General features: G+C 49.1%; 1 protein-coding gene and 1 non-coding gene across 2 annotated transcripts; one reads left to right on the top strand and one right to left on the bottom strand.

Annotated features, from left to right (window-relative positions):
* Positions 1-21,029: 21,029 nt before the first annotated feature.
* On the bottom strand, positions 21,030-21,111 carry TRNAS-CGA. The gene has a single exon. It is a non-coding gene; the product is annotated as a tRNA-Ser (tRNA).
* A 15,482-nt stretch (positions 21,112-36,593) lies between these two features.
* Positions 36,594-53,637, top strand: LOC123366695 (butyrophilin subfamily 2 member A2-like). Its single transcript, XM_045010343.1, has 9 exons — positions 36,594-36,704; positions 36,901-36,952; positions 46,927-46,947; positions 47,195-47,215; positions 47,691-47,711; positions 48,446-48,466; positions 48,587-48,613; positions 52,355-52,533; positions 53,608-53,637. Exons 2-9 carry the CDS (start codon positions 36,943-36,945, stop codon positions 53,635-53,637), a joined length of 330 nt encoding a protein of 109 aa, XP_044866278.1. The 5' UTR covers positions 36,594-36,704; positions 36,901-36,942.
* Positions 53,638-71,095: the final 17,458 nt, after the last annotated feature.

The raw sequence follows: 71,095 nt of genomic DNA, 5'->3' as shown, positions 1-71,095 counted from the left end.
AGAGGAGCGTATAGCAGAGTGGCTGTCGGAGACGAGCGGATAGCAGGGTGGAATGCGGAGAGGAGCGGACAGCAGGGTGGAATGCGGAGGGGAGCGGAGTGCAGGGTGGAATGCGGAGAGGAGCGGATGACAGGGTGGCTGGCGGAGAGGAGCAGATAGCAGAGTGGCTGGCGGAGAGGAGCGGATATCAGAGTGGCTGGCGGAGAGGAGCGGATATCAGAGTGGCTGGCGGAGAGGAGTGGATAGGAGACTGGCTTGTGGAGAGGAGCGGATAGCAGATTGGCTGGTGGAGAGAAGCGGATTGCAGGGTGGCTGATGGAGAGAGCGGATACCAGACTGGCTTTCGGAGAGAGCGGATGGCAGGGTGGCTGGCGGAGAGGAGCGGATAGCATGGTGGCAGGTGGAGAGGAGCGGATAGGAGAGTGGCTGGCGGAGAGGAGCTGATAGGAGAGTGGCTGGCGGAGAGGAGCGGATAGTAGATTGGCTGACGGAGAGAGCGGCTGGAAGGGTGGCTGGCAGAGAGGAGCGGATAGCAGGGTGGCTAACAGAGAGGAGCGGATAGCAGGGGGGCAGACGGATAGGAGCGGATAGGAGAGTGGCTGGCGGAGAGGAGCGGATTGCAGGGTGTCTGAGGGAGAGGAGCGGATTGCAGGGTGGCTGGCGGAGAGGAGCGTAGAGCAGATTGGCTGACGGAGAGGAGCGTAGAGCAGATTGGCTGACGGAGAGAGCGGATGGCAGGGTGGCTGGCGGAAGGAGCGGATAGCAGAGTGGTAGGCGGAGAGGAGCATATAGCAGAGTGGCTGGCGGAGAGGTGCGGATAGCAGGGTTCCTGACTGAGATTAGCGTGTGTCAGGGTGGCTGGCGGAGAGGAGCGGATAGCAGAGTGGCTGGCGGAGAGGAGCGGATAGCAGGGTGGCTGGCGGAGAGGAGCGGATAGCATGGTGGCTGGCGGAGAGGAGCGGATAGCATGGTGGCTGGCGGAGAGGAGCGGATAGCAGGGTGGCTGGCGGAGAGGAGCGGATATCAGAGTGGCTGACGGAGTGGAGCGGATAGCAGGGTGCCTGGCGGAGAGGATCGGATAGCAGGGTGGAATGCGGAGAGGAGCGGATAGCAGGGTTGCTGGCAGAGAGGAGCGTATAGCAGAGTGGCTCCCGGAGAGGAGCGTATAGCAGAGTGGCTGTCGGAGACGAGCGGATAGCAGGGTGGAATGCGGAGAGGAGCGGACAGCAGGGTGGAATGCGGAGGGGAGCGGAGTGCAGGGTGGCTGGCGGAGAGGAGCGGATGACAGGGTGGCTGGCGGAGAGGAGCGGATAGCAGAGTGGTAGGCGGAGAGGAGCGGATATCAGAGTGGCTGGCGGAGAGGAGCGTATAGCAGAGTGGCTGGCGGAGAGGAGCGGATAGCAGAGTGGCTGGCGGAGAGGAGCGGATAGGAGACTGGCTTTTGGAGAGGAGCGGATAGCAGAGTGGCTGGTGGAGAGAAGCGGATTGCAGGGTGGCTGATGGAGAGAGCGGATACCAGACTGGCTTTCGGAGAGAGCGGATGGCAGGGTGGCTGGCGGAGAGGAGCGGATAGCAGGGTGGCAGGCGGAGAGGAGCGGATAGGAGAGTGGCTGGCGGAGAGGAGCGGATAGTAGATTGACTGACGGAGAGAGCAGCTGGCAGGGTGGCTGGCAGAGAGGAGCGGATGACAGGGTGGCTGGCGGAGAGGAGCGGATAGCAGAGTGGTAGGCGGAGAGGAGCGGATATCAGAGTGGCTGGCGGAGAGGAGCGGATATCAGAGTGGCTGGCGGAGAGGAGCGTATAGCAGGGTGGCTGGCGGAGAGGAGCGTATAGCAGAGTGGCTGGCGGAGAGGAGCGGATAGCAGAGTGGCTGGCGGAGAGGAGCGGATAGGAGACTGGCTTGTGGAGAGGAGCGGATAGCAGAGTGGCTGGTGGAGAGAAGCGGATTGCAGGGTGGCTGATGGAGAGAGCGGATACCAGACTGGCTTTCGGAGAGAGCGGATGGCAGGGTGGCTGGCGGAGAGGAGCGGATAGCAGGGTGGCAGGCGGAGAGGAGCGGAAAGGAGAGTGGCTGGCGGAGAGGAGCTGATAGGAGAGTGGCGGGCGGAGAGGAGCGGATAGTAGATTGGCTGACGGAGAGAGCGGCTGGCAGGGTGGCTGGCAGAGAGGAGCGGATAGCAGGGTGGCAGACGGATAGGAGCGGATAGGAGAGTGGCTGACGGAGAGAGCGGATGGCAGGGTGGCTGGCGAGAGGATCGGATAGCAGAGTGGTAGGCGGAGAGGAGCATACAGCAGAGTGGCTGGCGGAGAGGAGCGTATAGCAGAGTGGCTGGCGGAGAGGAGCGAATAGCAGAGTGGCTGGCGGAGAGGAGCGGATAGCAGAGTGGCTGGCGGAGAGGAGCGGATAGCAGAGTTGCTGGCGGAGAGGAGCGGATAGCAGGGTGGCTGGCGGAGAGAGCGGATAGCAGGGTGGCAGGCGGAGAGGAGCGGATAGCAGGGTGGCAGGCGGAGAGGTGCGGATAGCAGAGTGGCTGGCGGAGAGGAGCGGATAGCAGAGTGGCTGGCGGAGAGGAGCGGATTGCAGGGTGGCTGACGGAGAGGAGCGGATTGCAGGGTGGCTGACGGAGAGAGCGGATGGCGGGGTGGCTGGCGGAGAGAGCGAATGGCGGGGTGGCTGGCGGAGAGAGCGGATGGCGGGGTGGCTGGCGGAGAGGAGCGGATGGCGGGGTGGCTGACGGAGAGGAGCGGATTGCAGGGTGGCTGACGGAGAGAGCGGATACCAGACTGGCTTTCGGAGAGAGCGGATGGCAGGGTGGCTGGCGGAGAGGAGCGGATAGCAGAATGGCTGGTGGAGAGAGCCGATAGCAGATTGGCTGACGGAGAGAGCGGCTGGCAGGGTGACTGTTGTAGAGGAGCGGATAGCAGGGTGGCTGGCGGATAGGAGCGGATAGGAGAGTGGCTGGCAGAGAGGAGCGGATTGCAGGGTGGCTGACGGAGAGGAGCGGATTGCAGGGTGGCTGACGGAGAGGAGCGGATTGCAGGGTGGCTGATGGAGAGAGCGGATAGCAGGGTGGCAGGCGGAGAGGAGCGGATAGCAGGGTGGCAGGCGGAAAGGAGCGGATTGCAGGGTGGCTGGCGGAGAGGAGCGGATTGCAGGGTGGCTGGCGGAGAGGAGCGGATAGCAGGGTGGCTGACGGAGAGGAGCGGATTGCAGGGTGGCTGACGGAGAGGAGCGGATTGCAGGGTGGCTGGCGGAGAGGAGCGGATTGCAGGGTGGCTGGCGGAGAGGAGCGGATGGCGGGGTGGCTGGCGGAGAGGAGCGGATGGCGGGGTGGCTGGCGGAGAGGAGTGGATGGCGGGGTGGCTGGCGGAGAGGAGCGGAGAGCCGATTGGCTGACGGAGAGGAGCGGAGAGCCGATTGGCTGACGGAGAGAGCTGATGGCAGGGTGGATAGCATAGTGGCTGCCGTAGAGGAGCGGATAGCAGAGTGGCTGGCGGAGAGGAGCGTATAGCAGAGTGGCTTGCGGAGGGGAGCTGATAGTGTAGTGGATAACAGGTTTGATGGCATGGATAACAGGTTGGATGGCAGGGTGGCTGACGGAGAGGAGCGGATGGCAGGGTGACTGGCGGAGGTTAGCGGGTGGCAGGGTGGCTGACGGAGGGCAGCGGCTGGGAGGGTGGAATGCGGAGAGGAGTGAATGGCAGGGTGGAATGCGGAGAGGAGCGTATAGCAGGGTGGCTGGCTGAGAGGAGCGGATAGCAGAGTGGCTGGCGGCGAGCAGCGGATTGCAGGGTGGCTGACGGAGAGGAGTGGAGAGCAGATTGGCTGACGGAGATTAGTGGGTGGCATGGTGGCTGACGGAGATTAGTGGGTGGCATGGTGGCTGGCGGAGAGGAGCGGATAGCATGGTGGCTGGCGGAGAGGAGCGGATAGCAGAGTGGCTGGCGGAGATGAGCGGATAGCAGAGTGGCTGACTGAGATTAGAGGGTGGCAGGGTGGCTGGCGGAGAGGAGCGGATGGCAGAGTGGCTGGTGGAGAGGAGCGGGTGGCAGGGTGGCTGGTGGAGAGGAGCGGGTGGCAGGGTGGCTGGCGGAGAGGAGCGGGTGGCAGGGTGGCTGACTGAGAGTAGCGGATAGCAGGGTGGTAGGCTGAGAGGAGCCTATAGCAGGGCGGCTGGCGGAGAGGAGCCTATAGCAGGGCGGCTGGCGGAGAGGAGCCGATAGCAGGGCGGCTTGCGGAGAGGAGCCCATAGCAGGGCGGCTGGCGGAGAGGAGCCCATAGCAGGGCGGCTGGCCGAGAGGAGCCCATAGCAGGGCGGCTGGCCGAGAGGAGCCCATAGCAGGGCGGCTGGCCGAGAGGAGCCCATAGCAGAGAGGCTGGCGGAGAGGCGCAGCTGGTGGTGAAGATTGCAGCTGAACCCCCTGGATAGTTGTGACAATCAGCTGTCAACCTGAGCAGTGGAGCATGTAAGATGCACAACCTCACCCCCCCCCCCCATACCTTCCCCTGCTTCCACCCAGGCTGGGAGGTAAACTCTGCTGAGGAACTTCTGACCTCTGGAGGCTGCACTGACCAAGGAGAGAAACTGCGCGTGGGGGGAGACTGTTGGGTTGCTGGAGTTTTAGACCCTGAGTGGGAGAGGACACTGCCAAACTTTCTTGGGGGTCTGTCTTTTGCTCATGATTTGTGTTATGAATCCTGTTTGTGGTGTTTTCCCAACATGATGCCACATTGTTTCCCTCGTTTATTAAAAGGATTTTGCTACACTCAGACTCTGTGCTTGTGAGAGGGAATGTCTTGCCCCTTAGGGGGGTGATATGTAATTGTCCCAGGTCACTGGGTGGGGGTCGAGCCGGTTTTACATTGTGTTATTGAAATAGAACCCCTACAGACTGAACCCAGCCCTTGTTGCTGCCAACTCAGACGGGCCTAAGAGTTTCATTAGGAAGAACAACATACAATCTGGAGCCACCCCCAGGACCTGTGCCTCACACACAGAGCTGTGCGCTGTGTTCAGCCAGCTGCCTTCCAGGCACTGTGAATCCTTCGCACCCTAGAGACTGAACCTTGGCTGTGTGTTCTAGACTCGCTGGGCTGGCCCATGGAGTACACGGCCGGCCTGGGTTCCACTCCCACCACTGGGGAAGTGGCATGAGAGGGACAGAGACCTGGAAGCCTGCCTGGGCAACGGCAGGAGTCAAAGGATCAGGGCACAGGATACCTCTCGAATGGGAGATTTTGAAGGACTCTGCCCCAGAAGGGGAAAACAATATAGAGACCTGTCCAAAGGGCCAGGTCCACGAAGAGGTAGCAGCAGCTTCTGGAGTGAGAGAGGGGCTGCAGACTGAGAGTGACAGGCAGAGATGCAGCGTGTGACCACAAGCAGGGGCATTGGCCACACACAGCTAATCCTCAGGATAGTCAGGAGGCAGCACCAGCCCATGGTGAACAGAGCATCCCATCATAAGGTGCCATTGGTGGAGCACAGGAAAAAAAGGTGAATTTAGCCTGAAACTCAAACACCCTTTTTCTGGATGAGAGCCTCTAACCACTTCGACAAACATTATGAGAGGCTGCTGCATCCTTCTCCCCCACCACACCTTTCGAAGGCTAAATTTCATTAGTGCTGCGACATGCATCCATAATGCTTTCCAGAAATACGCTCCTGAGTGTAAATGTGACATAACTGGAATATGTTTTATGCAGAGTTAAGAAGCTAGGTTTTGTCTTTATTTTTATATTTCCCACAGCTCTGTGTGGAGGTTCAATGGACTCCTAACACATTGACCCAGCCCTGTTTGCTCCCACAGGCACCTGGCTTCACAATGGCCTGAGTGACCCCCTGAGATAATTAACCCTCCAGGATAATAGAGGCCAGGAGCTAAGGGGGTAGAAGAGGTTCTGCTAGAGTGACAGATGGGAGTCTTCCCAGGCCACAGTGAGGTGAACACCAGAGACTACAGAAGACCAGCTGATTGTCCCCATGCAGGGGCGGCTTCAGGGATCAGAGCAGCAAGCGCATGCCTGGGGCGGCAAGCCGGGGTGGGGGGTGGCCTGGCGGTCACTGTGAGGGCGGCAGTCAGGCTGCCTTCGGCGGCGTTTCTGCGGGAGGTCCGCCAGTCCCGCGGTTTCGGCGGCAATTCGGCGGTGGATGCCGAAGGTGCAGGACCGGCAGATCACCCAGCACACAGGCCCTAGAGTCAAATCTCTCGGGCTTGTTGGACCGATTCTGCCAGGTGTGTCCCCATCTCACACTTTTCCGATTTTCGAACAGGCCGAGTTGGGGAGGAGCCGTGTCTGGATCCAGAGTCACAATCAGGGGTCGCTCAGGGTAAGCCGCTGGCGGGCCGAGACGGTTTGTTTACCTGGAGCATCGGCAGGCATGGAGCCCCACAGTGCCCAGTGGCTGCCGTTCACTGTTCCAGGCCAATGGGTGCTGCGGGAAGCAGCATAGGCCAAGGGATGTGCTGGCTGCTGCTTCCTGCAGCTCCCACTGACACTTTTTCTCCAGTTCAGCTAGCAGCAAGTCCTGCACGAGGGGAGAGGGAGAGCTGAGATTTCAGGCTGTCGTGTTATGGCGGGATTGCTGCTATGAATTGACAGAACCTGCTAATTCTGAGGAACAAAAAGGGGAACGGGGCAGAGCTACAGAGTCAGGGAGTCAGGGGTGAAAGTCACTTAAAGGACTTACCGGTAGGCGGGAGTCCTGAGCGGGGGGCGGGGCCTCGACCAGAAAGGGCGGGCCCTCAGGTGGAAGAGGCGGGGCTTTTAGAGCCCCAGGCCCTTTGAATCGAGATTTAAAGGGCCCAGGGCTCTGACTGCAGTAGAGGCGGCTGGGAGCCCTGGGCCCTTTAAATCACCGCCAGAGCTACCAGCTGCGGAGGCTGCTGTGAGCCCCAGAGCTCAGGGCCATTCAAAGGGCCCAGGACTCCGGCTGCTGCTACCACAGCAGAGCCCTGCACCCTTTAAATCGCCGTCCGAGCCCTGTTGCTGGAGCCCCCGGGGCAGCGGCTGCGACTGGGGTCTCCAGTGGTGATTTAAAGGGCTACGGGCACGGCCGAGCTTACTCTCACTTCTGCAGGGAGCGAACTGGAGAAAATACAGGAAGAATTTCTAGCAAGGGCGACGTGTAACTAACCAGAATGAAGAATATTCTCTGCCCCCTCGGCTAACTCTGGGCCTGACTCTCTCCCGTGCTGAGGCCCCTTGCCCTGTCTCTGGCCGTGTCTGGGGGCTTCATGCCCCGGTAGAGCCCCGAAGGTAAAGGTGTGATGTAGCCTCAGCCCCAACAAGACTCAGGCCCATGTCACTTTCATCCTGGGTTTCAGATGAGTGACCCCTAGAAGTTGGGGGGCCACCGGTGCCTAGACCATGGCCCGGCCACAGAGGCCCCGCCCCTGCTCATCCTCTTCCCCTGAGGCCCCGCCCACTTGCTGTTCACTGCCCTCCGCCTCCTCCCCCAGACCCCCTACCTGCCCCTCACTTCCCCCAAGAGGATAACTCAGTGGTTTGAGCATTGGCCTGCTAAACCCACGGTTGTGAATTCAATCCTTGAGGAGGCCTGTGACGGAGCGATTCTGGCGGGACCCAACTGAGAGTGCCAAATCAGGACCAATTGCTTAAACAGGGCAGTCACAGCCCTAGGCTGGGGTTTTTCCACCTCTAAGGCAAACCAAACCAGCCAGACAAAAAGGACTTTGGTCTCACCCCACTGGCTAACCACAAGTCACACAAGCAATTTCCTTAGACACTCCAGTCTCCCAGTATCACCACCAGTGCACTCGTCCTGGGGATAAATGGTTATGAAAACCAACACCCCAATAAAAGAAAAAGGTTCTCTCAATCCCAAAGGACCAAGCCTCAGACCCAGGTCAATATACACATCAGATCTTACCCACAAATCACGCTGTTGCCAATCCTTTAGAATCTAAAATCTAAAGGTTTATTTACAAAGGGAAAAAGGTAGAGAAGAGAGGTAGAATTGGTTAAATGGAATCAATTACATACAGTGATGGCAAAGATCTTAGTTCAGGCTTGCAGCAATGCTGGAGTAAACTGCAGGTTTAGATTAAGTCTCTGGAACATCCCCTGCTGGGATGGGTCAACAGTCCTTCGTGCAGAGCTTCAGTTTGTAGCAAAGTCCTTCCAGAGGTTAGAAGCAGGATTGAAGACAAGATGGAGATGAAGCATCAGCCTTATATAGGCTTTTCCAGGTGTAAGAATCTCTTTGTCTTCACTGTGGAAATTTACAGCAAGATGGAGCCTGGAGTCACATGGGCCAGTCCCTGCATACTTTGCTGAGTCACAAGGCGTGTCTGCCTTCTCTCCATGGGTCCATTGTGTCCTTAATGGTCCTTAATGGGCCATCAAACAGGCTAGGCAGAGCTAACACCAGCTTGTCTGGGAGGCTTCCCCCAGAAGCACAGCACAAACTTGAAATACAGACAGCATAGAGCCAACATTCATAACTTCAACTAAAAATGATACAGACATATAGACAGCATAATTATAATCAGCAACCCAGAACCTGGTCTTAGACACCTTATATGACCCCCTTTACTTAGGATTTGGTGCCACTACAGGACCTTGGTTGCAACCCATGTTCTATATGGTCCCCATTTATATCAATAACGTCACACCCCCAACGCAAAATTGATGCAGGAAGGGATGACAAAACATCGCAGACTGCATCCCAAGAGCCCCCTTTCCTTGGGTCTGTCTCACTACAGCTAGTGTTGGGCTAGAGGCCGTATCAGTGTATAACCGAAATGGTTTATCAAAGTCCTGTTCAATAACATGAATGGATCTCTTTACAAACTTAAGGTATAACTTGGTTAGCTTTTGCAGCATGGTTCCTGTATGTTTCAGGTGATCTTGCCAAGAGCTAAAGAAAACAGCTACTTTATCCATACCAGCTTTGGCCAATGTTTTGAACCCAATTAACATTAAACCAATGTAGATATTGATGTTGTTCATAGTACAGGACTCTTGGCATTTAGCCATGAAAGCAATATGGTAGTGTGCCTCAGTTTCCCCTTTCATACAGCACATCAGGTCTGGAATGTATTTTCCCCTGTGAAAAGTTCCAACACTGTTTACAGGCATTAACTGTGAAACATCAGTATAGCAAGGCCCTTTAACATAAAGTGTGTTTTCATGTATTCCTTTCAACATGTTCAAGGGATTTTCCAAAAGATTAGGCACATTATACATTGTTACAGTTAGCATTAGCAATAACAACAAATTGATTGCAAGTGTCCATCTACAAACATGTTTGTCATGCCACACCCTTGGCTCAATACCATTGGAGTTTGGGCCTTTTAGGGTTAACCTGTGGCTTCCCTTTGCAAAATTCAGTCTTCTCTTTCCTTCTTGTCCTGCAGGATTAAACCCTGACTTCTCTTGCTTAACAGAATTCACTGGCTGATGGGGTGGGCCCTCTGTGCTAACAGCTATTAGCAAGTCTTTCTTCTCCCTGCCAGCCAAGTAATTCGCATCAACACAGACACTAGCTTTTAACTTCTTAGCTGCTATGGATTCCACGGCTGGACTTTGTCTAACAGAGATACCACACAAATCCAAAGAGTCTGAGGGTGAGAGCTGGCTTGCTCTCCCCTGCCTCCTCAAGCATTCAGCCATAAAACTGTTCTGCTTTGAAAAACCAGTAACTGAATCTGTCCTCAGATCCTGAAGCACAGACTGCTCACTTACAGATTCAGCGTGGAGACATTCCTGTCCCAACAGCATTGTCTCCCCAACAAGCTGGCTACACACAGCCAGGCGGTTATAGGGCTGCTCAACTTCCTTAACAGCTTCTACTCCACCTGAGACCTTTTCAAAGCTGCCCACACTGGATCTCTCAAAAGGAAAGTCAGTGGATCCATTCACAACAGAAAATTTCTGGCTGTTAGGAACTGAAACTTCCCTGATTAAATCACTTTTACACCCTTCAGTTGCAGTAAACTGCTTGCACAGGCTACCATGAGGATTCCTTTCCCTAGGAGCTTCTCTAAGCAGCAATTCACCCCTCACAGAAATTCTGCCCTTCCCCTCTCCACCTTGGGCTTGCTTTACAGGAACACTTCCCTGAGCAACCACAGCCGCTTTCTGGGTCTTACCTACACTTAGACTCACTTCAGGCCCCACAGGCGGATTTCTACACAATCCCCTTTTAGGCACACCTACAGACTTTCTAGATAACAGGTCAGAAGCAGTCTCCTTCCCTTGGCCATGAACAAGTTCAGGAATCTTTTCCTTCTTGCTACAAGTTGTCAAACTGTCAGTAAGTAACACACTTAAATTACTTTCATGCTCTCCTTGTGCCTTGGCTAGGGTATCTCCCTGATCAGACAGAGTTGCTGCACCCTTTTCCAACCACACATTAGCAACTGGCAAACTACAAGCACCAGAATTGTCTGTTCTCTGGGATTTTGCTATGACACTAACTGGATGCAACCTAGTCACAGTGCCATTCTCCCCAGCAGACACAAACTCAGGACTATTCCCTTCCTGGGCTTTAGCTGTATTTACAACCAACTCCGAGACAAATGAATCACCCTCAACCATCACAGGCTGAAAGGCCCCTTCTGTTTGCTCCACAGACACAGAAGAGCCGGAGACACATTCTCCTTCACCAGACACACAGCTTGGGATTTCACTTCCCTTGTCCCAGCACACAGGGCTGTTCACAGTCAACTGCTTGGAGACTGGGGTAGCTTCCTTCATAGGCAAGTCAATACTCCTGACAGAGACAGGCACATTCCCTCCACTGTCACATTTCTCCACACAGGAAACAGGTAAGGGATATGGACACTCATTTTCCACTATCCCTCCCTTCCCAAACTGCTGATTAGACAAAGCCATCAGCTCACAAGGCTGCCTAGGCTCCTTCAAACTTTCCCTTCCAGGCACATTGCCTCTCCCAACAGATAAGCTGCTGCTCTTTTCACTACACTGAGCTACTTTTAGCAAATCACAGTTACCCATTTCAGGTTTACTTCTACAAGCTGCACTAGCCACCAATCCATTACCCATTACAAATTTACCCTTTCCTTCCTCAGTTAGGGATTTAACCTGAGATACATTTTCCTCCCCAATGAGATCTTTCTGCTCTTGATCTAACTCCAGATTTACTTCTGAAACATTAGACAGACATTCAGAAACTTCATTTACAGACACACTGCTTTCTTGCACAGACAAACAGATATTTCTCCCCAGGTTAGAACTCCCATCTCCCCAGCCATAGCAAAACTGGTTAAACATAGAAAACTGCCCAGAGTAACCCCATATATCAACACAGTTATAAACTGGATTTTCAAGAGGATACAGTTTCTGCCGTTCTTCCCTTGCTTTTTTGACTTGGAGCTGGAGTCTAGCAGTTTCTTGTTGTATTTTGTGAGTCTCCTCCTCAGCAGCCAGCACCTCCAGACGTCCCTTACGAGCTTTTTCTTCTCTCTTAGCAGCCTCTTTCGCTCTCTCAGCTGCCTCTTTCGCTCTCTCAGCCGCCTCTCTCTTTCTCTCAGCCGCCTCTCTCTCCAGCTGGGCCAAGACTTGCTTCTCTTCCATTCGAATTTTTGCCAGTTCTTGCTCATAATCAAACCGCAGGCTGTCTCTCAAGGCTTGCAGTTTCCTTGCTTTTCCTGATGCTTTCTGTCTCATGGTCACTGACCTTTAACCAACCAAACTCTCAATCCCAAAGTTAAAATTTGGATAGCGTGGGGTTCTGACCCAAAGCTTAATTGACCTGGTTCTGTGGATCCTGCCGACTACGCCACTGTGACGGAGCGATTCTGGCGGGACCCAACTGAGAGTGCCAAATCAGGACCAATTGCTTAAACAGGGCAGTCACAGCCCTAGGCTGGGGTTTTTCCACCTCTAAGGCAAACCAAACCAGCCAGACAAAAAGGACTTTGGTCTCACCCCACTGGCTAACCACAAGTCACACAAGCAATTTCCTTAGACACTCCAGTCTCCCAGTATCACCACCAGTGCACTCGTCCTGGGGATAAATGGTTATGAAAACCAACACCCCAATAAAAGAAAAAGGTTCTCTCAATCCCAAAGGACCAAGCCTCAGACCCAGGTCAATATACACATCAGATCTTACCCACAAATCACGCTGTTGCCAATCCTTTAGAATCTAAAATCTAAAGGTTTATTTACAAAGGGAAAAAGGTAGAGAAGAGAGGTAGAATTGGTTAAATGGAATCAATTACATACAGTGATGGCAAAGATCTTAGTTCAGGCTTGCAGCAATGCTGGAGTAAACTGCAGGTTTAGATTAAGTCTCTGGAACATCCCCTGCTGGGATGGGTCAACAGTCCTTCGTGCAGAGCTTCAGTTTGTAGCAAAGTCCTTCCAGAGGTTAGAAGCAGGATTGAAGACAAGATGGAGATGAAGCATCAGCCTTATATAGGCTTTTCCAGGTGTAAGAATCTCTTTGTCTTCACTGTGGAAATTTACAGCAAGATGGAGCCTGGAGTCACATGGGCCAGTCCCTGCATACTTTGCTGAGTCACAAGGCGTGTCTGCCTTCTCTCCATGGGTCCATTGTGTCCTTAATGGTCCTTAATGGGCCATCAAACAGGCTAGGCAGAGCTAACACCAGCTTGTCTGGGAGGCTTCCCCCAGAAGCACAGCACAAACTTGAAATACAGACAGCATAGAGCCAACATTCATAACTTCAACTAAAAATGATACAGACATATAGACAGCATAATTATAATCAGCAACCCAGAACCTGGTCTTAGACACCTTATATGACCCCCTTTACTTAGGATTTGGTGCCACTACAGGACCTTGGTTGCAACCCATGTTCTATATGGTCCCCATTTATATCAATAACGTCACAAGGCCATTTAGGGAACTGGGGTAAAAATCTGTCTGGGGATTGGTCCTGCTCTGAGCAGGGGGTTGGATTAGCTGAGCTCCTGAGGTCCCTTCCAATTCTATGATCTAAGACGCCACTCACCTGCTGCCCCGCCCCTGCTCATCCTCGTCCCCCAAGGCCCTGCCCACTTGCTGTTCACTTGCCTCTGCCCCCTACCCCCAGACCCCCTACCTGCCCCTCACTCTTCCCCCAAGACGCCACTCACCTTCTGCTTGCGCCTCCCCTAAGGGGGGCTGCCAGGGGGCCATGGGGCCAGGCACCCATCACTTTTTCCTACCTTAGATGAGCAGGGGGGTGGGGGGTCCCTGGGGAAGGAGGCGGAGCAGGGGCAGGAAGAGGCAGAGAGAGGGAGGGGTTTCGGGGGAAAGGCTGAGCGGGGGTGTGACGTTATTGAGCTTAAGCTTTGGGTCAGAACCCCAGGCTATCCAAATTTTAAATTTGGGATTGAGAGTTTGGTTGGTTAAAGATCAGTGACCATGAGAGAGAAAGCGTCAGGAAAAGCAAGGAAACTGCAAGCCTTGAGAGACAGCCTGCAGTTTGAATATGAGCAAGAACTGGCAGAAATCTGAATGGAGAAAGAGGCGGCTGAGAGAAAGAAAGAAGCTGCTAAGAGAGAAGAAAAAGCTCGTGTGAGGCGTCTGGAGCTGCTGGCTGCTGAGGAGAAAACTCGACAGATGCAACAGGAGACGGCTAGACTCCAACTCCAAGTCAAAAAAGCAATGGAAGAACAGCAGAGACTGTATCCTCTTGAAAGTCCAGTTTGTAACAATGTTGGTATGTTGGGGGTATGTTGTAACAATGTTGGTATGTTGGGGGTATGTTGTAACAATGTTGGTATGTTGGGGGTAACCAAATGTACCCCAACAATGCCACCTTTTATGTCAATGCTGTTACTGTGTGTTCAGTAGAGGGTGGCCCCATAAATTGTGCCAGTGCTATGTATGGGAGTGGTAATGGAAAATTCATAGTGTGTGTAAAAGTCAATGGTAAAAGCTGCTTAGGGCAAACTATGGCTTCTAACATCACTCTTGTTAAAGCAGATCTGATCAAAGAGGAAGATTATTTACCAAATCAGAGTGTGAGTGTTGTGATCCTCTGTGAGTTTACTATCCGTGTGCCTTTAGCCAGAATCCACCTTGAGTGGAATGGGGCTCAGCATGAAGTGATAGTTGGCATCAGGAAGTTATTGCCTAAATATCTTTTAATTGGGGAAAATGTTAAAGCTTTGTTCAGTCCAGGTAGCCAGTCACAGGAGAGGAGTGATCTTAAACCTGTGTCTATTGTGAGCAATGATTTGCCTGAGGTGGGTTGCTCCAAAGGTTTGTCTGTGCCAAAAAGCAGTGTGTCTGTGAGTGGAGTTTCTGAGGGCTTGGCTACACTTACAAATTTGCAGCGCTGCAGCAGGGTGTGAAAACACACCCTCTCCAGCGCTGCAAATTGCGGCGCTGCAAAGCGCCAGTGTAGTCAAAGCCCCAGCGCTGGGAGCGCGGCTCCCAGCGCTGTCCGTTATTCCCCACAGGGAGGTGGAGTACGGACAGCGCTGGGAGAGCTTTCTCCCAGCGCTGGCGCTTTGACTACACTTAGCGCTTCAAAGCGCTGCCGCGGCAGCGCTTTGAAGTGTAAGTGTAGCCAAAGCCTGAATGTCTGTCTGATGTCTCAGAAGGAAATCTGGAGTTAGATCAAGAGCAGAAAGATCTCATTGGTGAGGAAAATGTTTCTCAGGAGCAGATTAAAGTAAATGGTCAGGTTAAAGCCCTAACTGAGGAAGGAAAGGGTAAATTTGTGATAGGTAATGGATTGGTGGCTAGTGCAGCTTGTAAAAGTGAACCTGAAATGGGTAACTGTGATTTGCTGGAAGTATCTCAGTGTAGTGAAAAAAGCAGCAGCTTATCTGTTGGGAGTGGCAATGTGCCTGGTAGGGAAAGTTTGGAGGAGCCTAGGCAGCCTTGTGAGCTGATGGCTTTGTCTAATCAGCAGTTTGGGAAGGAGTAGTGGAAAATGAGTGTCCCTGTCCCTTACCTGTTTCCTGTGTGGAGAAGTGTGACAGTGAAGGGAATGTGCCTGTCTCTGTCAGGGGTATTGACTTGCCTATGAAGGAAGCTATCTCGGTCTCCAAGCAGTTGTCTGTGAACAGCCATGTGTGCTGGGACAAGGGAAATGAGATCCCAAGCTGTGTGTCCGGTGAAGGAGAATGTGTCTCCGTCTCTTCTGTGTCTGTGGAGCAGACAGAAGGTGCCTTTCAGCCTGTGATGGTTGAGGGTGATTCAGTTGTCTCGGAGTTGGTTGTAAATACAGCTAAAGCCCAGGAAGGGAATGGTCCTAAGTTTGTGTTTGATGGGGAGAATGGCACTGTAACTAGGTTGCATCCAGTTAGTGTCTTAGCAAAATCCCAGAGAACAGACAATTCTGGTGCTTGTAGTTTGCCAGTTGCTAATGTGTGGTTGAAAAAGGGTGTAGCAACTCTGTCTGATCAGGGTGATACCCTAGCCAGGGCACAAGGAGAGCATAAAGGTGATTTAATTGTGTTACCTACTGACAGTTTGACAACTTGTAGCAAGAAGGAAAAGATTCCTGAACTTGTTCCAGGCCAGGGAAAGGAGATTGTTTCTAACCTGTTATCGAGGAAGTCTATAAGTTTGCCTGAAAGGGGATTGTGTAGAGATCTGCCTGATGGGCCAGAGGTGATTCTGAATGTAAGTAAGACCCAGAAAGAATCTCTGGTTGCTCAGGAAAGTGTTCCTTTAGAGCAAGCCCTAGGTGAAGCAGGGAAGGGCAGAATTTCTGTGAGGGGTGAATTGCTGCTTAGAAAAGCTCATAAGGAAAGGAATCCTCATGGTAATTTGTGCAAGCAGTTTACTTCAACTGAAGGGTGTGAAAGTGATTTATCAAGAAAGTTTTAGTTCCTAACAGCCAGAAATTTTCTGTTGTGAATGGATCCACTGACTTTCCTTTTGAGAGATCCGGTGTGGGCAGCTTTGAAAAGGTCTCAGGTGGAGTAGAAGCTGTTAAGGAAGTTAAGCAGCCCTATAACCACCTGGCTGTGTGTGGCCAGCTTATTGGGAAGACAATGGTGTTGGGACAGGAATGTCTCCATGCTGAATCTGTGAGTGAGCAGTCTGTGCTTCAGGATCTGAGGACAGATTCAGTTACTGGTGTTGCAGAGCAGAACAGTTTTATGGCTGAATGCGTAAGGATGCAGGGGAGAGCAAGCCAGCTCTCACCCTCAGACTCTTTGGATTTGTGTGGTATCTCTGTAAGACAAAGTCCAGCCTTGGAATCCATAGCAGCTAAGAAGTTAAAAGCTAGTGTCTGTGTTGATGCGAATTACTTGGCTGGCAGGGAGAAGAAAGACTTGCTAATAGCTGTTAGCAAAGAGCGCCCACCCCATCAGCCAGTGAATTCAGTTAGGCAAGAGAAATCAGGGTTTAATCCTGCAGGACAAGAAGGAGAGAGAAGACTGAATTTTGCAAAGGGAAGCCACAGATTAACCCTAAAATGCCCAAATTCCAATGGTATTGAGCCAAGGGTGTGGCATGACAAACATGTTTGTAGTTGGACACTTGCAATCAATTTGTTGTTATTGCTAATGCTAATTTTTGTAACTAATGTGTTGCTATTGCCAAGAACTGTAAAAATGTACAATGTGCCTAATCTTTTGGAAAATCCCTTGAACATGTTGAAAGGAATACATGAAAACACACTTTATGTTAAAGGGCCTTGCTATACTGATGTTTCACAGTTAATGCCTGTAAACAGTGTTGGAACTTTTCACAGGGGAAAATACATTCCAGACCTGATGTGCTGTATGAAAGGGGAAACTGAGGCACACTGCCATATTGCTTTCATGGCTAAATGCCAAGATTCCTGTACTATGAACAACATCAATATCTACATTGGTTTAATGTTAATTGGGTTCCAAACATTGGCCAGAGCTGGTATGGATAAAGTAGCTGTTTTCTTTAGCTCTTGGCAAAATCACATGAAACATACAGGAACCATGCTGCAAAAGCTAACCAAGTTATACCTTGAGTTTGTAAAGAGATTCATTCATGTTATTGAACATGACTTTGATAAGCCATTTCTGTTATACACTGGTATGGCCTCTAGCCCAACACTAGCTGTAGTGAGACAGATCCAAGGAAAGGGGGCTCTTGGGATGCAGTCAGCGATGTTTTGTCATCCCTTCCTGCATCAATTTTGCATTGGGGGTGTGACGTTATTGATATAAACTGGGACCATATAGAACATGGGTTGCAACCAAGGTCCTGTAGTGGCACCAAATCTTAGGTAAAGGGGGTCATCTAAGGTGTCTAAGACCAGATTATGGGTTGCTGGTTATAATTATGCTGTCTGTATGTCTGTATCATTTTTAGTTGAAGTTATAAATGTTGGCTCTGTGCTGTCTGTATTTCAAGTTGGTGCTGTGCTTCTGGGGGAAGCATCCCAGACAAGCTGGTGTTAGCTCTGCTTAGCCTGCTTGATGGCCCATTAAGGACCATCAGCTACACAATTGACCCAGGGAGAGAAGGCAGACACGCCTTGTGACTCAGCAAGGTATGCAGAGACTTGTCCATGTGACTGCAGACTCCATTTTGCGGTGTTTTTCCACAGTGAGAACAAAGAGGTTCTTGGCTGATGCATCATCTCCATCTTGTCTTCAATCCTGCTTCTTACCTCTGGAGGGACTTTGCTACAAACTGAAGCTCTACACAAGGGACTGAGGACCCATCCCAGCGGGGGATGTTCCAGAGACTTGATTTGAACCTGCAGTTTATGCCATCACTGCTGCAAGCCTGAACTAAGAACTTTGCCATTACTGTATGTAATTGATTCCATTTAACCAATTCTACCTCTCATCTCTACCTTTTTCCCTTTGTAAATAAACCTTTAGATTTTAGATTCTAAAGGATTAGCAACAGCGTGATTTGTGGGTAAGATCTGATGTGTATATTGACCTGGGTCTGGGGCTTGGTCCTTTGGGATCGAGAGAACCTTTTTCTTTTATTGGGGTGTTGGTTTTCATAATCATTCATCCCCAGGATGAGTGCACTGGTGGTGATACTGGGAGACTGGAGTGTCTAAGGAAATTGCTTGTGTGACTTGTGGTTAGCCAGTGGGGTGAGACCGAAGTCCCTTTTGTCTGGCTGGTTTGGTTTGCCTTAGAGGTGGAAAAACCCCAGCCTAGGGCTGTGACTGCCCTGTTTAAGCAATTGGTCCTGATTTGGCACTCTCAGTTGGGTCCCGCCAGAACTGCATCGTCACAGGGGGTGGGGCGCAGGCCTTCGGGGGAAGAGGCGGAGGGGGGATGGGAGGAGGCAGAGCAGGGCATCGGGTTAAGAGGCAGAGCGGAGCCGGGTGCAGGCTCTCAAGTGAGCTACAGACCAACAGTGGTTCATAGTAACTATTCAGCAAGTATTTTAGAAGACCTAGAACATTAGAGGAAATCATGACCTGCTAAAAGACAATTAATAGAGAGAAGCAGGAAGATTAATCCCATACCTAGGATTGGTTATACATTGGAGTCTCCTCGCTGTCGATAGCCCCCTGCTCGGCCAATCAGCACTGAGACTCTGAGGGGCGGGAGGCTGAGGGGTCTCACCAGATGTGCCAAAGGATGGCCCAGGTCACCATCAGAGGAGATCACTCTCAGATCCAGCCCCACCTCTTGGTGAGGACCTCCCGCAATGAGAACAACCTCCCTCCCCCGCCCACACTCCACACACCCCTCCTTGGTAGAGTGAGGGAAGTAGGGGAAAGGGGGAAAAGAAGCAAGAGAAGAGGAGAAAGGAGGGAGGAAAGAGGAAAAGGGAAACCAAAAAGGACAAACCCCAATGTCCCCAGGGATTCCAACCATCAAATCCTAGGTAGGAAATCAAATTCTGGCACCTGAAGCCAGTGTTTCCTGGGCCTAGAATGCTGCCTGCGCCAGGTGGATCAGACTGAACAGGTTCCAAACCTCTCTCAGCCTCTTACCTTGTCAAAGGGAAGTTTGTTTTCGGCACAGTCAGTGGCAGGAAAGGAGAAAACTCCACAGAGGTTCCTCTTCATGCTCACAGCTGTGAATCCTAATTCTCTCTCAGCCCCGGAGGAGAGACCTCACGAAGGAGACTTGCAGCAGCAAAGACAGGGGCGGGTCTCAGAGACTGGCCTGGCCCTGCACCTCGGTCCTGCCCGGCTGATGTCGGTGTCTCTCTCTCTCTGTGAGGTCACCCCCTCCCCACCGCCTTTGCCCAATAGGCCGAGTTCCTGCAAAAGGCCTTTGTGATGTCACTGCCACACCCACCCCTCCCCTCAAAGCTGATGTCCTGCCCCTGGCCAGCCTCGTTGGGTGTTTGAGTTGTTTCTCCTGGATCACCGCACTCAATGACTGTTCAGTCTGTGGATGGAGCCGCTACACAATAAAACATCAGTTTTTCATAAATTAGTAGCCTTAAGGCCAGAAGGGACCATTAGAGCATCTAATCTGACTCCCTGCATATCCCAGCCCATCTGTGTATCACAATAGCTTCTTTTTGACTAAAGCACCTTCCCAAAGGCCTCTAGTCTTCATTGGAAGACATCAAGAGATGCAGAATCCATCACTTCTCTTGGCAGCTTGTTCCAGTGATGAATCACCCTCCCTCTTACAAATCTCTGCCTTGTTCCAATGAGAATTTTTCTGATTTCTGCTTCCAGCCATTGGTTCTTGTTATGCCTTTCTTTGCAGTCCACAGTCCAGCTAGGTCTCTCCTGCATCCATGTGGGCTCTGGCTGTTTTCTCTCCCCAGTCCAGACGCCCCCTCTTTCCAGCCAAGCATCCGATATCATCTTCCCACAAGCCGCTGTCCTTTGTCTTCTGTCCCAGAGAAACTGGCTGCCTGGGTCTCCTCTCTCTCTTTAGCGCGAGGGGAGGGGGAGAGCTGAGATTTCAGGCTGCTGTGTTATGGCGGGATTGCTGCTATTATTTGACAGAACCTGAGAATTCAGTGGCACAAACAGGGGAACGGGGCAGAGATATAGCGTCAGGGAGTGAACTGGAGAAAATACAGGAAGAATTTCTAGCAAGGGTGATGTGTAACTAACCAGAATGAAGAATATTCTCTGCCCCCTCGTCTAACTCTGGGCCTGACTCTCTCCCGTGCTTAGGCCCCTTGCCCTATCTCTGGCCGTGTCTGGGGGCTTCATGCCCCAGTAGAGCCCCGAAGGTAAAGGTGTGATGTAGCCTCAGCCCCAACAAGACTCAGGCCCATGTCACTTTCATCCTGGGTTTCAGATGAGTGACCCCTAGAAGTTGGGGGGCCACCGGTGCCTAGACCATGGCCCGGCCACAGAGGCCCCGCCCCTGCTCATCCTCTTCCCCCGAGGCTCCGCCCCCTCCCCCAGACCCCCTACCTGCCCCTCACTTCCCCCAAGAGGATAACTCAGTGGTTTGAGCATTGGCCTGCTAAACCCACGGTTGTGAATTCAATCCTTGAGGAGGCCATTTAGGGAACTGGGGTAAAAATCTGTCTGGGGATTGGTCCTGCTCTGAGCAGGGGGTTGGATTAGCTGAGCTCCTGAGGTCCCTTCCAATTCTATGATCTAAGACGCCACTCACCTGCTGCCCCGCCCCTGCTCATCCTCGTCCCCCAAGGCCCTGCCCACTTGCTGTTCACTTGCCTCTGCCCCCTACCCCCAGACCCCCTACCTGCCCCTCACTCTTCCCCCAAGACGCCACTCACCTGCTGCTTGCACCTCCCCTAAGGGGGGCTACCAGGGGGCCATGGGGCCAGGCACCCATCACTTTTTCCTACCTTAGGTGAGCGGGGGGTGGGGGGTCCCTGGGGAAGGAGGCGGAGCAGGGGCAGGAAGAGGCAGAGAGAGGGAGGGGGCTCGGGGGAAAAGGCCCAGCGGGGGTGGGGCACAGGCCTTGGGGGAAGAGGCGGAGGGGGGATGGGAGGAGGCAGCACAGGGCATCGGGTTAAGAGGCAGAGCGGAAAGGGGTGCAGGTTGGGCCCCCACTTCTCTGGAGCTTCGCTTCCAGCACTCGAAAGATGACAATGGGCCCACGGAGGGGTGACTTGCCCCACATCCCCAGTGTTCCCCCTGCATGGGTGGCCGTTTGGGCGAGACTCAGCCACCCCTGGCCTCTTAGACGGCCTGTGGCTAAAACGCTGGCCTTGCTGTGAGCAGGATTTGAACCTGCGCAGGGAAACCCTTTTGGATTTCGAGTCCAACACCTTAGCCACTCGGCCATCACAGCTGTGAGCAAAGCAGGCCCCTAAGGCCAGAGAAACGCCCAGGCCTGACGTCATCTGAACTGCAGAATTCAAACAGCAAACCTGGCTCCCAAAGCACCAGGGGGAATTTGGGGCTCTCGTTCCTTTGCCGTGTGGTTAAGCACCAAACCAGCACCCTCCTGTGGGGTCTGTCATTGTTCCTCTCCACACTGTAACGATCGAGACAGGGAGAGCTGACCTGATCTGACCAAGTTCAGACAGTGAGGTAGAATCCAGCTCTGCCCCCCACCAGCTCCCGGCTCTATCCGCCAATGGACTGACTTTCTCGCTGGATTAAACTGTTTGTATTGGACTCTTTTCTCTGTGTATAAACAGGACTAAGCCACGATTGGACTGTCCAACAGGAGAATGGGCCATGGCTCCCTTCCCCTGGACCCTGGATTTCTCACCACTTCAGAGAAACTTGTTAGTGGAAAAATGAATCACATTCAAATGACTACAGATTATGAACCGTTTGCTGTTGCCTTGGAACATGGCCCCACCCAGCCTTTTCCCCTGAGTCAGGAATGATAATTTATTGGTTCACTCTGATTTGTTTCAGTTTTATGTTAGTATCTATTGCCACTAATTGGTCAGAGCCCGTCACTTCCGGAAGTCCGAAACGTTTCCCCCCTTGCTCCCTTCTCGGTACCTTTGATTTTCCTCAGTCTCCTTCAGAGCACTGGTTTTCTTGGCACCAATAACCAAGACCTTTCCCCCACACCTCAAACACAGTCTTCTCTAAAAGAACATGACGGAAACAGCAATTAACAGAAAATTATTTTTAATAACCAACTAGACAGTTAGGGGATGAAACTGGGAGGGGGGCTTGGGTGAGGCTGGAAGGAAAGGACTTATTACAATTTTGGGAATGAGAGCCTTCTTGTACTTGAACACTCTGCAGGGGTGGAGTGACAGTTTTCACGGCCCCTGGCGCCCCTCCTTCTTGGCACTTTGGGTGAGGGGGGTATGGGACTTTGTGGCGGGGGAGGGCGGTTGCAGATACACTGCAGGGGGGCTCTGTCCTCCTGTCTGCGGTCCTGCAGAACATCCACAAGGCACTGGAGCATGTCCGTTTGCTCCCTCATTAGTCCAAGCAGCGTTTGAGTTACCTGCTGGTCTTCCTGCCGCCACCTGTCCTCCCGTTCGCTGTGTGAGTGCTGGTACTGCGACATGTTCTTCCTCCACTGGCTCTGCTGGGCCGCCTCGGCTCGGGAGCAGCCCATAAGTTCAGCGAACATCTCGTCCCGTGTCCTTTTCTTTCACCGCCTAATCTGCGCCAGCCTCTGTGAGGGGGATGCTGTGGCAGGCCGGGAGACAGTTGCAGCTGTCTGATGGGAAAAAGGAAGTGAATTCCTTACAAAGATACATTTTTGCGAACAATGAACATAGTCTAGTCTGTCTCTGTGAACAAGACCATGCACAGCACCTATCTCACGCGCACTCAGGACAAATTCGAATTTTCAGCGTTCGCATTCATTGCCTGTGGTCTTGCACTGGAGATCAGACAAGCGGGGCAGGACAGCAGAATCCGTGGAGCGGGCAGGCATGGTAAGCCGTAGACTTTTGGCTGCTTAAAACTTACTGTATAGCAGTGCCCTCCTGCTGAAGGCAATCCGGAAAGCATAAACTCTGCCCCTGTTCCACCCCCTCGCGGCTGTCCCCGGGAAAGATCCCTGTATGCTGCCCCTCTGCAGCCTCCACCACGTGGCTGTAAACCAACGCTTATTGTTATGCAAAGGAACAGTGAAGCATTCCCAATACTAACATTACCCTAATTCACCTAATTCAATGCAGGAGTCGCCGAGCGAGATCACCCTGAGAAGGATCAGTGACAGAGATAGAGAGCACATGCTGCGTGAAAGCCAGCACAAACCAGGGGCCTATGCTGCCATGCTCGTGGAGGCAATGCTCCCAGAGTACCTGATGATAGCCTGGCGCGGAAAAGTGTCCTACCACGGAGCACCCAATAAGGCAGCTCTCCCCAGGAACCTCATGCGGAGGCTTTTCGGTTACCTGCAGGAGAGCTTCGTGGAGATCTCCCAAGAGGATTTCTGTTCTATCCCCATGTATATTGACCTTCTTTTCAACTAGTAACTATTCCTGCTCCATTAAAAATAAATGTTTACATGTTTAAAGCACGTACCGAGTGATTCTTCCCCTGATTCAGGGTCCGTGTTAATGGGTGGGGAGGGTTGGTAGGGGATCTCAGTGAGGGTGATGAACAGATCCTGGCTGTCGGGGAAATCAGCGTTGTAAGCGCTGTCGACTGCCTCGTCGTCCTCATTTGCTTCCTCATCTTCCCCATCCACGAACATCTCCGAGGAACCGGCCGTCGACACTATCCCATCGTCAGAGTCCACGGTCAGTGGTGGGGTACTGGTGGCAGCCACACCTAGAATTGAATGCAGTGCCTCGTAGAAGCGGCATGTCTGGGGCTGGGCTCCGGAGCGTCCGTTTGCTGCTTTGATCTTTTGGTAGCCTTGTCTCAGGTCCTTGATTTTCACGCGGCACTGCGTTGTATCCCGGCTGTATCCTCTGTCTGCCATGGCTTTGGAGACCTTCTCGTAGGTCTTTGCATTCCATTTTTTGGAGCGCAGCTCCGAAAGCACAGACTCATTGCCCCACAAGCGATCAGATCCAAGACTTCCCAGTCAGTCCATGCTGGAGGCTTCATCACATGACATTATCTTTAATTAAAGATTAATCTTTAATTCCTGGAGACTACAGGACAATCCTGGAGACTTGGCAACACTATTTCCTAAGACTAGATCTTTGGCTATTCATTATTTGTGGCATGTCAATGAGCATCCAGATCACATGGTGTTGAGTCTGCACCCAGATGAGATGACTAAACATCAGAGTTAGGCAAATAACAGATTTTTTCATTTCACTGGTAATGCTGAAAAACGGAGGCAGAGGAAGTCATTTTGGGTCAAACGGAAAATGATTTTTTTTTAAACATTTTCTGCAAATTGAAAAATTGTCAAATTGTTTTTGTTTCATTTGACAAAATGTCTTGTTTCAATTTTGAGTGCTTTTGGGGTTTTAAAATTTTTAAAAATAAATGTAAAGGAAATGTTGACACCCAACATTGGTCTGAATCACAATAAATACACACATGAAGCACTTTGTCCATATTTTGGACAAACCTCTTTATTGCATCTTGTGATTTGTTTTAACATCATGGGCCTGATTCAGTGGAGTTATGTCATGATAGAACTAGAGTAACTTAGTTCTGAGGAGTCCTGTGGCACCTTATAGACTAACAGACATATTGGAGCATAAGCTAGACGCATGCTGTGACGTTATTGATATAAATTGGGACCATATAGAACATGGGTTGCAACCAAGGTCCTGTAGTGGCACCAAATCTTAAGTAAACGGGGTCATATAAGGTGTCTAAGACCAGGTTCTGGGTTGCTGGTTATGATTATGCTGTCTGTATGTCTGTGTATCATTTTGTAGTTGAAGTTATAAGTATTGGCTCTGTACTGTCTGTATTTTGTATTATGCTCTGCTTCTGGGAAATATCCCAGACAAGCTGGTGTTAGCCCTGCCTAGCTGGCTTGATGGCCCATTAAGGACCATCAGCTACACAATTGACCCATGGAGAGAAAGCAGACACGCCTTGTGACTCAGCAAAGTATGCAGAGACTTGTCCATGTGACTGCAGACTCCATTTTGCTGTAATTTTCCACAGTGAGGACAAAGAGATTCTTACACCTGGAAAAGTCTATATAAGGCTGATGCATCATCTCCATCTTGTCTTCAATCCTGCTTCTGACCTCTGGAGGGACTTTGCTACAAACTGAAGCTCTACACAAGGGACTGAATGACCCATCCCAGCGGGGGATGTATTCCAGAGACTTGATTTGAACCTGCAATTTACTCCATCACTGCTGCAAGCCTGAATTAAGAACTTTGCCATTACTGTATGTAATTGATTCCATTTAACCAATTCTACCTCTCATCTCTACCTTTTTCCCTTTGTAAATAAACCTTTAGATTTTAGATTCTAAAGGATTGGCAACAGCGTGATTTGTGGGTAAGATCTGATGTGTATATTGACCTGGGTCTGGGGCTTGGTCCTTTGGGATCGAGAGAACCTTTTCCTTTTATTGGGGTGTTGGTTTTCATAACCATTTATCCCCAGGACGAGTGCACTGGTGGTGATACTGGGAGACTGGAGTGTCTAAGGAAATTGCTTGTGTGATTTGTGGTTAGCCAGTGGGGTGAGACCAAAGTCCTTTTTGTCTGGCTGTTTTGGTTTGCCGTAGAGGTGGAAAAACCCCAGCCTAGGGCTGTGACTGCCCTGTTTGAGCAATTGGTCCTGATTTGGCACTCTCAGTTGGGTCTCGCCAGAACCGCACCGTCACACATGCGTCTAATGAAGTGGGTATTGTGATAGACCCAGGCCAGTTGGGAACAGCAGAGTAGTAGAATGGAGATATACTGGCCACTGGATAAGCAGTTTTCTGTTCCCTGAGTGACCAGAGCAGGGGCTGCTCCAGGCTAATGAGAACACCTGACTCCAATTAACCTGCTAAGAGTCAGGTGAGGCTGTTAAGCACCTGGCTCTAATTAAAGCCCCTCTGGTGCTATAGAAGGGCTCACTCCAGTCAGGCCAGGGGGGAGCAAGAGGAGAGGAAGTGCGTGTGAGGAACTGGGAGCAAGAGATGTGCAAGAAGCTGAGAGTGAGTTGGCATTCTGCTGAGGACTGAGGCGTACAAGCATTATCAGGCACCAGGAGAAAGGTCCTGTGGTGAGGATAAAGATGGTGTTGGGAGGAGGCCATGGGGAAAGTAGCCCAGGGAGTTGTAGCTGTCGTGCAACTGTACCAGGAGGCACTATAGACAGCTGCAATCCACAGGGCCCTGGGCTGGAACCCGGAGTAGACGGTGTTGTCAGAGTTGTACCGGTATGGTGCTCTGCTTTCTTCTTGTTGATATCACTCAGCTGCGTGCGTGAGTTCCCTCTGTGTGCTGCCCCAGCTCTGCAGATAGCTGACACAGCAGACCCGACGAGAACCCCCAATAACCACAGAGTCCAGTAAGATGCAAAGTCACGTCGGCTAGCTTTATTGCGACCTCGGACACAATGGCAGTTCCCTGTAGGTTTCTTAGCCTAATTCAGGGCATACTACGAGAAAGTGCCTCTTGGCAATGGACCCAGCTCAGTGGCGGGACTTTCCACTCCCCCTTCGGCCGGACAAAGACACCGCCCCAAGGATGCATTCTTATACACAGATACAAACAAGTTACACATCACACCTGACGTATTGAGGTGCAACCCCTCTACGTAGCAAGGTACAATCCCTCTACGTATTAAGGTGCCGCCTTCTACCTTGTACATGTTGGTTCAATCAAAACAACTCTATCCATCATTTTACCCTTTTGCCCCTGTCATTGGGATTGGCCAGCCTGTTCTTTGTTATCTGTGTGGAATGTGCAAGTATGTGAATGTTCTGATATCTAGTGTTCAGTACCTTTTAGGTACGTATCTTCTTGCAGCATCAGCCCTTTCCTTGCCAGCTTCTGTGAGCAGGGCCTGCCTCTGGCTCACAGCTTAACTTTGCTTTATGTTAGCAAAGTCTTGACCATTACTTTAGTTTAGGCCTCAGGCCTCATACCAGGCCTCTGATACCAAGGTTTATATCTTAGGGCCTCCTCTTACTACATTCCCCCACTTTTTGTCTTTTTATGGGGAGGATGTTTACCCATCGTCCTGGAAAAGCATAATGCATGGACTAAAGATAACCCAGTGGGCTAAACACTGTTATGTGGTTACCTTATTTTACCATCCATACACTCATGCCCCATCTGTCTGTTTAGTCTGCACATTCCCTCGTACGACTATTAGACAGACTTTATTATTCAATTATTTTAGTCCCTTATGTTGGGCCTGGGAATGTTAGGCCCGGGACCATGACTGAGGAATGTAATATTATGATTGCGCTTTAGAGGCACTCCCAAATAATTAATCTATATGAATTATATGGATATGGCATATATATTTGTAGTGTGTATGGGCATATATGTATAGTATAAATGTGTACATATGACCACCTTATATCCAAGCATAACCATGTTTTTCTAGTCTGCTGGTGTACTTTGGCCCTTTTACTTTTGTGACACAGATAGAAACACACTCTTATTAGGGCAATTCAAGTGACTATCTCTCTCATTATTAGTAGTAGGCTGAGTGTTTTGAAATACTGAGATAGGGATTGTGATAGTGTGTCCCACACTGCTATGTATATGAGAAGTAAAACTGAAATTTGGAGTAGTGACACTACCACTGAGGCCTTTATATATAAATATATAGTAATTAGTTACTACATGTACTGTCCATTCATGGTATAGGTTATCCTTAAGGCTGGTTGTCACCCTCTGGTCAGCTTTACTGGGCAGGAAACAGAAGTGGGTAGCTTCTCTGTTCCATTGGTTGATGTAGATCCAGTTTTTTTTTTATGGATGCTGTCTTCCAGATAACCTACTGAATGGACAGTAACCAATTTATGAAATATTGCTGTGTCAGGATTTAATATTGGTACCCAGACACTGAACAAGATTGTTTTGAATAACATGTGCCTGAGTTAGGATGCAGTGTTACTGACCCAAATTATGACTGGTACTAACAGGCAATTTGTTTACCCAATTTGTAGTTACTATGTAACTTAGTTTCTTTACCAATTTGTTTTTTCCTTGTCTTCATGTTGTTTGCTGCTATTCATTTGTTGATTTTTACCTGTGTGTTGATTAAACAATTTAGCAAGGTTATACATATTGTACATCAATCATACAATACAGCAATAATACAGCAATACAATAATAATACAGTAGTACAGCAATCATACAGTTGTTTTTACACAGTAACCAAGTTGAAATTAAATGACAGTTTTTCTGGTCCAGCTAATGGTTTTTAGCTGATTGTTAAATTAATTGTCCATATATTGTAGATAGAGGTGTACTTGACCAGTCTCTTATTTATAAAACACTTCATTTTTCTTTTCTTGATGCTTGGGGGTTTCTTCACTGTATACAGATATGAACTGGTGTCTTCAGGGTGTGATATTTTCTGGTGTCTTTGGTCTGTGGGATGCAACTTAAACAACTTTTGTTAGTTAACATAGTAAAGTTTTTTTTTTGTTTGTTTGCTTTTCAGTAACCCAAACTTAATACACAGTTTTAACTTAGTTTCTTTACAATGTAATAAGAACAATGTAATAGGGACCGAGTCTTTTATAACACAAGCTATACTTTTGCAATTGTTGTATAGACATTCATTTTCATTTGGGGTGCATTACTAATATTTAATACTAAATGTAATGCTTAATGGCTACAATAAATGGTCACAATCTTCCATAAGAAGGTATATTGCTTTCCCTTGCTGAACACTTTGTTTCAGCAAAAGAGTTAGTAATATAATTTTAACTAGCTTTTTAGAGTTAATTTGCTTGTGATACCAATTTCACTCTTGTTAACTGTTTAGAAGCACAAACCTTAACAACCATTGCTTCCCATTAACATAACATAACAAAAGAAAAGCATATAAAACTAAACCAACTATAAAATTAAACCAAAATAAAATTTAAATACAAATACATGCAAATACTTTGAGGGTATTTGAGGGTATACTTTCAAGATGCTTTGCCATGTTTGGGAGCCAAAGGTGGAAACCTGTTGAAAATGTTAAAACCTGTTAAAATTGTTTGGTTAGCTTTATGCATAAATTGTTATTTTAAAACATTTTGGTTATGACATTCTTATAACTATATTTAAAAGTGCAAACAAGTTTATAAAAAGCCCAAACAAGAAATTGACATTTTGTTAGTATTATCTTTACCTTAATGTTGAGGTTTCCCCTTACATTTTTTCTTTGAATAACAATTAAAAAAAAACTTAAAGAACAAAACTGTGATTGATAAAAGAGAATTCTTTTTGTTTGCAATTGCATTATTTGTTGAGGCAGAAATATATGTACATATATTTGTAACTGAAACCTTTTTGAACTTTGCACAAAAAAATGGTGTTAATAATATGATTATACCCAAACCATGATCTTAAAATACTGTGGTACCACATTTTATATATATTTTTAAAAGGGTATAAAATTGACTTTTGTTGCAACAAAATAAAAATAATTTTAAAAAATAGTCACGTGACACACCCAACATAGACATAAGACACACACATGACATACAGGACAAACTTACAATTAAAAACAAATGGCGCCAAAATTCTATTCATAACTATACAAAATAACACAACCAAAAATAAAAAGTAAAAAGGGTTAAACATTTGAATAAACAAGTTATTACCTTATTTAAAACTTGTAGCATAAATTTGATAAAAAATATATTAATATTTGCCAAATGTATTGTATTAATTTGGTAACCAGGAATTTTGCATTACTTTATATTTAACATTATTTTAAAACTTTGCTATATGGAAATAAGAAAAGCCCATGTTTCCAATATTAGTTAGTACTTAGAATTATAAGCAGAGAGTGCTTTTCTGTTGCTTGGCAACCATATCTTCAAGAAAGTTAGGAATAATTCCAGCTGTTGCATTCCTGAAGGGTTAAAATAATTAATTTACTGGATTTAAAGTTTTTATCTTGTTGATTTTTTGTTTCTTGTTTTGTTCTGTTTTCAATTGCTTTATTTTTTGGAGGTTTCTGTAAAAACTATAACTTTTAACTTTTAAAACAAAAAGAGAGCCAAAGTGAGGAGAGGCGGAGGGGGGGAAGGGGGGGAAGGAGGTGGGTGAAGAGCAACCTAGCTCTTCCTAGGAAGGTAGCAAGACCTGAGCCAAGAGAGATTAACTCTATCAAGGTATTTGAAAGTACAGGCAGCAGCAGCAAGTTTAGCAAACTGATGAAACATATAAAAGACAAAACTTAATTGATATGTACAAATATTTGAGAAAGAAGGTTATACTTTCAGATATGAGCACGGAGTGCGGTTCCATGGGTCAAAGCAATTGGGAACCTACACAGTTGGGAATTGCGCCCCTGGTTTTTATCCTGGCTGTGAGAGGAGATTGGGGGTAGTTACCTGCTCTTGTAAAACCTGAATTTGTTCCCCCAGTGTCTGTTGCTTTTGTGTGCATGCCAAATGGATAGTGGGAGTGCCCTTTTTTGCTGCAGTTAACTGTTTTTGGGCAGCTCCATGTATTAATGCATCAATTGTAGGTGTTAACCCACTTAATTTCAGTTTTTTACTTTGAAATTCTTTTTTATTTACTTCCCTGCGATCGAGTCGCAGCTCCTGTGTGCTAAAGTGCTCTGTGAACTGTTCCATTTTTTCCTTCATTTGATTTACCAATTTAGTGAGAGTATTGTTTGCTACTTCTATACACTTACTTGTCCCGTTCTGACAGGCACCAGTCTAGGTTCCGGTTTAAGTTTAACTGGAACCTGGCTTTTATCATAAGGTGATGGTTGCAATGCAGTGGACCCCATTTCATCTTTTAATTTTACTAGGGCCACCTTTTTCCACTTCTGTCCCCATTCTTCAGGCACAGGGTAGCTACCTGAAGCCTGCTGTTTACCACCAATATTTATAACAGGGAACGGCACATGTATTTTTTGTAAGTTCCTTACAGCTGTTTCCAGTGTTTCACTCTGTTCCTGTACTGGTTGTCTCTGGGCTGCTTGCCACCCTGCAAGGAGGGTGGGATCATTCCAGGGCTGTGTAGCTTCTTTTGATTCTTTTAACTCTTTCTTTGTTACTGTTACTTGCTTGGCCAGCATGCCAGCATGCTGTTTAAGCCATTTCACTGCCATAGACAGGAGTTGCAAAATTCTTGCTTTTTTACTTTTATTACTATTTCTTAGAGCCTCGGTCTGTACCGTCGCTCTACATATGCCAGTCCATGTTTCCCCACTCTCTTTTTTAAATTCATAAGGACCCCCTTTACTGGCAGTCCAGCGGGTCCAGGAGTTATCAAACTCCATGGGGCTCAAAAGGGAGGGGGCCAGGGGGTTCCCTAGCACGAGGTTTGCTGCCATGTTGGATTGCGATTCTTACCACGGCAGGTTCGCTTACTCACCAGATCAGCGGTCGGGGTCACCAGTGTTGTCAGAGTGGTACCGGTATGGTGCTCTGCTCTCTCCTTGTTGATATCACTCGGCTGCATGCGTGAGTTCCCTCTGTGTGCTGCCCCAGCTCTGCGCAGATAGCTGACACAGCAGACCCGACAAGAACCCCCAATAACCACAGAGTCCAGTAAGATGCAAAGTCATGTCGGCTAGCTTTATTGCGACCTCGGACACAATGGCAGTTCCCTGTAGGTTTCTTAGCCTAATTCAGGGCATACTACGAGAAAGTGCCTCTTGGCAATGGACCCGGCTCAGTGGCGGGACTTTCCACTCCCCCTTCGGCCGGACAAAGACACCGCCCCAAGGATGCATTCTTATACACAGATACAAACAAGTTACACATCACACCTGACGTATTGAGGTGCAACCCCTCTACGTAGCAAGGTACAATCCCTCTACGTATTAAGGTGCCGCCTTCTACATGTTGGTTCGATCAAAACAACTCTATCCATCATTTTACCCTTTTGCCCCTGTCATTGGGATTGGCCAGCCTGTTCTTTGTTATCTGTGTGGAATGTGCAAGTATGTGAATGTTCTGATATCTAGTGTTCAGTACCTTTTAGGTACGTATCTTCTTGCAGCATCAGCCCTTTCCTTGCCAGCTTCTGTGAGCAGGGCCTGCCTCTGGCTCACAGCTTAACTTTGCTTTATGTTAGCAAAGTCTTGATCATTACTTTAGTTTAGGCCTCAGGCCTCATACCAGGCCTCTGATACCAAGGTTTATATCTTAGGGTCTCCTCTTACTACAGAGGGTGGCCCTGGGTTCCCCTCAAACCTCTCAACTCCTGATCAAACCCAGGAGGAATTGACCTGGACTGTGGCTTCTACCAGAGAGGAAGGTCTCTGGGCTGTTTCCTGACCCACAGGGTGAATCTATGAGATAAGCAAATCTGCCAATAAGTGCAGGACCCACCAAGGTAGAGGAGGAACTTTGTCACAGTATTTATCCACGAAAGCTTATGCTCCAATATGTCTGTTAGTTTATAAGGTGCCACAGGATTCTTTGTGGATTTTTACAGATCCAGACTAACATGGCTACCCCTCTGATACTTAGTTCTGAAGCTGCTCTAGCTTGTGCTGGAAACCAGGGGCTTTCTGATTTAAGATTCAAAGGTGGGAGGGATAGCTCTGTGGTTGGAACATTGGCCTGTTAAACCCAGGGTTGTGAGCTCAATCCTTGAGGAGGCCCCTTAGGGATCTGGGGCAAAAATCAGTACTTGGTCCTCCTAGTGAAGGCAGGGGGCTGGACTCAATGACCTTTCAAGGTCCTTTCCAGTTCTAGGAGATAGGATATCTCCATTAATTTATTTTTATTTTTAACCACAATGTAAATTAATACTACCTTTACTCACTCAGTCCAGATGTGTACCAACCTCAGCTCACCTGGACTGGTGAATCTGACCCATGGGCTGTACTACAGTCTGTGTTGATTGTCCCCAATCCTGAAAACACGAGCACACATGCTTGATTTAAACATGGGAGCAACTCCGTTGAAGACAATGGACCTACTTCCAGGAATAAAGTTAAATTTGTGCATAATTGTGTTTGCAGGATCAGGGCTTTAGATGTTGATAATGCTTGTTTAAAGTACAATTCTTAATTTGAGAGTAAGCTTTTAGTTCATTTAAAAATCCCATATCAAAAAATGTTCTGCTTGATTACAGTTGGCTATTCATTGATTTAGCTTTTAAAGAATAACAAATGGAAACATACGGTGGGCATGGCTTTCTAAATCCAGATCACAAATGGCATTTAAATGATCTCTTGGATTCTGATGGTGGTTCAAGAGATGAAATTTAAAATGGCTGTGGAGAGACTGAACTATAAACAGACATTGACCAGACAATGACTTTCCTTGGCCAGTGAATCAGCAAAGCTGAGAGTAAACCCAGCTGCCAGTATGTTTATTTGTGTGAAAACAACAACAAGAACAAATGTTATTGGCTGTTAATAAGTGAATACTTAACAGCTTCCCATTTGGCATGATAATAGTGGTGGCTAACGAATCAGGCGGGCAGGATTCCAAGCTATGACATTAGCTGACCCAGCACAGTGCAAATGGGAGAGTTAGAGCAGTGCCTAGCTTACAACGCTGCACACCTTCCTACTTAAAGCTTTGGTGCAGAATAAAGCAGGTTTGGCTTTAATTGTCTGAGAGAGGTTTTCATTTAATCTATTACCTTCTGTTACAATCCACTTTTTTTCCTCCTCATATTCAGATAGGGATTCTTGGATAATTAACTTTATAGCAGAACTTAGCCTGTATAAAAGTTTTTCTTGTAGGACTATCACTGCAGATGTTGGGCCAGGTATTCAGCTGGTGTAAATTCAGTGTAGGTCCATTGAAGCTACACTGGTTTATGCCAGCTAATGATTTGATCCCAAGTATTACTCTCGATAAATGAAAATTCTTTGGTTCTGGATTTCCTTGCAAAATTGCTAACAGTGATGAGTGCCATGCTCTGAAGACAGCTAATGAGGGACTAAGGGATAGATGTAATCATGCACAAGGCTTCCTATGTATAGCGCTGATAAAATAGAAACATAGAAATCAAAACCTTATTTCCCCATCAAAAATTCTGAACAAGAAAAATTTCATCTGAAATTTTTCATTTTTTTTTGTAAAACCCAATGAAATTTCCTTTGGTCCAAGTCAACTCAAAATGTTCATTTCATTTAGTTTCAAAGTGAAATGCTGGTTTCAATTTTCACAATCTGAAAAATGTTGGCACTTTGAAAAATGAAACTGTCTCTTCAACTCTATCCATTCAAAAAGTTGCACAGTGGTAAAAAGAAAAATGATGAAAAGAAAGATACGCATCATGACCTCATTCCCAAACTTTAAACATAATGAATATTAAGAATTTAAGGATGTCTATACTGGGTCAGACCAATGGTCCATCTAGCCCAGTATCCTGTCTTCTGACAGTGGCCAATGCCAGATGCTTCAGTGGGACTAAAGGGAACAGGGCAATTATTAAGTGATAATTGTCATCCAGTCCCAGCTTCCGGCAGTCAGAGATTTAGGGACACCCAGAGGACTGGGTTGCATCCCTGACCATCTTGGCTAATAAGTAATCATTGCATTTAATGGCATCATTAATAATCATTGAATTTAATGGCAAAAAAGGGAAGGGAACAAAAATTTGAAAAGTTTTTGGTTGTCCGAATCTGAAATTTCAGTTCAAAACTAAACAATTTTTGTTTCTTTTTTTAAATTTACCAAAGAAAAAGGGGGGAAAAGTAACTGAAAACCTTTTCCTCCTGAAAAGTTCAATTTTTCACAAAACCCCATTTTACAGTGGTAGAAAATTTCGGCTGAAAAATTTCAACCAGCTCTGTTTCTTAATCTGTGCATCATGCACCTGCTGTAAACCATGGGAGTTTAACACAGGAGGATGTACTAGAGGATTAGGTACTCTGTGGTTGAATGAGATGTGGAGTCCCTGAACAATGATTTGCTCTGTTGTGGGGTCTCTCTCCTAAGTTCACTGCAGTTTCTCCATAACAGGGGCTGGCTTTATTTTTCTGGGTCAGATTATCCACTACTCCTCTTATATGTATAATAAGTAAAGTACAATAAGGTAGGTGGATCCTAAACACACCAGTTTGCCCAGGCACTGTCCCACTTTGCCTCTTAAACTCTCAAGAGCACATTGTTTCTTTCAGTGTCTACTGAGTGTCTTTGGGTGGTTAACTTCACACTAGAGTCACCTCCATCTGTTTAGAACCTCAGAAAAATCCCATCTAGTATGAAGGATGGGCAAGACTTTAGCCTGCTTGTTTTATGTGAACCAGATTATTTACCCTGAATTCGCACCATTGATTTAGATGTCTGTGCTGTTAGCTGCTGAAGTGCAAAGTTACAACAAGGGCCAGCGCTTGCTACAGGTCTGAATTTGGCCCAGAATCCTGAATGTAGGGGCTGGCAGGTTAGAGAAGAAGGAATTGCTTTTCAAATGTTTTGTTTTAAACTATGAGTATTCTCCACAGGTAAGTCTGCAGATACATTCTGTTACTGATTTGGAATCAGATTTGGAATCTGAAGCAATTGTCTTTGTTTTAAAACTGTTCATTTCACCTTTAAAGGCTATCAAAGCTTTGTTATTACAAAGAGGCTGTCAGCAACAGAATTTACTTGAAACAACAACTGAGGATTTGACAAGGGTGGCAGAGATGTTGATAAAAACTAATCTGATCTGGGTCAGTATCACATTAAGAAACTGGGTGACATTTGTTGGTTCTTGTACATTAAACAAAGCTGTAGGGACATAGAATATCCTGAAGGACTGTGTTTGGGAATAAAGGATGCGCGTTGACTGTGTACTGTGAATGTTTCTCTCAAGTGGAAATGTGTGTTGATGCCTACTTCTGACTGGCAAATTGCTTTAAGCTTGATCTTTTTTCTCCCTCTAAAATATTTATATTCATATCCTTACGCATGGTGTATGTTTTTAATAGTATCAGATTTTAGAGCCATCTCCTCGGTGCATCAGTCAATGAACAAATGGAAGCACCAACAAATGAGCAAGAAAATGTAACTCCTGGTGCAGCAAGATAGTGTGTTTTGGCTTGTAAATTATCATGAGCTAAATGTCAATGCTGGTTTATGCCATCCCAAGTTAATGAAATTTCAGTGGAGTGTTGGTCGACACAGCATTTGGCCTGATCTGACTTCAGTGGCAGTCAGAAGCTTTTATGTTCACGTCAATTATAGCATGATAAGGATCATAATGACCCCGAAATTTCCACTGAACAATCAGAGCTAGATTCAGAAAGGCTCTTACATAGGTGCATAAGGGTTGGGGGTGTATACTGGGAGCCTGTGCACCCTGGTTCACCTCTGGCAGAAGAGCAGTACCTGTTCTGGGGAGAGCACTGGGACAGCTCTCTCCATACACCCCTGAAGTTGCACACGGCCCCAGAGGAGGTTGTGCGGAGGTAGAGCCGTGTCCCTTCCCGTGTTCTGGCTCATGTGACTGGCATGTAGTGGGGAGTGTGTTGTGCTCCATGAACGGGTAGCCATAGGTGCCTACCTCCTGCACCCTGTGGAGCTCTGGGAGGCATTCTGAGCCACTCTCACTGCCGGCCTGTGCCTCCTTGACAGATAGAAGGCCCTCGTTATTATAGTATCAAAGCTCCTAAGTATCATAAAAGAATTCAGAAATCCATCACACAGACATTTCCTACTCAGGGGACTTTTTGACTCTGACTGGGATTGGATTTAGAATTTGGATTGTGTGGAATTATGGGATCCCAGTGGGATGTTTGTTACAATCTTCTGCATGAACTTTAGAATATTATTGCAAAGCTCTGTATTATTATTATTATTATTTATTATTATTTATTTTTGTATTCCAGTAGCACGTAGAGGCCACCAATTAAGGATCAGGACTCCACTGTATGAGGCACTTGTACAAACAGATGAGAACATTTCCTACCTGAAAAAGAGATGACAATCTACATAAGAGTATGGATTTATTTTCCCCCAGGATCCTCCTCCTTTTTCTTTTTCTAGCATAGCAAGTCATCTTTAAATGGCTTAGCAGTTTCACACTGTTTTGAAATAATTTTACAATTTTCTGTACAACAATGGATGTTAATGGCCGGACTTTGGGACATCATTTACTGTTCTCACTCAATAATTCCCCCGCCTTCCCCTGTAGGTATGAGTGGCATACACAACGAAATAACAATGGTAACACAAGATGATTAACAGTGAGTACTTGCTATAAAGAGGATGATAATGGGTAAACTTATTTTGCCTATTTGACCACACATGTGAACATCATGGGCTAAATCCTCAAGTAAGACAGATCCTGGGCATAGTGGAGACTGGTGTGGCCTCCAGCATAATTTAGGGGAGCCTTGGGGCTGCTTTAAATTGTAGTAGCCTCCTACACTATGCTGGTATGGATCTCCACCATTCAAAGTGTTTCTGTCACATGTTCTCTTGCTCCCAGCATGCACCAGAACTGTAGAAGAAAGACTAGCATGAGGGGAGCTGCGTGGAGGCAAACTGTCAGTCTTTCCATCAGGGCCGGCTCCAGACCCCAGGGCGGCAGGTGGCTCCGGCAGACCTTCCGCAGTCAACGGAAGCCCTGGGACCAGCGCACACTCCACAGGCACATCTGGAAGAGGTCCCCCAGAACCGCGGGACTGGCGACCGGCATAGCGCCCCCTGCGGCATGCCGCCCTGCTTGGGGCGGCCAAATTCCGTGCTTTCCATTCACAGAGTTCCTCTAAAGTCATCTCTCACACAAGATGCTATTTACCCACTGCTAGAAGAAGCAGGGATTTGACCCTCGAGCCCTACAGATCTGAGGGGAATTCCTGATTGCAAAGAGACATGAACATAAAAGCCTTGTGCTTCCACAGAGATTCCTGGGGCCCTCCAGCTCTGCCCCAGCTCTCCGTCAGTGCTGCTTTAGTGAACCCATGTGGTCAGGGACTCCTCACTTGATGACTGATCCTGGTACCCTGTTTAAGGGAAATTCCCCAGGGCTCAGCCACAAAATATTTCTTCAGAATTTCTTGTCCAGTTGGTGAGGGCATGATGCATATCTTCTCCAGAGCTTTCCCCTTCATGCTACCCTCAGCCCTCATGCTCCTTCCCTGGCCCCCTCCATGGAGCCACAGATCATGTGCTACAGAAACATCTGACTTGCCTTCTGCAGGAGGGATGAGATCCGCTCACACAGTATCCCCATCACACCTGCATATAGAGAGTCTGGACCAGATTCTCAAAGATATTTAGGCAGCTAACTCTCCTTGATATTAATGTGAGTTAGCCACCTAAATAACCTGGAATATCTGGGCCTCCGTTCCTGTCAATGTAACTGCGGGAAAGCGTTTCTCTGTGTCTCATCTCTGGATATCCCCATCTGCTCTTCCTCCTAGTTACAGTTCCTGATCCTCACCTTAGTTTAGATTGCTGAGAGCGGGCACCTCCCGCAGAAGCCATGTCTGCAGTAGGAAAAGCTTTATGGTTTAAAATAAGTTAAATAACATGAGGTGAATCATGATTTTGGCTTTATAGATTCATAGAATCATAAACTCTAGGATTGGAAGGGACTTCGAGAGGTCATCGAGTCCAGTCCCCTGCCCTCATGGCAGGACCAAATACTGTCTAGACCATCCCTGATAGACATTTTTCTACCCCACTCTTAAATATCTCCAGAGATGAAGATTCCACAACCTCCCTAGGCAATTTATTCCAATGTTTAACCACCCTGACAGTTAGGAACTTTTTCCTAATGTCCAACCTAAACCTCCCTTGCTGAAGTTTAAGCCCATTGCTTCTTGCTCTATCCTTAGAGGCTAAGGTGAACAAGTTTTCTCCCACCTCCTTATGACACCCTATTAGATACCTGAAAACTGCTATCATGTCCCCTCTCAGGCTTCTCTTTTCCAAACTAAACAAACCCAGTTCTTTCTGTGCCTGTATGATTGGGATGATAAAACTTCACAAGAGTATTGTGAAAATAAGCATTTGGAGAGTGCAGTGAGGCACTTGGATAAAAGGTCTTCTATTCATGCAAAATACAGTCTCAATATTTTCCGTGGATTATATATGAATATAAAATGTGTGGTGAGCAAAATGCATTAAAAATGCTGCTGATTTTGATGATGCCCAGTGGGAGTTTGGGTTTGATTATGGCAGAACTTTGCCATTAGCCATAAATATGTAGAAATCTGGTTCAAAAGCATTGATGTTTTATAAATGTATGTATTTTTTTTGTTTTCAAAAGTAGCGTAGTTGTAGCAATTGCAATGATCAAAGTCTTTTGCTTCCATTCCAATAGGCTAGTCCAGTGGTTTTCAAGCTGTGGTCCACAGCCCCCTGGCCATCTGCAGACTATGCTAAGGGGTCCGTGAAAGGTCATCATTACGGTAGAACAGTGTTTTTTCAACCTGTGGTTCTGGTGGTCGAATCCTAATTCAATCCCTGTTCTGTCAGCACCCAGGACAGTGTAGCTACACACTGTGTGCTTCATTCAGGGCAGATTGCAAGGTGCTGATCTAGGTCACAGAAACTAGGCAATATCTGGCATGATTGGGCCCACTGAGTTGCACCTGGGGAATCACAGCAAGTTATGATATACTGTCATATTCTAGATATTCTAGCATCCAAGTGATTATAGGCCGAGGCCCCAATTCAGCATAGCGCCTAAGCAAGTATTTAACTTTAGTCTTGAAACACATGCTTAAGTGTGTTTAAGCTTACTAAACTGCTCAAGACAGTTAAGACCAAAGCAGACTGTGAAGAACTTCCAAAAGATCTCACAAAACTAAGTGATTGGGCAACAAAGTGGCAAATGAAATTTAATGTGGATAAATGTAATGTAATGCACATTGGAAAAAATAACCCCAACTATACATACAATATGATGGGGGCTAATTTAGCTACAACGAGTCAGGAAAAAGATCTTGGAGTCATCCTGGACAGTTCTCTAAAGATGTCCACGCAGTGTGCAGAGGCAGTCAAAAAAGCAAACAGGATGTTAGGAATCATTAAAAGGGGATAGAGAATAAGACTGAGAATATATTATTGCTCTTATATAAATCCATGGTACGCCCACATCTCGAATACTGTGTACAGATGTGGTCGCCTCATCTCAAAAAAGATATACCGGCACTAGAAAAGGTTCAGAGAAGGGCAACTAAAATGATTAGGGGTTTGGAGAGGGGCCCATACGAGGAGAAATTAAAGAGGCTAGGACTCTTCAGCTTGGAAAAGAAGAGACTAAGGGGGGATATGATAGAGGTATATAAAATCATGAGTGATGTGGAGAAAGTGGATAAGGAAAAGTTATTTACTTATTCCTATAATACAAGAACTAGAGGTCACCAAATGAAATTAATAGGCAGCAGGTTTAAAACAAATAAAAGGAAGTTCTTCTTCACACAGCGCACAGTCAACTTGTGGAACTCCTTGCCTGAGGAGGTTGTGAAGGCTAGGACTATAACAGCGTTTAAAAGAGAACTGGATAAATTCATGGAGGTTAAGTCCATAAATGGCTATTAGCCAGGATGGGTAAGGAATGGTGTCCCTAGCCTCTGTTCGTCAGAGGATGGAGATGGATGGCAGGAGAGAGGTCACTTGATCATTTCCTGTTAGGTTCACTCCCTCTGGGACACCTGGCATTGGCCACTGTCAGTAGACACAGCAAAGAATCCTGTGGCACCTTAGACAGGATACTGGGCTAGATAGACCTTTGGTCTGACCTGGTGTGGCCGTTCTTATGTTCTTATGTAAGTGCTTTCCTGAATTGGGCCATAACGTAATCGAGTTGTGGCATACAAGCGACAGTCTAAACCTATTAGACTGGCATTATCAAAAGCACCCGGGACTGGCCTAAATTTGCTCTTACTGAAGTCAGTGGTGAAACTCCCATTAACTTCAGTGGGAACAGAGCTAGGAAAATACTGCCAGTAATCTTTATAGTAAAAGCAACAGCACTAATAACGACCCAGAGAATTGTAGAAATGCAGAACTGGAAGGGACCTCAAGAGGTCTTCTAGTCCTGCCACTTCCCCCCATCCTGCCTTGGTACATGTGGCTGAAGCATACCTAGACAGTCCCTGACAGTGTTTGTCTGACCTGTTCTTAAAAACCTCCAGTGATGGAGATTTCACAACCTCCCTAGCTAGAGAAGCAAATAAATATTGAAGGCTCAAGCCATATCAACAAACTATTCGCATTTTAGGATTTGATCCTGCTGTCTTTGCACTCTCGATTACCAGTGAAGCCAACAGGAGATTAGGGTCTGTGAAGCAGGTGTGACGGAGCGATTCTGGCGGGACCCAACTGAGAGTGCCAAATCAGGACCAATTGCTCAAACAGGGCAGTCACAGCCCTAGGCTGGGGTTTTTCCACCTCTAAGGCCAACCAAACCAGCCAGACAAAAAGGACTTTGGTCTCACCCCACTGGCTAACCACAAGTCACACAAGCAATTTCCTTAGACACTCCAGTCTCCCAGCATCACCACCAGTGCACTCGTCCTGGGGATGAATGGTTATGAAAACCAACACCCCAATAAAAGAAAACGGTTCCCTCGATCCCAAAGGACCAAGCCCCAGACCCAGGTCAATATACACATCAGATCTTACCCACAAATCACGCTGTTGCCAATCCTTTAGAATCTAAAATCTAAAGGTTTATTTACAAAGGGAAAAAGGTGGAAATGAGAGGTAGAATTGGTTAAATGGAATCAATTACATACAGTAATGGCAAAGTTCTTAGTTCAGGCTTGCAGCAGTGCTGGAGTAAACTGCAGGTTCAAATTGAGTCCCTGGAATGCATCCCCCACTGGGATGGGTCGTTCAGTCCCTTGTGTAAAGCTTCAGTTTGTAGCAAAGTCCTTCCAGAGGTCAGAAGCAGGATTGAAGACCAGATGGAGATGAAGCATCAGCCTTATATAGACTTTTCCAGGTGTAAGAATCTCTTTGTCTTCACTGTGGAAATTTACAGCAAAATGGAGCCTGGAGTCACATGGGCCAGTCCCTGCATACTTTGCTGAGTCACAAGGCGTGTCTGCCTTCTCTCCATGGGTCCATTGTGTAGCTGACGGTCCTTAATGGGCCATCAAACAGGCTAGGCAGAGCTAACACCAGCTTGTCTGGGAGGCTTCCCCCAGAAGCACAGCACAAACTTGAAATACAGACAGCATAGAGCCAACATTCATAACTTCAACTAAACATGATACAGACATATAGACAGCATAATTATAATCAGCAACCCAGAACCTAGTCTTAGACACCTTATATGACCCCCTTTACTTAGGATTTGGAGCCACTACAGGACCTTGGTTGCAACCCATGTTCTATATGGTCCCCATTTATATCAATAACGTCACACCCCCAACGCAAAATTGATGCAGGAAGGGATGACAAAACATCGCTGACTGCATCCCAAGAGCCCCCTTTCCTTGGGTCTGTCTCACTACAGCTAGTGTTGGGCTAGAGGCCGTACCAGTGTATAACCGAAATGGTTTATCAAAGTCATGTTCAATAACATGAATGGATCTCTTTACAAACTCAAGGTATAACTTGGTTAGCTTTTGTAGCATGGTTCCTGTATATTTCATGTGATCTTGCCAAGAGCTAAAGAAAATAGCTACTTTATCCATACCAGTTCTGGCCAATGTTTTGAACCCAAATAACATTAAACCAATGTAGATATTGAGGTTGTTCATAGTACAGGAATCTTGGCATTTAGCCATGAAAGCAATATGGTAGTGTGCCTCAGTTTCCCCTTTCATACAGCACATCAGGTCTGGAATGTATTTTCCCCTGTGAAAAGTTCCAACACTGTTTACATGCATTAACTGTGAAATATCAGTATAGCAAGGCCCTTTAACATAAAGTGTGTTTTCATGTATTCCTTTCAACATGTTTAAGGGATTTTCCAAAAGATTAGGCACATTGTACATTGTTACAGTTCTTGGCCATAGCAACACATTAGTTACAAAAATTAGCATTAGCAATAACAACAAATTCATTGCAAGTGTCCATTTACAATCATGTTTGTCATGCCACACCCTTGGCTCAATACCATTGGAGTTTGGGCATTTTAGGGTTAACCTGTGGCTTCCCTTTGCAAAATTCAGTCTTCTCTTTCCTTCTGGATTAAACCCTGATTTCTCTTGCTTAACAGAATTCACTGGCTGATGGGGCGGGCCCTCTGTGCTAACAGCTATTAGCAATTCTGTCTTCTCCCTGCCAGCCAAGTAATTCGCATCAACACAGACACTAGCTTTTAACTCTTCAGCTGCTATGGATTCCAAGGCTGGACTTTGTCTCACAGAGGTACCACACAAATCCAAAGAGTCTGAGGGTGAGAGCTGGCTTGCTCTCCCCTGCCTCCTCAAGCATTTAGCCATACAACTGTTCTGCTCTGAAACACCAGTAACTGAATCTGTCCTCAGATCCTGAAGCACAGACTGCTCACTTACAGATTCAGCATGGAGACATTCCTGTCCCAACAGCATTGTCTCCCCACCAACAAGCTGGCCACACACAGCCAGGTGGTTATAGGGCTGCTCAACTTCCTTAACAGCTTCTACTCCACCTGAGACCTTTTCAAAGCTGCCCACACTGGATCTCTCAAAAGGAAAGTCAGTGGATCCATTCACAACAGAAAATTTCTGGCTGTTAGGAACTGAAACTTTCTTGATTAAATCACTTTTACACCCTTCAGTTGCAGTAAACTGCTTGCACAGGCTACCATGGGGATTCCTTTCCCTAGGAGCTTCTCTAAGCAGCAATTCACCCCTCTCAGAAATTCTGCCCTTCCCCTCTTCACCTAGGGCTTGCTCTAAAGGAACACTTCCCTGAGCAACCACAGATGCTACAGACTTTCTAGATAACAGGTCAGAAGCAGTCTCCTTCCCTTGGCCATGAACAAGTTCAGGAATCTTTTCCTTCTTGCTACAAGTTGTCAAACTGTCAGTCGGTAACACAATTAAATCACCTTTATGCTCTCCTTGTGCCCTGGCTAGGGTATCACCCTGATCAGACAGAGTTGCTACACCCTTTTCCAACCACACATTAGCAACTGGCAAACTACAAGCACCAGAACTGTCTGGTCTTTGGGACCTTGCTAAGACACTAACTGGATGCAACCTAGTCACAGTGCCATTCTCCCCAGCAGACACAAACTCCGGACTATTCCCTTCCTGGGCTTTAGCTGTATTTACAACCAACTCCGAGACAACTGAATCACCCTCAACCATCACAGGCTGAAAGGCCCCTTCTGTTTGCTCCACAGACACAGAAGAGTCGGAGACACATTCTCCTTTACCAGACACACTGCTTGGGATCTCATTTCCCTTGTCCCAGCACACAGGGCTGTTCACAGACAACTGCTTGGAGACTGAGGTAGCTCCCTTCATAGGCAAGTCAATACCCCTGACAGAGACAGGCACATTCCCTTCACTGTCACATTTCTCCACACAGGAAACAGGTAAGGGATATGGACACTCATCTTCCACTATCCCTCCCTTCCCAAACTGCTGATTAGACAAAGCCATCAGCTCACAAGGCTGCCTAGGCTCCTCCAAACTTTCCCTACCAGGCACATTGCCTCTCCCAATAGAGAAGCTGCTGCTTTTTTCACTACACTGAGCTACTTTTAGCAAATCACAGTTACCCATTTCAGGTTTACTTCTACAAGCTGCACTAGCCACCAATCCATTACCCATTACAAATTTACCCTCTCCCTCCTCAGTTAGGGATTTAACCTGAGAAACATTTTCCTCCCCAATGAGATCTTTTTGCTCTTGATCTAACTCCAGATTCACTTCTGAGACATTAGACAGACATTCAGAAACTTCATTCCCAGACAAACTGCTTTTTTGCACAGACAAACCTTTGGAGCATCCCTCCTCAGGCAAATCATTGCTCACAATAGACACAGGTTTAAGATCATTCCTCTCCTGTGACTGGCTACCTGGATTGAACAAAGCTTTAACATTTTCCCCAATTAAAAGATCTTTAGGCAATAACTTTCTGACGCCAGCTATCACTTCATGCTGAGCCCCATTCCACTCAAGGTGGATTCTGGCTAAAGGCACACGGACAGTAAACTCACAGAGGATCACAACATTCACACTCTGATTTGGTAAATAATCTTCCTCTTTGACCAGATCTGCTTTAACAAGAGTGATGTTAGAAGCCATAGTTTGCCCTAAACAGCTTTTACCATTGACTTTTACACTCTCATACATAGCACTGCCACAATTTATGGGGCCACCCCCTACTGAACACCCAGTAACAGCATTGACATAAAAGGTGGCATTGTTGGGGTACATTTGGTTACCCCCAGACAACTGCTCAGAGTTATACCACATACCAACATTGTTACAAACTGGATTTTCAAGAGGATACAGTCTCTGCCGTTCTTCCCTTGCTTTTTTGACTTGGAGCTGGAGTCTAGCAGTTTCTTGTTGCATTTTGTGAGTCTCCTGCTGCACCTTGCGAGTCTCCTCCTCAGCAGCCAGCAGCTCCAGACGTCCCTTACGAGCTTTTTCTTCTCTCTTAGCAGCCTCTCTCTTTCTCTCATCAGCCTCTCTCTTTCTCTCAGCTGCCTGTCTCTTTCTCTCAGCCGCCTCTTTCTCCAGCTGGGCCAAGACTTGCTTCTCTTCCATTCGAATTTTTGCCAGTTCTTGCTCATAATCAAACTGCAGGCTGTCTCTCAAGGCTTGCAGTTTCCTTGCTTTTCCTGATGCTTTCTGTCTCATGGTCACTGATCTTTAACCAACCAAACTCTCAATCCCAAAGTTAAAATTTGGATAGCATGGGGTTCTGACCCAAAGCTTAATTGACCTGGTTCTGTGGATCCTGCCGACTACGCCACTGTGACGGAGCGATTCTGGCGGGACCCAACTGAGAGTGCCAAATCAGGACCAATTGCTCAAACAGGGCAGTCACAGCCCTAGGCTGGGGTTTTTCCACCTCTAAGGCCAACCAAACCAGCCAGACAAAAAGGACTTTGGTCTCACCCCACTGGCTAACCACAAGTCACACAAGCAATTTCCTTAGACACTCCAGTCTCCCAGCATCACCACCAGTGCACTCGTCCTGGGGATGAATGGTTATGAAAACCAACACCCCAATAAAAGAAAACGGTTCCCTCGATCCCAAAGGACCAAGCCCCAGACCCAGGTCAATATACACATCAGATCTTACCCACAAATCACGCTGTTGCCAATCCTTTAGAATCTAAAATCTAAAGGTTTATTTACAAAGGGAAAAAGGTGGAAATGAGAGGTAGAATTGGTTAAATGGAATCAATTACATACAGTAATGGCAAAGTTCTTAGTTCAGGCTTGCAGCAGTGCTGGAGTAAACTGCAGGTTCAAATTGAGTCCCTGGAATGCATCCCCCACTGGGATGGGTCGTTCAGTCCCTTGTGTAAAGCTTCAGTTTGTAGCAAAGTCCTTCCAGAGGTCAGAAGCAGGATTGAAGACCAGATGGAGATGAAGCATCAGCCTTATATAGACTTTTCCAGGTGTAAGAATCTCTTTGTCTTCACTGTGGAAATTTACAGCAAAATGGAGCCTGGAGTCACATGGGCCAGTCCCTGCATACTTTGCTGAGTCACAAGGCGTGTCTGCCTTCTCTCCATGGGTCCATTGTGTAGCTGACGGTCCTTAATGGGCCATCAAACAGGCTAGGCAGAGCTAACACCAGCTTGTCTGGGAGGCTTCCCCCAGAAGCACAGCACAAACTTGAAATACAGACAGCATAGAGCCAACATTCATAACTTCAACTAAACATGATACAGACATATAGACAGCATAATTATAATCAGCAACCCAGAACCTAGTCTTAGACACCTTATATGACCCCCTTTACTTAGGATTTGGAGCCACTACAGGACCTTGGTTGCAACCCATGTTCTATATGGTCCCCATTTATATCAATAACGTCACAGCAGGATTGGCCTGAATCCTACAAATAATTCAGAACTGTAAACCTTTGAAAGGATTGATCTGTATGTGTAGTGAATCCATAAGGGTAATGCAACATGAAAGAAAATGTTAGTACTGATGATCTTGATACTGGGAATTAATTTAAAAATGAAAAAAAAATCCTTGAAATTTTTATTCACTTAAAGTTCTTAAATAATTTAAATGAAAATATTAAATGAATGATATAATTTGTATTTGTTTTTGTTTTATTTTAGGGAAACACCTTGACAATATCAGTAAGTTCTATTTTTCTTCTATTGAAACATCTTACATGAAGTTTTAGGCAGTAAAGAAAAATCCCATGTAATAACAATTGAACCCAGATATTGCAAAGACTTAAGCCAATATGTAACTTTGCACAATTCAGTGGGACTACTACACATGAATAAGTGTTTGCAGGATCAGGCCTATATCTGGATGCACTCGGATAAAATATTACAAGCATCTAATTATTTATGTGGATTTCTTTCTCTCTCTTTTTAGGTGAACTCCATGAAGATATTAGTAAGTTATATTTCTCCCAGTTGAAACTTTTTTTGGAGGGTGTTACTTTCCATTATAACATAATTTTATTTTTCTACCCTCAAAACTCCTGCAGCTTTAGATTAGGAAGGTACATGTTAATAGTAATGAATAGCCATGATCCTTCTGCATTATACAACCCACTGGTGAATGTGTTACAGGTCTGCCTGCATACTGCTCTACATACAATATGAGTCTGCTACAGACCCTTGCTAAATCTACAGCAATTTGGTCTTTTTTTTTAGCTCTGGAAGTCCCCACTTAAATCCCTGGTGAATCAGCCAAGATGGTGGCCATCACACTTGTATATGGTTAACTTTAAGTATGTGATTACTTCCACTGAAATAAATCAAGGCCTATGTACGTGAGCTGAATGACTATAATGAAAAGTGATCTATACATTTCCATATATGCTAAGAGAATTTTTAATTGCCTTTTCCTTTTCTTTTTATTTAAGGTGAACTGAATGAAAAAATTAGTAAGTTATATTTTCTCATTTCTGTGTGGATTGCATCTTCTCATGACATAGTCCATCTACTTTTCTCCCCAGACAGGAACTGCAGGCTGAATTCAAACACACAACAAATGATTTGTCACTAAGAAAGATTGTGAGATAGTGATTAAAACAGAGAGTATTGAATAGATACGCTGGTCCACATTCTCAGCCACCTAATGAAACAGTGTGACAGACATTCTGAGTTTTGACAAGCTCTAGTCTGGAGTATTGTAGTACTTCCTATGGAATCACAGAAATGTATTGGAACACTGTGAGTAACAACTCCAACACACACACGCAGGCCTTGACTTTGTACTAGAGTCCCAGATCAGATACAACAATATAGTAACATACAAAACAACAATTTAACAGTAAGATAAAGATACAACACTATCTGTTGGTAAGGAGTTCGCCTACAGTGATCATCACATTACATAAATTCACTGCCTACAACCCCATCCCACCCTGTGTAGTGGTTGTGTATAGGATGTGGCCTTTAACCCCACGTAGGGCTAGAATAATTGATACTGGAAGATTTCAGAGGTGCCTTATCCATGGTTTGGAAGGGAATCGTTCCCCAAAGACAGATTAAAAAGTCTTGGCATGAGATGGTTTTGATGAAGGGGTTGGGCTTAATTTAATCTTGGGAGAAAAGCTCTTCCATAACATCTTTATTTCTGACTTTTTAAATTATTATTACTATTATTATTATTTAGGTGGACTTCAAAGAGAACTTGGTAAGTGTTTCCCTCCCCCTCCCTTTTTCTGTAATGCATCCTTTTTTATTAATCAGATTCAGCTTAACAATGAACTTATTCATATGAGTGCTCACCTTTATTTGATTTGCTTGGTTTCAGGATGGAGAAAAGCCCTAGTTTGTCCAAGTAAATAAAGTTTGTATTTAGTTAATGTCCAAATTTCACTTTCTGGAGAGATCCTTGCTCCCTTTCTTTGCAGAAATAGTTTAAAACAACACAAAACACAAATAGGAAATAATGCAATAGTTTCTCTGGTTGAAATTTGAATGGTGAAGGTGGTTCCCCAAGTGAGCTGTATTGCTGGGGAATCTTCCTTTGGGAACACGAAGAGGAGTGAATTAATATTTTTCTGGATAATACATGCTCAGGTAGTACTTGAATGGGATGCTGTCCTGATGTTATTCTGTGCACATTCATAGGGGAAGGACAGCCCAGTGGCTAGCGTGTTAGCCTAGAATTCTGAAGGCCTCAGTTCAGATCCCTGCTCCTGTGTGACATTGGACAAATCACTTAGTTTCTTTTTTGACAGAAGCTGGGAATGGGTGACAGAGGATGGGTCACTTGATGATTGCCCGTTCTGTTCATTCCCTCTGGGGCATCTGGCGTTGTCAGAAAACAGGATACTGGGTCAAACAATATATGCCATTCAACCCAAAACAAACACCTTTTAAGATTTTTGGTTGACCCCAAATTATTATTTTTTTATTTATTTTTGGTGTAAACCTAAAAATCAGTTATTTGCACAGTTCTGGGAGAAGAAGACAAAGATGCACAAAACTTCCCACACCGGTTTCACCTGCTGCTCTATGGGTCTGCTCTTATATACATCCAGTGCTTAATGTGTAATGAAAGAGGTTTCGGGGCTCAAGCAGTATTTTCTACATTCATAATTGATGAAGCAAGCCCTAGAGATGCCGGGGCTCAATGCTGGCACAAATTTAAGCACTGAACACATCCTCTTCCCCACACAGACCTCCTTATTCCTGATGTACGATTTGATAGGAATTTTTATTGTCAGCTATCCTAGTGATCAGGCTGTCCTGGGAGCTTTGTCTTCAGGGGGAAAGACGACTTTGTCAGTTTTTGTTAAAGTTTGATTCTATAGCAGTTTCCTCTCCTCTGCTGAAAACAGAAGATGATCTTCTCCTTCCTCCTTAGATAATGTCGTGAGGAGACCTGGGTGAAAAATGGATATTTCAGTTCATTGGCAATTTCAAAAAAATGAAGACAAATTTGTTTTGGGTCAGACCAGAAATGAAAATTTTTAGAAAGTTAAAAACATGATTTAAACAAAATGTTTTATTTTGAGCATTATAAACTTTTTTTTTTTGCTTTTTTAAAAATAAAATTAAGGGAAATTTTGAAATAAAAAATTGTTCCCAACCAAAAAAATCAAAATATTTCATTTTTAATATGTCAAAACAAAAGATTGATTTTTTTTGAATATTTTTATTTGTCTTAAACAAATAATTTGGCAAAATTGACATGGATTTGGAAAATGTTTGTGTTGTTGAATCTGCATTTTTCACCAACAAAAGTTTTGGCCTAACAATGTCACCAACTCTAGCTGTGAGAGCGACCCATTGTGTTTTATTCCACTTTAACCACTGTTTGGGCTAAAATCTCTTTCTGCTTCTTCAGACTGTCCTAACACCCTTTCCTGGTGGCTCACCACACTCTAGAGAGATGGCCTCTTGGCTGGTAGCCCTTTCTACCTGGCCTTCATTATTCCCCATGGAACTTAAATTAGGGGTATATCAAATCATGCTATGGTGTGACCTGACTTTAAATATTAGGAAGGAGGAGCACAGCAGGGGTTCTGTTCATGAAAAAGAAATGGGAATAAAATCTGCTGGGGCTCCCCAGCATTCCTGGGTCTCTGATCCCCTCTCTGGGGAGAGGCATCTGCAGGCAGGGCCGCCCAGAAGATTCTGGGGGCCCGGGGTCTTCGGCGGCAGGGGGCCCCCACTTCGGCGGTAAGTCAGCGGCGGGGGGCCCTTCCGTTCCGGGACCCGCCGCCAAAGTGCCCCGAAGGACCCCTGGCCAGCGAAGACCGGGAGCAAAGAAGTTCTGGGGGCCTGGGCCCCGCGAGAGTTCCGGAGCGAGTGAAGGACCCCGCTCCAGGGGCCCCAAAAAACTCTCGTGGGGGCCCCTGCTGGGCCCGGGGCCTGGGGCAAATTGCCCCACTTGACCCCCCCTCTGGGCGGCCCTGTCTGCAGGAGAGGAAAGATTCTGCATCTCAGACCTGGCTCAGATGGCCTTTCGCTTGTGTTACTGACCTGTTCCTGCTTGGGTTTGTGACTCTGTCCTGCACTCTGCTGAGGGGGAGATATGATTGCTCTTTATAAATATATCAGAGGGATAAATATCAGGGAGGGAGAGGAATTATTTAAGCTTAGTACCAATGTGGACACAAGAACAAATGGATATAAACTGGACACTAGGAAGTTTAGACTTGAAATTAGACAAAGGTTTCTAACCATCAGAGGAGTGAAGTTCTGGAACAGCCTTCCAAGGGGAGTAGTGGGGGCAAAAGACATATCTGGCTTCAAGACTAAGCTTGATAAGTTTATGGAGGGGATGGTATGATGGGATAGCCTAATTTTGGCAATTAATTGATCTTTGGGATTATTAGCAGGTAAGTATGCCCAGTGATCTGTGATGGGATGTTAGATGGGGTGGGATCTGAGTTACTACAGAGAATTCTTTCCTGGGTGCTGGCTGGTGAGTCTTGCCCACATGCTCGGGGTTTAACTGAATTTTCCTCCAGGGCAGATTGGCAGAGGCCCTGGAGGTTTTTCGCCTTCCTCTGCAGCATGGGGCACGGGTCACTTGCTGGAGGATTCTCTGCAGCTTGAGGTCTTTAAATCACGATTTGAGGACTTCAGTAACTCAGACATAGGTTAGGGGTTTGTTACAGGAGTGGGTGGGTGAGGTTCTGTGGCCTGCGTTGGGCAGGAGGTCAGACTAGATGATCATAATGGTCCCTTCTGACCTTAAATCTATGAATCTTGGAGCTCCTCCCCATTCAGAGCTGGGTAAATCCTGAAGGAAGGACCCGGGGCAGATCGAACCTTCCCCGAGAGATGAGCTCTGCCCAGGGGTGATGGATTCCTCTTCCTAAAACTGGGGGTGGGGGGAGGTGGGTATGAGGCCCCACCCCGCTCCATGGCCCTGCCCCTGCCCCTTCTCTTCCTCCGGAGGTCCCGCCCCCTCGGCCTAGCCAGAAGCTGGAGCCCATTCTGCCTGGGATGGGGGAGGGTTGAGCGCAGCCCCTGGCTAGGGTGACCAGACAGCAAATGTGAAAAATCGGGACGGGGGTGAGGGGTAATAGGAGCCTGTATAAGAAAAAGACCCAAAAATTGAGACTGTCGCTATAAAATCAGGACATCTGGTCACCCTACCCCTGGCCCATGTCCTCATCCCCTGGGTCCCCACCAAGGCAGGTGGAGGGTCTGCAGCTCCCCACGGCTGCCCACATGGCTCTTACCCTGACCCAGATCCAGCTTCCAGCCTGGCCTGGGGACAGGGCCTCGGGGGCCAAAGAGCTGCAACCAGGCCATGGTAAGAGACACCCGGGCAGCTGCTGTGGAAAGCCACAGACCCTCCATCAGCCCTGGATGGGGGGTCATCTGGGGGGCAGGGACATGGGCCAGGGGCTGCTCTCGCCCCCCACCTCCCCCCACGGCTCCCCATAGCTGCACAGGTTCCCCGGTCAGGCTCCAGCTTCTGGCCTGGCCAGGAGGTGGGCCTTTGGGGGAGCAGAAGGGGCAGGGGGCAAGGCCCGTGGGGAGTGGGAGGGCCAGTCCCTCATTCCTGCACCTCTGGTTCTGCCTTTAGCATCATGATTCTCTCTTTCCACTGCAGCGAATGTGACCCTGGATCCAAACACAGCAAATGCCCAGCTCATCGTGTCTGAGGATCGGAAAAGCGTGAGGCGTGGAATTGCACGGCAGGAGGTGCCGGACAATCCAGAGCGATTCCATTCTTTCTGTTTGCTGGGCTGTGAGAGGTTCACCTCAGGGCGACATTACTGGGAGGTGGAGGTGGGAGATGAAGGATTTGGGGCTGTGGGTGTTGCCAGAGAGTCTATGAGGAGGAAGGGAGGGATCAGATTTAACCCTGAGCAGGGGATCTGGGCTGTAGAGCAGTGTGGGGATCAGTACCGGGCTCTCACCTCTCCGGAAACTCCCATGCCCCTGAGTGAGAGACCTAAGAAGATTGGGGTTTATCTGGACTATGAAGCGGAGTGGGTGGCATTTTATAATACTGGTAATGAGACCCTGATCTTTACTTTCATGTCAGCATCTTTCACTGGGGAGACAATCCTTCCCTTCTTCTGGGTGGGGATTGGAGTCCCACTCAGAGTCTGCCCCTGAGGCCTGGAGATGGAGAGGTAGCAATATCCCACTGGGGTTCACTCTGATTATGGACCAGAAATGGACTGAACTAGTTGTTGTCCTGGGGACAGCTCAGATGTTTTAAAACACACTGCTGTGGTTCTAGAGAGGGGGATTGAGGAGACAGAGAAGATGGGGGGGGTTGTAGGGAGCATAGGCACCGACTCTGTGGGTGCTACAGGGCTTGAGCACCCACAAGGAAAAATTAGTGGGTGCTCTGCACCCACCGAAAGCCAAGCTCCCTTCACTCCCCATCCAACTCACCTCCTTCTCCTGCCCTGAGCACGCCGCATCCCCACTCCTCCGCCTACCTCCCAGTGCTTCCCGCCGCCACACAGCTGTAGCAAGCTCTGGGAGGGAGGGGGGAGGAGGCAGGAGCGGGGCAGGGACGGAGATTTGGGGAAGGAGTTGGACTCGGGGCAGGGGTGGAGTTGGGGTGGGGCCGGGGCCGACGGGGGGTTGAGCACCCACTGGCGCCAGTAGAAGGTGGTGCCTATGGTAGGGAGAGGAGAAGCTGAAGACTGGAAAGGGAACGTAAGGCTTTACTGGGGAGGGAGATGCTGGAAGGAAATGGAGGGTGAAAGACAGGGAAAGGGGGTAAGGAAAGTAGAGAGAGGGGGAATAAAACTGTTCAATATTATGGAAAGTGATTGTGTTTTCTTAACTCAGTCCCTTTGTTCATGAAAAAAACTATTTTGAGGCCTTAAATTATTCTTGCAGATTTTGGACACTCTCTTCTCTGTGTTCTGATTATTACACTATCATTGAATTGTTTGGAATTCTCACATTTCCTGACTGTAAATATAGCATGTATTTTAAATGCTGTTATTTCTGTTCGGTATTTTCTTTTCTCTCTCTTTCTTTCAAGCTGTTTGTTTTTTAAAGGAGCAGTACCTTTTTTTCCTGCATAAGCTCTGGACTGTGTGCTGGGCATCCCAGGTCTGCAGGATGATGTGATCTCACCAGTCTGTGCTTGTGGCCCTGTGCCAGTCTACCTAGGGAATACCAGCAGCTATGCCAGTTATACTGAGCAGCATATGCCAGTGTGAGTCTGCCATGCCAGGGTACTCCTTCTCCTCCTGCTCCATCATACAGTCCATCAGGTACCTTTGGTGGGGCAGAAAAGTCCTCTCAAATGTTCACCAGCGCTTCAAGGAAGCTCTGTCCTTTTTCTGATGCAGGAGTGAAAGTGCAAGCGAGAGGATTTCTTCAAAAGGTGCCTTCTCCATGTTGCTGGCTCTGGTAGCTTGGCACACACAGACCAAAATCACTCCTCGGCACTCTGTGTTGGCGGGCTGTTCAAACTTCCTGTAACAAGAAGGGTGGGCAGAAAAGTTTTGCTACACTGTAACATGCTCAAAGGGCCACAGCGGCCACATTTCAGGCTGGTGTTGGGGAATCTGGGCTAGGGTTGGTTGGACTCAGGTCTACATGCTGCAGTGTGGACACCAGAGCCCCAGATTTGAGCCTAGGTTAGAAATGTCTTCATGTAGGGTTAAGAACCAGTATAGATGCTCAAGCCCAGGGTTCTCCAACATGGGCCAGCTGACTCCAGACCCAAAAACCTTGGGCTTACATTGCAGTGTAGACAAACCCAGAGTGACATACATGCATATCCTCATTAGAGTTCAGTGACACAACCAGTTCAGGAGAAAAAAAATTCCATGACTATCTTCAAAAATCACATCTGGAAAATGAAAGGGAAATAAACAAGGAAACACTTTTATATGCTTTATTTACATAAAGATCCTCTGCCCCAGCCAGAGCCCTCATCCCCCCTGCACCCTAATCCTCTGCCCCAGCCCTGAGCCCCCTCCTGCATCATGAATCCCTCATCCTCAGCCCTACAGCCCTCACCCCTGTACTCCCTCCTATCCTCAAACTCTCTCCCCAGAAGGTGCACCCCTTCCTCCTTCCCACACACCCCTTCCCAACCCCAAACTCCGTCCCAAAGCCTGCACCCTTCACCCCCTCCTGCACACCCACCCCCTGCCCCAGCCCAGAGCCTGCACCCAGCACCCAAACTCCATCCCAAAGCCTGCACCCTGCACCCTTCCTGCACCCTAATCCCCAGCCCAGGAGCTGCACCCGACCTCCCCCCCCAAGCCCCCTCCCAGAGCCTTAGGCAGGTGGGGGCAGAGTTTGGGGGGGTGGAGTTGGGGTGCGGGTTCTGGGCACCACCAAAATTTCTACAAATTTGCCACCCGTGGCCCTAGGAGCACAAGCAGTGACAGTGGTGGGGGTGAGTGTGCTGCTGGGGGGAGCAGGAAAGGGGGGGCTCCTCCCCCAGAGCTTGCTGCTGCCGGCAGGGAAAGGGCCGAGAGGAGTCCTCCTCTCTGGCCCCTGTCCCAGAGCAACACCCTGCACCCCAAACTCATCCCCAGCCCTGCCCCACCCCAGAGCCCACACCCCCAGCCAGAGATTTCACCCCCCACTGCATCCTCTGCCCCCACCACAAACCCTTCATCTCCGGTCCCAACCAGAGCCCTCATCCCCCTGCACGCTGACCCTCTCCCCCAGCCCTGAGCCCCTCCCATTCCCAGCCCCAGCTAGAGCCCTCACCCTGAGCCCCTCCCACACTCCAAACCCCTCACCTTCAGCCACAGTCCTCACCCCTGCACCCCGTCCCTCTGCACCCCCTCCCTCCGTACCCCTTCCCACCCCCAAACTCTCTCCCAGAGCCTGCCCCCCATCCCCCTGCCCCAGCCTAGGGCCTGCACCCCAGACCTCCTCCCTCACCCAAACTCCCTCCCAGAGCCGTTGGCAGAGTTTGGGCGAAGCAGGTTCTGGGCACCACCAAAATTTCTACAAACCTGCCCCCCCTGCCCCGCCTCAGGGTTATGACTGATCCAGCCTTTCCCCCTCACAGACTCTCTGGCCACCCCCACAGGCCAGCGTTCACCATCCCCCACCTCCATCCCCCAGGAATGTCTCTCCAGGGTGAATCCTTCACAGCCCAGCACACAGAGCTCAATGTCAAATCGCTCAGGATTGTCGGGCAGATCCTGCCGGGCGTGTCCCCATCTCACATGTTTCCGATCCTCAGACAGGGCGAGCTGGGGATGAGCCGTGTCTGGATCCAGAGTCACAGTCACTGGGGACAGAGAGAATCAGAGCGTTAGGGGCAGAGCTCAGCCCTGGGGAAGGCTGGGACCATTTCTCACACTCCCCAGCAGCCCTGGTCTGGCTGGGACAGGCCTGGGAGCTGCCTCTGTCCTGGGCGCCTGACACTGAGCAGAGACGTCACTGCAGTTCTCAGCCTGGGCAATGGGACCCACTTTTGTACATTCGCATTTGGTTACAGAGGCTGCAGCTCCCTGTTCCCCAGCTGGCTGTAGCTCAGATGGCAGAGTCTGGAGCATAGTTGCCGAGTCCGTGGGTGCTCCGAAAAATTGGGCAGCTCCCCGGCCCCCCGTCCAGCTCACCTCCACCTCCGCTCCACCTCCTCCCCTGAGCGCACCGCGTGCCCGCTTTCCCCCCCAGCTCTTGCACCTGTTTCGCTCAGCCAGGAGGGAGGGGGCAGGAGGGGGAACGCAGCACACTTGAGGTGGGGCCGGGGTGGGGATTTGGAGAAGGGGTTCAATAGGGGCAGGGAGGGGGCTGAGACTTTGGGGAAGGGGTTGGAATGGGGGTGGGGTGGGGGTGGGGAAAGGGTGGAGTTGGGGTGGGGCCTGGGGGCGCGAGCACCCACCGGCACTGGGGGAAGTTGGCGCCTATGGTCTGGATAGGAAAAGGGTCACAGAGATGAGAGCACCTGGTCTCTGATTTACAACGCCAGCCTGGGGAGCTGCTCCTCTGCCCTGAGTGCCTGGGACCCAGCAGAGATGCCCTGGCAGCTCCTCTCCCCCTGCTGGGACCTGCCTTGAGGGCTGCAGAAACTGCTGCATCTCCCTGCTGGGGCTGCTCCTCGGGTTAGAGAGGAGGAACCTGAGGTTGTGCAGAGGGGAGTGAGAGGAGGGAGGCACCAGATATAAACCCAGGGGGATGCTGCACGCTGAGCCCATCAGTGCAGGTTCTCAGCATTTAGTGTTTGTGTTTCTATTTCTTGGGTGGGTGGGTGGGGGGTGTCACAGTCGGTGTTGGTTTGGTTTGTGTCTTTACCTACTCATTTATAAAACTGTCTTCATGCATTTTTTTTTCTCTGAAGTGAAAAGCTTAATCCTTTCTCAATAAGCTGGCCAAATGCTTCACTGATACAACTCAGAAGCAAACAGCCAATACATAGCCAATATGCATAACTTGAAATACAAGAATGATACACACAGCATAAGCATAACCAGCAAATGACAACCTTTTCATAGACACCTCAGTTCACCATCTTTGTACAAGATTTGATGCAAGTATATGACAGTGGTTGCAATAATGGTCATAGTTCAATTAGATAAGGTCACACCCCTATCTGCTCTCAATGGACTTGCCTGGGAACGTTCCATCTGGAGTCTAGGTCATGGCTTCTGCTGTGACTAAGCGAAATCAGGCATGGACGTGGGACTTGCCCATGTGACTCTAAACACCATCTTGTTACCTGTCATTTTCCACTCTCTCCACTGAGGGCTTTGTTTGAAACAATGGGGGTTTCCATCCACAAGCTATAAAAGGCCCAGGACACATCTCCATTTGGCCTCTTTCCTGCTCAGACCTCTTGATGATGACCTTATACTAATGGGAGCGTTCTAAGCAAAGGACTGAGGACCTTCCAATGATTCAGAAGCAACCAGAGACTTAAAAAGCCAACAGTTTATTCCATCACTGCTACAAGCGTGATTCAAGAACTTTGCAATTCTTGTATGTATTTGATTCCTTCAACCAATTTTAACTCTCACCTTCCTTTCTTTCCAGAAATAAACCTTTATATTTTAGATACTAAAGGGCTGGCAACAGCATGATTACTGGGCTCAGATCTGAGTTGTATATTATTGACCTGGGTATGTGGCTGGTCCTTTAAGATCAGAAGAACCCTTTCGGTTGAGGAAATTGGGTTCCAATAACCACTCATCAGTAATTTCAGTGGTTTTGGTGGCGATATAAAGCCTGGAATGACTAAGGAGGCTGCTTTTCTGACTTCTCGTTAGCCAGTGTGGTGAAACAGAAGTTAACTTTTGTTGCTGGTTTGATTTAACTTATGGGAGCAAAATCACCATTTTGGGGGTATGTCGGCCTCATTTCTCAGCACTTTGGCCTGAATTTGGTATTCTCAGTTGTGACCCACTAAGGCACAGTGAGAGATGGCTTTTGCTCCTCTGCCTACTGCTAATGACAGTGAAGCCGCAAGACAAAGTCAACAGCAGAGCCAGAGCCAGAAGCTACATCTTCTATCTTTGCTGTTCTCTTCTTTCCCTGTTTGTGTGCGTTTGCCTTATCTTGCCACCTAGGAAATGGGATTGGACTTTAACAAAAGACACCACAACAATGACAGCTCCAGCCCATCTCAGCTGATCTCTCTGATTTCCCCAGGACAGCTGTTACCTTCTTCAAAACCATCCAAGAGACCGTCACATAAGGAACTTTCCTTCTAAAAACTCTCCCAGCTAAAGAGAAAGGGCACAGGGGATGCTGTTAACGACAATTCTTACTGACTACTTTACATTTCCATTGCTTTAACTCTGTCTCTTTTTCTCTCTGTGTTTCAGTAACACACTAGCAGGGATGTGAGAGGTGTGTTTGCCATGGGACTAAGCGGGCTGAAGTCTCTCTCTACCAAACCGCAAGCCTTGTTTCATCCGTTCAGTCTTGGACGGTGACAGCGGCACGTTAACACCTTTCACTCTTTCGGGGACCTTGAGCCTGTTTAAATGACCACAGAAGTTCCCGCCCCTTGTGTGAGTGGCATGGGGGACTGAGCGTCTTTTCTCCTTTCTCCCCTCTAGGATGTCAGAAGCCCCATAGACGGGGTGTGGCTCCTCCCCCTGCACACGCCATTAGTCTGGCCACAGGCTGAGACAACACAACTGTCCCAGGGCACAACTGCAAAGTGGTGAAGGTGACTTGTGGGTCGGAATCTCCTTTGGTTTATTACAAACCCGGGTTTCTGCATTTCCTACAAAACTAAATCTGTTTTCTAAATCGCTTCTATGCTCAGGCTGCGTCTACGCCCCTTTGTGTCGGTAGAACGTATGTCACTCAGGGGTGTGAATGAGCCACCCCCCGAGTGACACAGTTACACTGACCCAAGCGCGGGTGTGGGCAGGGCTGTGTCGCTGGGAGAGCTTCTCCTGCCAACATGGCTACGGCTCTCGCTGGGGGTGGGGAGTCTCAGCAGCTACACTCAAGAGCTAACGGCGGGGCCGCTGCACCGGTGCCAGCGTGAGCTCCCCAGAGCAGCCACCACCTCAGGGCAGGGACGATGGCCCTGACTGGGGATACAGTACGGGCCTGTCACCTCCAGGGCACTGGGTTCTCTTCTGCCCCCGGCAGGAGTGAACAAACGTCTGTATGATGTGGTGACCATTCACAGACTGGTGAGGAATGAGCTGGTGTGAGGGGAGCTGATCTCAGTCCAGTGGGCAGGTGGGCAGATGGCCACAGAGCAATGACCAGCAGGAACACTGGAATCTATTGGCCCCCTGGTAGCCCCCCTTAGGGGAGGAGCAAGCAGCAGGTGAGTGGCATCTTGGGGGAAGTGAGGGGCAGGTAGGGGGTCTGGGGGAGGGGGCGGAGGGCAGTGAACAGCAAGTGGGCGAGGCCTCAGGGGAAGAGCAAGCAGCAGGTGAGTGGCATCTTGGGGGAAGTGAGGGGCAGGTAGGGGGTCTGGGGGAGGGGGCGGAGGGCAGTGAACAGCAAGTGGGCGGGGCCTCAGGGGAAGAGGATGAGCAGGGGCGGGGCCTCTGTGGCTGGGCCATGGTCTAGGCACCGGTGGCCCCCCAACTTCTAGGGGTCACTCATCTGAAACCCAGGATGAAAGTGACATGGGCCTGAGTCTTGTTGGGGCTGAGGCTACATCACACCTTTACCTTCGGGGCTCTACCGGGGCATGAAGCCCCCAGACACGGCCAGAGACAGGGCAAGGAGGCCTCAGCACGGGAGAGAGTCAGGCCCAGAGTTAGCCGAGGGGGGCAGAGAATATTCTTCATTCTGGTTAGTTACACATCACCCTTGCTAGAAATTCTTCCTGTATTTTCTCCAGTTCACTCCCTGACGCTGTATCTCTGCCCCGTTCCCCTGTTTGTGCCACTGAATTCTCAGGTTCTGTCAAATAATAGCAGCAATCCCGCCATAACACAGCAGCCTGAAATCTCAGCTCTCCCCCTCCCCTCGCGCTAACGAGAGAGAGGAGACCCAGGCAGCCAGTTTCTCTGGGACAGAAGACAAAGGACAGAGGCTTGTGGGAAGATGAGATCGGATGCTTGGCTGGAAAGAAGGGGCGTCTGGACTGGGGAGAGAAAACAGCCAGAGCCCACATGGATGCAGGAGAGACCTAGCTGGACTGTGCAGAGGGAGGTTAGGCCTGAGGCCCTGAGAGTTTCCTGTGCTATGTTCAGATGCTCAATAAACCCCTCTCTTACACTGGCTGAGCATCACTGCAGTCTAGACATCGGGGTTGCATTCTTCCTCTGGGAGTAGAGGCCCCAGGGTCCAGAGGGAGGGGACTCCCTGAGAGGCCCATGGCAGACAGGCATGCTCAGGTCTCAGAGAAGTGCCTTTCACGGAGGCAGAGGGGCCTTTACCCTCGAGAGAGAGTGACTCTCCAAGAAGGGCTGCCACACTGAAGGGGGTTCCTTCCAAGGACTGTACGGGGCTGAGAGACTGCACAAGTCCTGGGAGGCAGTGACACCATCCATGGATAGATAAACAGAGGCTGGAAAGAGAAGTGATTCAGCTGTAGTGAGACTGATACTGGAACACTGCATCCCGTTCTGGTGTCCACATTTCAAAAATAACGTTTTAAAAACTGGAGAAGGTGCAGAAAAGAGCCATATTTGAGGGATGGAGAAGATGTCTTATAAGGAGGCATTGAAAAGCTCAATCTGTTTAGAGGAGAGCTGATTGCAGTGTGCAAGTGCCTTCGCGAGAGAAAACACCAAGTATTTAAAGGGCTCTTTAGTCTTGCAAAGAAAGGCATAACAAGAACCAATGGCTGGAAGCAGAAATCAGAAAAATTCTCATTGGAACAAGGCAGAGATTTGTAAGAGGGAGGGTGATTCATCACTGGAACAAGCTGCCAAGAGAAGTGATGGATTCTGCATCTCTTGATGTCTTCCAATGAAGACTAGAGGCCTTTGGGAAGGTGCTTTAGTCAAAAAGAAGCTATTGTGATACACAGATGGGCTGGGATATGCAGGGAGTCAGATTAGATGCTCTAATGGTCCCTTCTGGCCTTAAGGCTACTAATTTATGAAAAACTGATGTTTTATTGTGTAGCGGCTCCATCCACAGACTGAACAGTCATTGAGTGCGGTGATCCAGGAGAAACAACTCAAACACCCAACGAGGCTGGCCAGGGGCAGGACATCAGCTTTGAGGGGAGGGGTGGGTGTGGCAGTGACATCACAAAGGCCTTTTGCAGGAACTCGGCCTATTGGGCAAAGGCGGTGGGGAGGGGGTGACCTCACAGAGAGAGAGACACCGACATCAGCCGGGCAGGACCGAGGTGCAGGGCCAGGCCAGTCTCTGAGACCCGCCCCTGTCTTTGCTGCTGCAAGTCTCCTTCGTGAGGTCTCTCCTCGGGGGCTGAGAGAGAATTAGGATTCACAGCTGTGAGCATGAAGAGGAACCTCTGTGGAGTTTTCTCCTTTCCTGCCACTGACTGTGCCGAAAACAAACTTCCCTTTGACAAGGTAAGAGGCTGAGAGAGGTTTGGAACCTGTTCAGTCTGATCCACCTGGCGCAGGCAGCATTCTAGGCCCAGGAAACACTGGCTTCAGGTGCCAGAATTTGATTTCCTACCTAGGATTTGATGGTTGGAATCCCTGGGGACATTGAGGTTTGTCCTTTTTGGTTTCCCTTTTCCTCTTTCCTCCCTCTTTTCTCCTCTTCTCTTGCTTCTTTTCCCCCTTTCCCCTGCTTCCCTCCCTCTACCAAGGAGGGGTGTGCGGAGTGTGGGCGGGGGAGGGAGGTTGCTCTCATTGCGGGAGGTCCTCACCAAGAGGTGGGGCTGGATCTGAGAGTGATCTCCTCTGATGGTGACCTGGGCCGTCCTTTGGCACATCTGGTGAGATCCCTCAGCCTCCCGCCCCTCAGAGTCTCAGTGCTGATTGGCCGAGCAGGGGGCTATCGACAGTGAGGAGACTCAGGTCCTTTTGGTCTTTTTTCAGATCAGGCAAAGAAGTCACAACCAATCCAATGTTGGTCTGTAGCTCACTTGAGAGCACTTTATTCTGATCAGTCAATGTATGAAATTCAAGATGTGACAGGTAGATTGAAAGTCAGGAGCAGTGTTTCCTCTAATTTGTTGTCTGTGTGCGGAATGAATTGTGTTGTGCACACCAATATGGAGGTGAGGTGTGACACATCACCTGTATATTGGTGCACGTTACAAAATTCATTCTGCACATGGATGTGTGACGAGGCAGTTCTGGTGGGACTCAACTGAGAGTGCCAAATCAGGACCAATTGCTCAAACAGGGCAGTCACAGCTCTAGGCTGGGGTTTTTCCACCTCTAAGGCAAACCAAACCAGCCAGACAAAGAGGACTTCGGTCTCACCCGACTGGCTAACCACAAGTCACATGAGCAATTTCCTTAGACACTCCAGTCTCCCAGTATCACCACCAGTGCACTCGTCCTGGGGATGAATGGTTATGAAAACCAACACCCCAATAAAAGAAAAAGGTTCTCTCGATCCCAAAGGACCAAGCCCCAGACCCAGGTCAATATACACATCAGATCTTACCCACAAATCACGCTGTTGCCAATCCTTTAGAATCTAAAATCTAAAGGTTTATTTACAAAGGGAAAAAGGTAGAGATGAGAGCTAGAATTGGTTAAATGGAATCAATTACATACAGCAATGGCAAAGTTCTTAGTTCAGGTTTGCAGCAGCGATGCCGTAAACTGCAGGTTCAAATCAAGTCTCTGGAACATCCCCCACTGGGATGGGTCATTCAGTCCTTTGTGCAGAGCTTCAGGTTGTAGCAAAGTCCCTCCAGAGGTAAGAAGCAGGATTGAAGACAAGATGGAGATGATGCATCAGCCTTATACAGGGGTGAGCTGGAGCCGGTTCGCACCGGTTTGCATGAACCAGCTGTTAAATTTAGAAGCGGTTTTAGAACGGCTTGTTAACTGGCTTCCCTGCGAGGGAAGCTTTGATGGGCTCTGGCTGAGAAGGGTGTAATTCCTCCTCCCGCCCGCCGGGGGGCGCTGTGCTGGGCTGCGGGAGCCATTTGGGCTGCCTCCTGACCCGGTTGCTGCTGCTGCTCCTCGGACCTCTGGCCCTGGGGCTCCTGCTGCTGCCTGGTGAGTCCCCGGGGGGGGGAGCTGCTCCCAGCCGGTCCCCGTGTGCGAGTGTCTGTGTCTCCCGCCCACAGCCCCCCCCTGCCACCCCCCGCCCACAGCCCCTGCCCACAGCCCCCCCCCTGCCCACAGCCCCCCCGCCACAGCCCCCTGCCACAGCCCCCCCGCCACAGCCCCCCCGCCACAGCCCCCCCTGCCACAGCCCCCCCTGCCACAGCCCCCGGCCACAGCCCCCCCCGGCCACAGCCCCCGCCACAGCCACCCCCTGCCCACTGCCCCTCCCACCGCCACCTCCGGCCCGCAGCCCCCCCGCCACAGCCCCCCCTGCCCACAGCCCCCGCTGCCCACAGCCCCCCCTGCCCACAGCCCCTGCCACAGCCCCCGCCACAGCCCCCCTCTGCCTGCAGCCGCCCACAGCCACCCCCTGCTAGTCCCTGTCTGCATCACCTTCCCACAGCCAGCCCCTGTTGCAGCCAGCCCATGTCACACTCCCCGCCTCCAGCTAGCCCAGCCCCACGCCCCTGTCTGCAGCCAGCTCCATGTTCACTGGTGCCCTGCAGTTCTCAGGGCAGTAACCCTGCACACCTGCTTCAATGAGGGGGGCAGGGAGCAGCTGGGACCCACACATGTGCACACCCTAGGGTGACCAGACAACAAGTGTGAAAAATCGGGACAGAGGGTGAGGAGTAATAGGAGCCTAGATAAGAAAAAGACCCAAAAATTGAGACTGTCCCTATAAAATAGGGACATCTGGTCACCCTAGCAGACCCCAAGGGAGTGGCGGGGCCCCACACATGTGAAAAGGAGCTCATTTCTAGTTCAGGCCCATCTTTTTAAAAAAGAACTTTAAGTAGGGTTAACATACATCTGTATTTTCCTGGACATGTCAGGCTTTTCGGTTCTTAAATCGCTGTCTGGGCGGAATTTTTAAAATTTAAAAATTCCTCCCGGGAAAATACGGACGTATGGTAACCCTATTGGTAAAAAAAATACATGCTCTGGCACATCCCTTAAATCAGAACTTTATAGAGAACCGGTTGTTAAGATTTTAGCAGCTCATCACTGGCCTTATATAGGCTTTTCCAGGTGTAAGAACCTCTTTGTCCTTACTGTGGAAAATTACAGCAAAATGGAGTCTGGAGTCACATGGGCCAGTCCCTGCATACTTCGCTGAGTCATAAGGCGTGTTTGCCTTCTCTCCATGGTTTCAGAGTAGCAGCCGTGTTAGTCTGTATCCGCAAAAAAAAAAAACCAGGAGTACTTGTGGCACCTTAAAGACTAACAAATTTATTTTAGCATGAGCTTTCGTGAGCTGCTGCTCACTTCTTCGGATGCATCCGAAGAAGTGAGCAGCAGCTCACGAAAGCTCATGCTAAAATAAATTTGTTAGTCTTTAAGGTGCCACAAGTACTCCTGTTTTTTTTTTTTTCTCTCCATGGGTCAGTTGTGTAGCTGATGGTCCTTAATGGGCCATCAAGCAGGCTAAGCAGAGCTAACACCAGCTTGTCTGGGATATCACCCAGAAGCACTTCACCAACCTGAAATACAGACAGTATAGAGCCAATATACATAACTTCAACTAAAATGATACATGCACACAGACAGCATAATCATAACCAGCAACCCATAACCTGGTCTTAGACACCTTATATGACCCCTTTTACCTAAGATTTGGTGCCACTACAGGACCTTGGTTGCAACCCATGTTCTATATGGTCCCAATTTATATCAATAACGTCACAGGATGGTGTGTGGCAACGCTGCTGCCGGCTCCAGGCCCCAGCACAGGACCATGGTGGCGCAGCCCAGGACAGCTGCAGCACTACCAGCCCTGCTCTGCGGACTCCTGGCATCGCTCAAGGGTGGGGCACAGGCAGAAGGAGGCAGGACCTTGGGGGAAGGGGGGTGGGATAGGACCTGGGCCGCACCCCACTAGGGATGGCCCTGGTGGCAATATCAGGCCCACCCCCGTGGCAGGGCCAGGCTGGAACCAGGTAAGGCCAGAGATGGGGGGGAAAAACTGCACAGGCAGGAGCCCCTCCCTGGGTGGTGCTAAAGAGGGAGCTATGCAGTTTACCAGAATCTTTTTTTTTTTGTGGGGGGGGGGAGTGGGGGTGGCAAAGGGGGATTTGAACCCTGGTCTCCCACATCCTGGTCAAATACTTTAAATGCTGTAAGAGAACCAGCAGCACCGTGACCTCTTCCTGCTCTGGTGGATTGTTTTGTACCGAATGGCCTAAGCATCTAACTCCAGGTGAGGGGCTCCCAAGCAGACCAAGGTCATACATGGGTGCCTAAGCTCCAGAGAGGGGTGGGGCTCAGGACACACCCCTCATCAGCATTTTCCATTGGGGTGGAGATGCCCAGCATGCTGGGTTTTGTGGGTCCTACTTTCAGGCACCTCCTTCTTCCCATTGATTGTACAGTAGCCTGGGTGCCTAACTCAGGCTTTCTGGATTCTAGTGACTTTTAGCTGCCTAAAAGTTTGGTGCTGTGAGGTTCCTTTGTGGATCCAGGCCTTAGTTCTTTTACTCCGTAGCTGGGGTGGGTGAGTTTCACCCCAGCTGCCAGGAGCTGCATCACTGCCTAGGACAGGGGTCGGCAACCTTTCAGCAGTGGTGTGCTGAGTCTTCATGTCTACACTCGAATTTAAGGCTTCGCGTGCCGGTAATACATTTTAACGTTTTAGATGGTCTCTCTGTAAGTCTGTAATATAGAACCAAACTACTGTTATATGTAAAGTAAACAAGGTTTTCAAAATGTTTCAGAAGCTTTATTTAAAATTAAATTAAAATGCAGATCTTATTAGTTTAGTGTGACCCTTGCCCTTGCTTTTCCTTGCTGAGTTTTCCAATGTCTGGCACGGATTTGGATACTTTAAGCTGCACACAGGCTTCTGAGTGATCAGTTGTTAACCGGCTCTGAGGGGGACAGAGGACAGATTTCATGTGTGAAAATACCTGTTCACACAGGTATGTGGATCCAAATGCTGAAAGCATTGCAAACACAATTTTCTTCAAACAGTTAAATTTCACAGGCAGTGACGTCCAGCAGGTCAGAATAGAGGCCCCATGATCTCTCTCGGTAGCTTCAAGTGCACTCCCCAGATCCACAAACTTTGATGTCCACAATTCTGAGCTTTTTAACTGAATGAGCTGCATTTTGAAATCTTCAACACCCATCCACTGAAATACAGATAAATCCAAGTCGCTTTCGCTGAACTTTTCAGATTTAATTAGAAAAGAAAGCATTGGGCCAATTGCTGGAAATCTTGAAATCGGTCAGAAAATTCTGATTCCAATTCTTGCATGTACTTTCCAATCTCATTGACACTGACAGTGCAACGTGTCAATAGCTCTTTTATGAGTTGGAAGTAGCGGAAAGTAGAAGTTTGAATATCCCTGGAAAAAACTGCTAGTTTCACAACAAATGCTTTCCAGGCTTCATAAAGATCCAGAATTGTTTGCCCTGCACCCTGGAGACAGAGGTTGGCTTCGTTTAGGTGAGCGGTGATATCAGTTAGAAACATGAGCTTACACAGCCATTTGTCATCCAGTTCGGGGTAGTTTTGTTCTTTTTCCGACAAAAAGGCCTTGATTGCATCAAAACAGTTTACACAGCCCGCCACGACTTAGCCACCGAATGTTGCTGGGAAGTGGGAATTCGTTATAAGCACTGTCCATCTCTTCTAGCAGTGCTTGAAATTGTCTGTGAGTCAAAGCAGATTGAGCAACAAGAAATTCACAATTTGCACCACTGTATTCATCACATTAAGTTCTGAATTAGAAATTTTAGCACACAGGTTTTCTTGATGGATGATACAGTGAAATTTGACTGTCCGACGGCCAATTTGATCTTCAAGTAACTTTACAAATCCCTTCTGTTTTCCGACCATGGCAGGAGCACCATCTGTTGTCACACAGAATATTTTTCTGATGTCAACTCCTCGTTCTTTCAAAACTTTCCAGTATATCTTCCCCCTTTGTTGTGCCACACAGGGGGTTTAGGCAACAAAGTTCCTCATGGATTTCATCGGAAGCACAACTGCCAAACGTGGAACATCGTTTATATCCACGCTCTCATCAACTGCCACACTAAACACTGCTGTGTCTTTCAATGCAGTCATCTGCTTTTCCTTAATGTTTTCTGCCATCTCACTTATGCGTCTCTCAACCGTTCTGGCAGAGATGGGCTCAGCTCGCCCCCGCTCTGGGGTTTCAGCCGCCGGCTCCTGCCAGCTGGGGTCTCAGCCCCCTGCCAGCCTGAGGTTCCTTCCCCCAGGCCAGCAGCGGGTGCTGAGTGGGGCTGCGGCAGGGGCCAGCAGCGGGAAGGAACCCCAGAGTGGTGGCAAGGGGCCATCAAAAATTGGCTCCTGTGCCGTAGGTTGCTGACCCCTGGCCTAGAGTCTCGCTCCAGTTCAACAAGTGCTGGGGCCAGGCTGGAAAGTGACTCTGCAGCAATGGCTCCTGCTCGCCCCATCTCTGCCCCGAGTGTCTGCGCAGCGCAGAGCTGCTGCCCCAGCGCCCTCAGGCTCACCCCCATTAGCAGTGGCTGAAGCTACTGGGGAGGAAAGGCCCACGGGAATGCAGGACAGTGGCCGGCTCTTCATGCAGGAGGGAGAGGGGGAGCCTGGAAGGGGCAGCTGGAGCAATCAGTGGGGAGGGAGGTGTCGGGCACCCAGCCTTGCCCAGCTCCATTCCCTGCAGCCCCACCCCCCCAGGGGCAGACTGACTTGCCTGGGAGAGGGGAGGGGTAGGGAGAGGAAAAGCCAGGTCCTGCCTCTGCCTGGTGCCCGCACTGCTGGGGAAATGTGCTGCTGGGGGTACAGTGTCGGGGGATCCCCCAAAGTGGCTCCTTTGATTCTGCTCTTTTCTGGCGTTTGGCTCAGAAACTCTGTTCCTGGGAGAGTGTAACAGCGTCTGGTGGGTTTAGTCCCGGTGGGAGAGGTCGGGTCTGTGCTGTAATAGCGTCACTGAGGCTTCGCCCAGCATGGCAGAGTCTAGAGGGACAGAGCCTGGGGGGTCGGGGTGTGAAATGGACTAACACTAATTCAGAAACCTCCCGAATTTCCCTGGAGCCTGAACCCCTCAGGCAGAGACTGCGGATAGAAGGCTGGCTGATGAAGAGGAGCGGATAGCAGGGCGGCTGGGAGAGAGGAGCGGATAGAAAAGTGGATGAGGGAGAGGAGCGGATAGCAGGGTGGCTGGCGGAGAGGAGCGGATAGCGGTATGGCTGACGGAGAGGAGCGGATAGCAGGGTGGCAGGCGGAGAGGAGCGGATAGCAGGGTGGCAGGCGGAGAGGAGCGGATAGCAGGGTGGCTGGCGGAGAGGAGCGGATAGCAGGGTGGCTGGCGGAGAGGAGCGGATAGCGGTACGGCTGGCGGAGAGGAGCGGATAGCAGGGTGGCTGGCGGAGAGGAGCGGATAGCAGGGTGGCTGGCGGAGAGGAGCGGATAGCGGTACGGCTGGCGGAGAGGAGCGGATAGCAGGGTGGCTGGCGGAGAGGAGCGGATAGCAGGGTGGCTGGCGGAGAGGAGCGGATAGCGGTACGGCTGGCGGAGAGGAGCGGATAGCAGGGTGGCTGGCGGAGAGGAGCGGATAGCAGGGTGGCTGGCGGAGAGGAGCGGATAGCAGGGTGGCTGGCGGAGAGGAGCGGATAGCAGGGTGGCTGGCGGAGAGGAGCGGATAGCAGGGTGGCTGGCGGAGAGGAGCGGATAGCAGGGTGGTTGGCGGAGAGGAGCGGATAGCAGGGTGGCTGGCGGAGAGGAGCGGATAGCAGGGTGGCTGGCGGAGAATAGCGGATAGCAGGGTGGCTGGCGGAGAATAGCGGATAGCAGGGTGGCTGGCGGAGAGGAGCGGATAGAAAAGTGGATGAGGGAGAGGAGCGGATAGAAAAGTGGATGAGGGAGAGGAGCGGATAGCAGGGTGGCTGGCGGAGAGGAGCGGATAGCGGTATGGCGGACGGAGAGGAGCGGATAGCAGGGTGGCTGGCGGAGAGGAGCGGATAGCAGGGTGGCTGGCGGAGAGGAGCGGATAGCAGGGTGGCTAGTGGAGAGGAGCGGATAGCAGGGTGGCTGGCGGAGAGGAGCGGATAGCAGGGTGGCTGGCGGAGAGGAGCGGATAGAAGGGTGGCAGGCGGAGAGGAGCGGATAGAAGGGTGGCAGGCGGAGAGGAGCGGATAGAAAAGTGGATGAGGGAGAGGAGCGGATAGAAAAGTGGATGAGGGATAGGAGCGGATAGAAGGGTGGCAGGCGGAGAGGAGCGGATAGAAGGGTGGCTGGCAGAGAGGAGCAGATAGCAGGGTGGCTGGCGGAGAGGAGCAGATACCGGTATGGCTGGCGGAGAATAGCGGATAGCAGGGTGGCTGGCGGAGAGGAGCGGATAGCAGGGTGGCTGGCGTAGAGGAGCGGATAGAAAAGTGGATGAGGGAGAGGAGCGGATAGCAGGGTGGCTGGCGGAGAGGAGCGGATAGCGGTATGGCGGACGGAGAGGAGCGGATAGCAGGGTGGCTGGCGGAGAGGAGCGGATAGCAGGGTGGCTGGCGGAGAGGAGCGGATAGCAGGGTGGCTAGTGGAGAGGAGCGGATAGCAGGGTGGCTGGCGGAGAGGAGCGGATAGCAGGGTGGCTGGCGGAGAGGAGCGGATAGCAGGGTGGCTGGCGGAGAGGAGCGGATAGCAGGGTGGCTGGCGGAGAGGAGCGGATAGAAGGGTGGCAGGCGGAGAGGAGCGGATAGAAGGGTGGCAGGCGGAGAGGAGCGGATAGAAAAGTGGATGAGGGAGAGGAGCGGACAGAAAAGTGGATGAGGGAGAGGAGCGGATAGAAGGGTGGCTGGCGGAGAGGAGCGGATAGCAGGGTGGCTGGCGGAGAGGAGCGGATAGCGGTATGGCTGGCGGAGAATAGCGGATAGCAGGGTGGCTGGCGGAGAGGAGCGGATAGCAGGGTGGCTGGCGGAGAGGAGCGGATAGAAAAGTGGATGAGGGAGAGGAGCGGATAGAAGGGTGGCTGGCGGAGAGGAGCGGATAGCAGGGTGGCTGGCGGAGAGGAGCGGATAGCGGTATGGCTGGCGGAGAATAGCGGATAGCAGGGTGGCTGGCGGAGAGGAGCGGATAGCAGGGTGGCTGGCGGAGAGGAGCGGATAGCAGGGTGGATGGCGGAGAGGAGCGGATAGAAGGGTGGATGGCGGAGAGGAGCGGATAGAAGGGTGGCAGGCGGAGAGGAGCGGATAGAAGGGTGGCTGGCGGAGAGGAGCGGATAGCAGGGTGGCTGGCGGAGAGGAGCGGATAGCAGGGTGGCTGGCGGAGAATAGCGGATAGCAGGGTGGCTGGCGGAGAGGAGCGGATAGAAAAGTGGATGAGGGAGAGGAGCGGATAGCAGGGTGGCAGGCGGAGAGGAGCGGATAGCAGGGTGGCTGGCGGAGAGGAGCGGATAGAAGGGTGGCAGGCGGAGAGGAGCGGATAGAAGGGTGGCAGGCGGAGAGGAGCGGATAGAAAAGTGGATGAGGGAGAGGAGCGGATAGAAAAGTGGATGAGGGATAGGAGCGGATAGAAGGGTGGCAGGCGGAGAGGAGCGGATAGAAGGGTGGCTGGCAGAGAGGAGCAGATAGCAGGGTGGCTGGCGGAGAGGAGCAGATACCGGTATGGCTGGCGGAGAATAGCGGATAGCAGGGTGGCTGGCGGAGAGGAGCGGATAGCAGGGTGGCTGGCGTAGAGGAGCGGATAGAAAAGTGGATGAGGGAGAGGAGCGGATAGAAAAGTGGATGAGGGAGAGGAGCGGATAGAAGGGTGGCAGGCGGAGAGGAGCGGATAGCAGGGTGGCTGGCGG

Source organism: Mauremys mutica, chromosome 3 (assembly GCF_020497125.1).
Source record: "Mauremys mutica isolate MM-2020 ecotype Southern chromosome 3, ASM2049712v1, whole genome shotgun sequence".
In the NCBI taxonomy this organism is placed as follows: domain Eukaryota; kingdom Metazoa; phylum Chordata; order Testudines; family Geoemydidae; genus Mauremys; species Mauremys mutica.
The sequence above is the reverse complement of the archived record's forward strand: the minus strand, read 5'-3'. Positions and strand labels throughout refer to the sequence as shown.

Excerpts from the sequence above, each read along its gene's own strand:
- LOC123366695 (XM_045010343.1), top strand. Across the intron at positions 48,467-48,586 it reads TGGACTTCAAAGAGAACTTG|GATGGAGAAAAGCCCTAGTT; the intron begins GTAAGTGTTTCC and ends GCTTGGTTTCAG. Across the intron at positions 48,614-52,354 it reads AAAAGCCCTAGTTTGTCCAA|CGAATGTGACCCTGGATCCA; the intron begins GTAAATAAAGTT and ends TTTCCACTGCAG.